Source organism: Gossypium raimondii, chromosome 12, assembly GCF_025698545.1.
Source record: "Gossypium raimondii isolate GPD5lz chromosome 12, ASM2569854v1, whole genome shotgun sequence".
Classification (NCBI taxonomy): domain Eukaryota; kingdom Viridiplantae; phylum Streptophyta; class Magnoliopsida; order Malvales; family Malvaceae; genus Gossypium; species Gossypium raimondii.
The window spans coordinates 15,346,211-15,409,057 of NC_068576.1; the positions used below are offsets into that span (position 1 = coordinate 15,346,211).

A 62,847-nucleotide genomic window follows, 5' to 3' on the forward strand; every position below is an offset into this window, starting at 1 on the left:
GATGAAAGTTTGGGATGATGTTCGAGGACTTTTTTGGATGTTGGGGGATGGTTGTCTAACGAGGTTTTGCTCAAATGTATGGGTGGTAGAGTTGGGTCCTTTGCGCAACTATTGTCTTGCATTGGATCGCATTGATGAGAATGCGTAAATGATATGGTGAACATAGAAGGTCTTTGGGATTGGCCTAAGTTTGTGTAACACCTCGGAAATTCTAATATGACACGTGGCATAATTGAGTTCAAATATTGAGAAATTAAGAGGAATCTTATGGATTGACCCAAATAAAGAATTTCGGGATAGAAATTTAATATTAGAGATGAAAATGTGTGAAAGGAGTTGCGAAGGTGGAAATATACAAAAAGGATCAAATCGTAAAATTTGAAGAGTATAATGACTAATGTGTAAAATTTAACAAAATATAAAACATGAATTATGATAGATTAATTGACACAGGATGAGTTGGAAAGTGATGTGGTGAGATAGAAATTACTTTTGGGACTAAATTGAAAAAATTGAATAGTATAAAGACTAAATTGTAATTTTCCCATTTTATTGGGAAAAGAGTCAAATTGAGATTTTTATTACTCATAAAGTTATAATAAAGATATATGATAATTTATGAGCTGGATTTTGTGTAAGTATCAAAATTTGAGAAGAAATATTAAAAAGGGCAAAATGAAAATTTTGTCGTAAAATGGTAATTTGGTCAATTCCCAAGACTTTTATGATGAAAATAATATTTATAGGTGATATTTGAAATTTGGAATTATTTTGGATCATTGGAACCTTGTATTAAGGAAATGGGCTTCAAATTGACATGAAATAGCTTGGGTCATGGGCCCATATGTTGATATTTTTAAAGGAGTATGAGAACCCCATCGACTCATTTTTCTTCTTCTCCAGCCAGGCATCACCCATTGTTGCTGTAATTTTTCTTCTCTTCTTCTCTTTATTAATCTCTCCATTTTTTTTTCAAAATTTCCACTACCTACCTTGAAATTTTAATTTTATGTAAGCCACCTCCTAAACACATTTCTACCATCAATTTCATCATTCTCAACCTAGGGTTTATGGGGATCTAATGAAAGATGTTGATGCTAGAGTGAGAAAGCTTCAAGTAAGATAATATATGGATTCCTACATTTTTATTAGCTTGATATTTGTTAAGAAATGTATGGAAAAGCTTGGTGGAATTTATATTAATTTTTTAATATATTTTTGTTGTATGGAAATGGGGAGATGTTGATTCATGGGGTTCAAAGATTGTTTTAGGATGGATTGGAGTTTGAAAAAGCATGTAAGTATCATGAATAACCATACTTACCCTAAGTTTGTAAGCTTAGGAATCATGAAATTAATGTTATAATTAGGTGTTTAATTGTGTTACTATGAGTGTGAAATTCAATGGAAAATTTTGATAAGATAAATTACTAAAATGTGGTAAAAATTTATGTGACCAAGTCGATTTGTGGTCAATTATGAGAAAATGTTATTAAACTTACCATGGAAGAAAATATGAACTTAATAGGATTTGTGTGCTGTGAAGGAATCATGTTAACACTATAGAAAAGATTAGTTATGTCCACTATGGCTAAAAATAAGTTAGAATGTAAATTCTTGATTTATGTCGAAACAAAAGTTTATATAAGTTTAAAACATTGAAATGACCATAATATGAAAAGAAATATTGAATGCTGAAAATTTTATAAGGCGTAATTTTAAAAGGTGAATTGAAATTATATTGTCATGATAAATGAAGTGAGATTTTTGTTTTGTTATGATTGGCATAAATCATGAAGTCGTTATGGGTTCTGTTATAGTGACTTAAATATTGAAATCATCACTAAACTTGATAATTACTGCAAATGAGAACTTCTGACTAACTAAATTAAACTTAGTTAAATAGTTAGGATATGATTTTCATGCCGATAGGGGACTCATATTTTGTACTTTGGTACTTTTGATACTAGCACTTCAGTGCTCCTGTTGCTAGAACTTTGGTTCAATCTTGATCCGGTCTTCGGGCACCTGCGCTTCAGCGCTCTTGTTATTATAATTTTGGATAACTCGTCTCTAGTATCCCTTCTTTATTTTTCTAGGCTTACTAAGGGCTGAACTTAAAGCCAATTTTGTCATTGTATGAATTAATTCTTGAATTGTCAGATGCTATTACTTAGTTATGATCTTTATGGAACTAAACTGCTTTTTGTTTTTTTGAATCGTTGAATAGATTTTATTAACACTACTTTTAAATGTTTTGCAAACCATTGTACAAAGTCTGAATTACTGTTTAAAAATGAATTAACTATAAAGAACATAACGGAAAAGTAAGTCTCCAAAAAAGTGGTGTCATAAAACAACTAAAAAAAATTATGGTATAATTGAAACCCTTAATCCATTATTAAAGTGAGTTCATAGTTGTGTAAGTCCTTAGGGATGAAAATTGAAATTGAAAGGTAAGATTCATAAATGAATCAAATGTCAAAAGTGGGAACACATGCATAATGAGATTTGTTAATAAATCATCAAATTATAAGTTAAGGCTTAATTTGCAAACTCACATGAAATGGTTAAAATAGTACAAATGTAGCTTTAATAAACTTAAAATGATAAATCATCTAAACATCTTAAGTTTAATAAAGACTTAGGAGAAAGTATGGCTATCTTTGTTACTTACTGAGCTTTATAGCTCACACTTCAGTTGTTTAAAACTCATAGATACAGACTTGTAACACCCCACGCCCGAGCAGTTCGATGGTTCCAGGTATGAAGCATCACAAATGGACCTAAACTTAACTTGGTTAACTTAGATGCTATAAAACAGTCTAAATATGAAAATATCAATTAATAAGATTTAAAATAATAATTCTTCAAATCATAATAATTTCTAATCAGACTACTTATTTACAGAGAATTTCTTAAAATTTTTGCTAAAGATTATTTGTCCTAAAGTCCAGATTCTAGGTATACTATCCGGTTTTGTTGTTATTGATCTAGTGGCAAAGCCTCCAATGGTACCCCCTTTCTATGTGCATGACTTTAAAATTCCTTCAATCCTCGATCTCTTCTCATCTGGCTTGGTCCCTCCTTCGGGTCCTCGATCAACCTAGTAAATCCTGTGAACATCTGCCAACTCCATAAGTTCGAATGAACTTAGTAAGTTCCCCTATTGCATCATAAATAAATAAACCCTAACGTACGAGGGTAACCAATGTAAAATAAATTGAATTTAAATTTACTCCTTGTTCACCCATGACAAGTTTGCCTTGTCATGGTGGTGGACCCCACTCGAGCCTTCGAGCTACTCGACTTGCCATGAGACCTTCACCTGGTCGGACTCTCCTCTGGTCCATGATTCAGACATCTTGCCACATCCGTGAGTCTTACCCTAACTTCTTGTATTTCTTTTATTACACTTTCCCCCTTATGCGGGGTGTCTAGTGGTTCATTGTCTTCCTATCATAAACCCTTGTGGTAGCTTTTAACTATCCGCCATGGATTATTAAAAGATGCCTTCCTTGGCGGACTCGATCATACTAGTCTTTGGTGGACTCTTTCTATTTATACCTTAGTCTCGGAGAACTCCTTGTCATTTCCATGTTATGCTGACATTCAGCGTGTCTCGCCATTCTGGCAAACCCATTCTCATTTCATCCCTCATTTGGAAGCTCACCTGTCTTGTACATGAAGATTGATACATCTTGCTGGGCTAACATGTTATCGCCCATACAACTATGTGAGTTTGTCATCTCACTCACTCGTTTCCTCTCTTCGGAGCTATCCTTTCTGCGGTGTACCCATACTAGACTTTCCTCAAAGAGGAATAATAGTCTTGAAAGACATATTGTCCCCTAGACAGAACTCTTATCCTGGGGAAGCACTTCTTCATCCTCTCACGACATTTTCTTCTCACATACATCTTTATTGAGCTTTACCGGGCGACTCTTCTGTTCAAATCCTTGCTCATGATTCTTGGATAATTTCTCTTCTTACATTTCCATAACTAGGACAACTTCTACACTACCTATCTTTCTTTAATTCTCATTGGGTCTTCACCTATGCTTTATTAGCTTCCATCACTTTTGGCAGATTCTTAAAATTCTGCTTGCCATACTTATGCTTTTCTTAAACTTTTCCTCACTTATGTGGTTTTCCCATACTTGGCACACAGATCTTATACTCCTTACTTGAGGTCTTGGCGGACTCTATGGGATGTCATAGCCGAGATATGGTCTTATACCCTCTTTCGTTTCTCCACTTTTCTCTTGTCCTAGTAGACTTACTCGTGTTTACTGTCCTGACGGACTTACCTTGTGTTTACTGTCCCAGTGAACTTACCTTGCGTTTATTGTCCCAACGGACTTACTCTGTTTTATGTTTACTATCCCGACAGACTTAGTCTCTATGGACACCATGGAGTCTATCATCTATGGTCTTACACCTACCCATCATCCTAACGTACTATCTTATGATACCATAGAGTATTTCATTCATGGTCTTACTCATCATACTTAGCGTTTTTCATCTATGATCTTACAGCACATACCTTGCTATCATGGTGTCTTTCATCCATGGTCTTACGCCATTATCATTATCGTGTACCATGCTACCATGACATCTTTCATCCATGGTCTTACACTATGTACTTGATATTAGATTGCCATGAATCTTTCATTTATAGTCTTACGCCATATACTGTTGTCACAGTGTCACCTTGAAGGACCAACCGATATCGTCGTCGCGATAAATACCATTCCATTATCTCATTTCCTGAATCCTCCTTCCATTACTTCTTTTACACCACCTATCATTATTGCTCGAACATAATAGTGTTCCCTCCGTAAGGTCTGGAGCTTCGTCCAAGGCGGTAACTAATGGTTCTTTCCCCATTTCCCTTCCTAAATTTGTCTAACCGTTGATGTTTATCCACAATCATGCTATGCATGCTCATATTATCCTGTTTTATGCTTATGCAACCATGGCATGTTTAAACGACAATAAACCTTACAGTAGGTTTGGAGTCTGAAACTCACCTGAAACTTCATCGTTTACATATCCTATTCCTTCTCTTGCACCCCAAAGCTTTCCTTCTCTTGGCAGCAACTTACAACCAAAAATCTACTAGTTAAACTTATGCTACATCTTAAAACTTAAGCTTTCATAACATGCAGAACCCTTAAACCAATTCTTGAAGCTCCATAGCTTCATTTCTTAACTTTTACGCACATAGAAAGGTTAATAACCTTATTTGCTTGCTGGTTTCCCTAATTTTTCATCTTAATCCTTATGAAGTCCAATCTATATAGAACCTTCCATAACATTTTTTTCTCTAAAGCAACCAAAGATGATGAAGAAAAAGAGAGAATGAGACCAAGCGGGGAAGAAAATCAACCTTGAAAGCCATCTTCAAGCTATTTATAAGCATTCCCTCACTATTACCAACCTTAAGGGAATCGCCCATAGCTAATTATCATGTCTCCCACTAAGAAACAGGTTGGTTCCATCCGAACCAAACCAGAATTGGATCTAACCATGTCCAATTCGGTTTCTAGCTTTCTTTTTTTTCCAATATAGGTCGGCAGCTTGTGATTTCTTTCAATTTAGTCCCTTATTCATTCTTAATTTTTGGTTATTAGAAATCCAGGTGTTACAACTCCACTTCCTTTAAAAATAAATTTCGTCACTGAAATTTCACATCATACCACCTTCGGAGGTAGACTTTGGGTATCCTTCTTAATTCTTACTCTAATATGGTTCGCGTAATCACTCATTCGTTATCCTTGTCAATTCTCTTAACTTGGTTCCCCTTTTGTACATTCTTATTTCATTTCAGCTCCGCTCGATTGGCAGATTACTCGTATACTTAATGAAGTAGAGGTTCCCACTCCTTGTTGGGTACCTGGTTACTCCAGTACGAGTACCTTCTGTCCTTTAGCATCTCCTCCCTATCTTAATTTGGTGGGCATTCCATGGAAAACACTACCTATTTAGCAACTCTTCAACCTTATCTTTAGCGAATGCTTCTGCAAATCCTAAAGTGCTCATGCTCCAAATCCTAAAGTGCTCATGCTCTAACTCTACCGATCATGCAGATCCTACTGGTGAATGTTAATCTCCAATTCATTGGTGACTTTTCTTCTGTCTTTTAATTTTGGCGGATGCTCAAAAACGAGTACCGCTTAACTTAACGCTCATCCCTTCTTGGTAGAATATTTTGAAATCTCTAGGCTTACTCGTACTCTAGCATTACCATCTGATAGGGCAATTCTTTCTTATCATAGGGTATAGCTAAGCTCACCCATGGCTTATCCTTTATTATTATATTAGTGGAGTGTTAGAGCAACTACTCTGACTCCGAAATCCTACTCCAACGGTATTAAAGGCCTTCTGCCTTACTCCAAGAAGGTTGTTACTGAACAGTCCTATGACTAGTTCTTCTTTCTGAAGGTTGCATCATAATGGATAGTAGTTGGAAGATATTCCCATCTGGGGAATCTAGAATATTTTTTCCCCTTCCAATGCCAATAGGTGGCCTTCCTACATTAATGGGTTTGAACGATTCCTTTGCCCTCCATTACTTTTCCAAAACCTCTGCACCTTTCATTGGCTATAAATAAACTAACTTGTTAAAAGAATTTTCACACCTCCTCACCTATCACTAAATCACCTTGCTTGGTATCTCTAACCTTTCCTTCCTCTTTTACCTATTTACCTTTTTGGAGTACAGTTCTGTTGTGACTCATGTCTTATGATTTTGGAAAATAAATTTTCTACTCTTTGCCTTCCTTGTCTGTTTACAAATTTAGTTTCTTCATTAAAGTCATAAGCAAAGCGATAGTTCCTGATTTCAAGGGATACATCCATTGGGTACACAATGGTGGGTTAGTCGGTATCTTGGAAGATCTGTTCTTCCTTCCTTGCCTCTGTCCTAAGGGAAATTCAAAAAAAGGGTTGTTTGGATGATGCTATCAATTACCTCATTCCCCTTCGAAGGAATTGTCTACTTATAGAAGATTACACATCCCTGTCTTCAATTAACCTGGAGTGTGTCAAGTATCGAATTTTAAGTTCGAGGAAGCTCTGTTCCTCAGCTTCCCCAATCCCATTTATGGACTCAACTCATTAGTACTCCTTTTGCAACATCGGGGAAATATTATATCAGCATCGCTTATCTCCCCACTCCGAGGGTCCAAGTTCAAGCCTTTGAAGGCTTGTGAATAAAATATGGGTGGATTTTCATTCTGATAAAAACATGCTATTGCAAAATAAGGAGCCACCCAATCCTTTTCCAAATATCCAACCAGACATCCAGGCTGGACTCTTTTTCTACCTTCCCTATCTAACCCCGATTCAAACTAAAGCAAGCGTCCTCTTTACCAATTGTGAAGCTTGCAACTAAGTTTTCCTGTTGTCTCACTCTCTGCATCTCCACTTAGCCAACCCCATCCTCGAATTCCACACCCTTAACGTCCAAGTGGGGTGGTTTCCACCTCTTTTGTACTTTCCATCTAATAAAACTTTCTTCTTTTACATTTGCACCTTTAATCTATGTACTTCCTTATTTATCGTTTTCCTTGTAACCTTTCAATATTCATCACTTGAATCTCTACTATCACATTTTCTCAATTATAAATTTTGTGTATATTTTCTAGATTCAGTTATCAGTACTTCCATTTCAATTTGCCAATCTAGGCGCATGCATCCACGTACTGCATATACTTTCTTAACAATATTGATAACTCGAGGGACTTAGCAAATTCTATCATTATGCACATAGGGGTACTTCCCTCCAATCTTCTAGGTCAGAGGACCAACTAAACCTATACTTTAATACCAATATATTTAGAACATCCCACGCCTGACTCGTCCGTCAGATTTGGGTATAGAGTATCACAAATGGTCCTAAACTTAGCTAGCTTAGTTGCTATAAAACGGTCTAAATATGAAAATATCAATTAATACGATTTAAAATAATAATTCTTCATATTATAATAATTTATAATAAAACTACTCATTTACAAAGAATTTCTTAAAAATTTTACTAAAGACTATTTGTTCTAAAGTCTAGATTCTAGGTATACTATCTGGTTTCATTTTTATTGATCCAGTGGCAAAGCCTCCAATGGTACCCTATTTTTATGTGCATGACTCTAAACTTCCTTTGATCCTCGATCTTTTATCATCTGGCTTGGTCCCTCTTTCGAGTCCTCGACCAACCTCGTAAATCATGTGAACATCTGTCACCTCTGTAAGTTCGAATGAACTTAGTGAGTTCCCTTACTACATCATAAATAAAAAACCTTTTTGTACGAGGGTAGCCAATGTAAAATAAATTGAATTTAAATTTACTCCTGTTTGCCCAATACAAGTTTGCCTTGTCATGTTGGCAGACCCCACCCGAGCCTTCGAGCTACTCGGGTCGCCATGAGACTTTCACCTAGTCGGACTCTCCTCTAGTCCATGATTCAGACACCTCGCCTCATCCGCCAGTCTTACCCTAACTTCTTGTATTTCCTTTATTCTTCTCTACCTGAAGCTAAAAGGGAAAAATAAGGTTTCATGCGTATCAACTTTTTTTCATTCAAATTTGTATGTATTCAAGTCTATTTTTTGTAAATCTTATGTGTTCGAGATCGTGGTAGCTCGATTTAACTAACCCATGTGTTAATTTTCAAAATTGTTAAAATTTTCAAAAGTTGCCATTGTTGAATCTTGAATTAACATAGGGACTAAAGTAAAAATATTTCAAAATTGACATGAAATTTCTATAATTATTGATAATAGAGGACTGCTAAAGGATGAAATTGAAATTGAATTTTAAATCAAATCTCAAATTTGAAAGTTATAGCAATTTTGATTTTAGGGACTAAATTGAATAAAATGTAAAATTTTAGGAAACTTTTGGAAAATGAACTGTCATATGTATCTAATAGGTTGTTTAAAAGTTGTTTATAATTGATAAATTACAATGAATTAATATAGATCGGGATTTAAATCAATTGGAAGATAATCGAGGAAAATGGAAAATTACAGATTAATCCTCGACATCATGTTTGTTGCTCGTTTACCGATAAGTTGATATAAGACTTTATTAATTGATGATATGTTGTGTTTTATTGTTATATATATAAATAATTCTTTTTGGCATCAATAGGACTAAATTAAAAGATATGAAATTTGAATAGATACATAATATTAAATGTATGTGAAATTGTTATATGAATGAATGATATGTACATGATGTTATATTGTTTAAAAGGTATAAGGATTGCTATTGAAGTATGAAAAATGTATTCAGTTACAGAGATTTAAATGGTATGAATACAAAATAAGTCTAGTAAGAATGTAGTAGACGATTAAAATATGAAATGGCAAGCCAACATTATTTGAAAAGAAATTGGTTGTTTGAATACGAATTATTCTTTATTGATAGCTGAGATCCAACATATATTGTTTTCGATAGCTTGAGTGAGCATCATGGAATTATTCCTTATCGATTACAGAGATCCAACATATGTTGCGAATTCTCGACAGCTTGAGTGAGCAGCATCGAATAAAGCTTGTACAAGTAAACTAGACGTACAACTTGTGAGAGTAGAACCAAATGATATAGACCAGGTATTGGTCAGGGATTTAGTTATTGATGGTTGAGATCCAACATATGTTACGAATACTTTACAGCTTGAGTGAGTAGCAGCGAATAACACTTATACGACTTGTGAGAAAATTAGTCCTATATATTTGAGTATTATATACTTTAGTTCTCTGAGAAAAAATAGAAAGTGAAATGGGAAATGAAATGGATGAAATGGTGGTACATGAATGAAAATAAATATACATGCATGTGTTTGAAAATGAGTTATGAAATGGCTTTTACATATTATGAAATGAATTGTTAAACAGGTATTTGATTATGTTATAAATGCATGTCATGTAAATGAACTAACCTTTGAATGCACTTGTTGACATGCATTTGAAAGTAAGAAGATCCCAAAGGATTTCCATGTTAGTCTCAGCATGTCTTAATTGTTTAAATTGTTGATTGATCAAGGTAAGTTAGGTAAACTTTATATGGACTCACTAAGCATTCAAAACTCTTACCGACATTTTCCTTCTCTTATAGATAGTTGACTTACAAAGTGTGTCAATTGGATGGCCTCAAAGATCACATTATCCCTCTATCAACTCGTTAGACTTAGCTCGATTAAGCTTAGTATTGTGGCATATACATAGGTGGTTATATATGTGACATTTTGTGAATGGATGGTTTTGGTTTAAACTTCTATTAAAGTTGATTTGGGATGTTAATGTATACTTTGCATAAATTTATGTTTTTGCTATATGATAAGCCCTATGTGCAAGTTATTATAAATGACCATTTTGAATATAGAAATTATTGTAGTGTATAAGTACGTATATGTTTTGGTAAGGCAAGAAACTAGATATATGACCATTATATTACTAAGATGAATGTGAAATGGCATGGTTAAGTGTTGGTCGGGATGGTTGAAAAGCATGTGAAGTAAGTTGAATAGAATTAAGTTGTTTTGGTTTGATTTGCTGACAACTCGTGGCATATTGGTTTGAATGATGTGAGAATGGTTAGTTGCATTGTTTTGGGATGAATTTTGGTCAGTTTTGTGTAGGTACGGATGTGCAATTATGCACCAAATGAGTTAATAGTATAATTGGCTTAAAATAGCTACCAAATGGCTTGATTTTAACCAAAAACAAAGCCCTCGTCCCGACGACCACATTTCCTCATCGCAATGTCAGATAGACAGTATGTGACATCGGCCCAGGATTTTCAAATTTTACAATTTTGTCCTATTTCACGCTTAGGTCAATAAAAGGGCTTTTGTAAACTCGATTAAAAATATAATTGAATTGTATATCATAATATTTGAGTGTTTATGAAATGATTGATTATTTGAAAGATTTATTTATGATATAATTGATTTGAAATTTTAAAATTGTTGTAAATTAGTCCTTATTCAATTTCGGGTTGATTCTAGAGCATAAAGCTAGTATAAGACCTAAGAAAGGTTTTACTTGGTGATTATTAATTGAATTGACTATGATTGTACAATTTATGTTTAATTTGAATGTTAAATGTTCGTATTTTTTCCGATAGCGACTATAGCATCCCATAACTCAAACCTGACGATAGGGTCGGGTGAGGGGTGTTACAAATGGTCTATTCTTTCAAAACCAAAAGAGATTGTAACACCTCTGATCTGAATCCATCGCCAGATTAGGGTTACGAAGCATTACCGATCAAAACATAGTTCAGAATAGTTATTCAATACAATTCAAGCACAAAGTAATATAATCTCCTTTACAATTTTTTTTACAAGTCAAATTCGTATATTTGAACCACATAGTCAACCAAAATCAATCATACTTTTCTAGTCATTTCACATATACGAATCATGCTTCAATATTCAACTATATCAATATCATTTATCTAATCATATTACTAACCAACCAACAATCATCAAAATCATAGTGCACGTGCTTCATAAATACAAAGTTCGAACCATGTGACCATCAATTACATGGCATTCAAATACCTAAATCATAATCAAACACAATTCATCTCATAAACCGAGCATACATTAAGACCTCCTTTAGTGCAATTTCATGCCTTTAACTAAATACTAAACATACCAATTCCACCATTCAATATTAAGCAAAACATACTATTTCATAACCTAATACAAACATCAACATGTCACTTATAACTATATATATAACCAACGAAACATACCTAAAACATAGTCATTAGTCACCATTTAGAATCGTACCTAAATCACCAATACACAATCAATATATATATTCATCATATAACCTATAGGAACATACACCATAAGTCAAAAAAAATACATCCGTCATTTACCTCATTACTCAAACCAAATTATATGACCATCAACCACACAAAATATACCATATAACATACTTCTAAAATGAGCTAATTACATGGCCCAATATACACGAACATTAGCATCATTATCAAGCCAATTTCGTATGGCTATATATATACAGATCAAAATGAACCATATCGAAATTAGCCTATACATGCCATACGTCAAAGGTACAAACTCTTAAAGTACCGAAATAGCGATTGATAGTGTGACGATGTTCTTTGACGATCCCCGAACTCGAGCTAGCTTTATCTATCTATAAATCAGAAAAAAATGCACAAAGGAAGCTTCGAAAGCTTAGTAAGTCATAAGCAAATAATTCATTACAAGAACATATATAATTCAATTCGGAATAGGCCAAATTTAACTAATCTCATACACATATACAATCATTTTTCTCATATAATCCAAATTACCACATTAAGTAACTTCACTTACCTTATTTTTTTTCAATGAACATATAAACCTCATACGTACCAGAATCATTTAGCTCAATTTCACATTTGAACTCATTTTAACATTTCCCATTAAACCATTCGAAATCATTAAGGATACTTGGAAACACATATATCACATACAATGCCATATCCCATATATGATCTTACATGTTATCACATATCGATGCCTCTATCCCAGACAGGGTCTTACATGAATCATATACGGTGCCAATATCCCAGACATGGTCTTACACGAAATCACACCTTGAAAGTCCTAACATCATGGCATACGTATCCTATACAATTCCTATGGCTCATACGGGGCTTTTGGACGTCGTAATTCAATCAATTCAAGCTCGAAATAGGTCATCCCATGCTCAGCTCAATTCGAAAACATATATATTTGTATATACAATTGAATTTAAGAACATTTATTTACTTATGAACTTACCTCGTTCAGAAACGAACGAATCGAAACGACTATTCGACATCTTTCGACTTTAACTTATTTCTTGATCTAAATCAATTCAAATTTAATTTATTTAATCACATATCCATTTAATTTCATCCAGAGACACATAAATGGGATTTTTCACTTTAGCCCTTAAAATTTCACATTTTTTCAATTTAGTCCCTATTTCAAAACAACACAAAATACACATAATTTCATTAAACCCTTGCTTGCCCGAATCTTCCCTAGGTCCCTAGAAGCCCATTAATTCCATTTATTTCACATTTCAACCCCTCAATTTGAAAATCTAACATCAAATATTCATATTTCATCATTAAACATAAAAGACCACATAAATTCCTCAATGACAACTATCAAAATCTTTAACAGTTTTGAAATCAAAGACACGGGCTAACTAGTTTTTGCTACAACGATCACAAAACGTAAAAATCATTAAAAACAGAGTTAAAATCGTACCTATTTGAGCAAAAACACCATAGCCGAATGTCAAGCTCTTCAATGGCTGTTTTAAACCCTATTTTCAGTTGTAAATGGATAGAAGGTGATGATATTTGGCTTTGTTTTATTCATTATTAACTTAATTACCTAATTACCATTTTACCCTTTAAAAACATTAATAAAAACACCAATTGCCAGTCCACTGTCATCTACTATCTCTTAAATGGGATATTTACTACATAAGGACCTTCACTTTTAAGTTCTATAGCTATTTGATACCTTTAGCTTATAGAACACAACTTCTACGCTTTATGCGATTTAGTCCTTTTTACTAAATTAAACATTTAAACGATAAAATTTCTTTACGAAAATTTCACACAACTCCAAAACCACTGTTCTGATTTAGCTAAAACCAGGAATTACAATTCTCCCCCTTATGGATTTTCATCCACAAAAATCTTACCTATGAATAGGTTTGAATTTTGCTCTCTCATAGCATCCTCAGGCTCTCATGTAGCTTCTTCAACCCCGTGTCGATGCCATAAGACTTTCACTAATGAAATTTTCATATTTCTCATTTCTTTAACCTCGCGATCTAAAACTCGGATTGATTCTTCTTCGTATGTCATATCAGACTGAATCTCAATCTCAAACGGGGAAATCACATGTGAGGGATTGGATCGATATCGTTAAAGCATAGATATATGAAATACATTATGAATCTTTTCTAATTCAGGTGGCAACAACAATCTATAAGCAACCGGCCTGATACGCTCAATAATTTCATACGGCCTAATAAATCTTGGACTTAACTTGCCTTTTCTGCCAAATCTAAGTATTTTCTTCCACAGAGATAATTTTAAAAACACTCGATCTCCAATCTGAAATTCAATATCTTTTCGTTTCAAGTCTGCGTACAATTTCTGATGATCTGACGCTGCTTTCAGACTATCACGAATCACTTTCACTTTCTGTTCTGTCTCTTTAACCAAATTGACCTCGTGAATCTTATTCTCACTAAGTTCAGTCCAGTAAAAAGGTATTCGGCATTTGCAGCCGTATAAAACTTAGTAAGGTGCTATTTTAATACTCGATTAAAAATTGTTATTATACGCAAATTCAATCAACGGAAAATATTTTTCCCACGTACCTTCAAACTCAAGAACGCAACATCATAACATATCCTCAAGCATCTGAATAACTCACTCGGATTGTCCATCCATCTGTGGGTGAAAAGCAGTACTGAAATGTAGCTTTGTACCTAGTGCATCTTGCAGTTTCTTCCAAAACCGGGACATGAACCTCGGATCTCTATCCAAAACAATAGAAATAGATACTCTGTGCAATCTCACAACCTCGAAAATATACAACTTAGCTAACTTATCAAGCGAATAGTTCATTCGTACTGGAATGAAATGAGCTGATTTCGTCAATTTCTCAACTATAACCCAGATCGCATCTTTCTTTCTAGGAGATAAGGGCAATCCCGATACAAAATCCATAGTCACTCTATCCCATTTCCACTCAGGAATCATAATCGGCTGCAATAAACCAGATGATACCTGATGCACAACTTTAACTTGCTGAAAAATCAAACATTTAGAAACGAACTATGATTTGTCACATTTCATACCAGACCACCAATAAAGTTGTTTCAGATCGTTATACATTTTCGTGCTTCCCGGATGAATAGACAAACGACTACTATAAGCTTCATTTAAAATCATTTGAATCAACTCTAAATTTCTCGATACACATATTCAACCTCTGAATCTTAAACAATCATTAGCATCAACTCGAAACTCTGAATCAGAATAAATCACATTGAGCCGGTTTTGCTAACAAGTCATTTTCAACTTTTTGAGCTTCGTAAATCTGCTACATAAATAATAGTCTTGCTTTCAACTCAACTATAATTGAGCCATCATTAGATAGAGCCAAATGAGTATTCATTGCACGTAGAGCAAACAAATATTTCCGACATAAAGCATCAGCAACAACATTGGCCTTTCCCGGATAGTAGTCAATCACTAGCTCATAATCTTTTAACAATTCCAACCATCTTCGCTATCGTAGATTTATATCTTTCTGGGTTATCAAATATTTTAAGCTCTTGTGATCAGAATAAACATGACATTTCTCACCTAACAGATAGTGACGCCAAATCTTTAACGTGAACACGATAACTGCTAATTCTAAATCGTGCGTTGGGTAATTCTTTTCATGTGACTTTAATTGTCTCGAGGCATAAGTTATGACTTTGCCTTCCTGCATCAGAACACAGCAAAACCATTCAACGATGCATCACTATAGATTACGAATTCTTTACCCGATTATGGTTGTAGTAACACTGAAACTTCAATCAAAAGAGCTTTCAGCTGATCAAAACTTTTCTGGCACTTGTCTGACCACTCGAACTTAACATCTTTCTAAAGTAGTCTCGTCAACGGAGTTGCAATCATTGAGAAACCTTTTACGAATCGTCTGTAATAACCGGTGAGTCCCAGAAAGCTTCAGACTTCAGATACATTTTTCAAAGGCTTCTAATCCAATATTGCCAAAATCTTACTCGGATCAACTCGAATACCCGATGCTGACACAATATGCCCTAGAAAACCAACTTCTCGTAACCAAAACTCATATTTATTAAACTTTTCAAATAGTTTTTTATCTCACAAAGTCTATAGCACTATTCTCAGATGTTCAACATGCTCAGATTCATCACGGGAATAGATCAAGATGTGATCTATAAACACAACAACAAATCCATCCAAATACGGTCTGAAGATCTGATTCATTAGGTCCATAAAATAACAGGTGCATTCGTTAGTCCGAAAGGCATAACTAGAAACTCATAATGCCTGTACCTCGTTCAGAAAGTAGTTTTCGACACATCTGAGTCTTTAACTCGCAGCTGATAATAACCCAATCTCAAATCTATTTTAGAAAACACTGTAGCCCCTCTCAGTTGATCAAACAAATCGTCTATTCGTGGAAGAGGATATTTATTCTTGATTGTCACTTTATTGAGCTGTCTATAATCAATACACATTCCCATAGTTCCGTCTTTTTTTCACAAATAATACCGGAGCACCCTAGGGAGAGAAACTCGGTCATGCAAATCTTCTATCAGTCAACTCTTGCAACTGAGATTTCAATTCTTTTAACTCGATTGAAGCCATTCTATATGAAGCTATTGATATCAGAGTAGTTCCCGGCACTAATTCAATACCAAATTCAACTTCTCGAATCAGTGGTAATCCCGGTAACTATTCAGGAAATACATCTGGATACTCACACACAACTGGCACAGATTCAATCTTCTTTTCAGTTACTTTCATATTAAGAACATAAGCAAAGTAAGTTTCATAGCCTTTCTCACATAAATCTGAGCTTTCATTGACAAAATCACAGCCGGCAACCCATTCAGATCATCTGACTCAATTCGAATAATCTCATTATTCTGACATTTCAAATCGATCGTCTTTCGTTTGCAATTCACAATCGCATCATGCAACGTTAGCCAATCCATACCCAGAATTATATCAAATTCATTAAATGGTAACAACATCAGATCAGCCGGAAAGCAAAAATCTCGAATCACCAACGGACAGTTCTTGCACACTTTATCTACTAAAACACACTTGCCTAAGGGGTTTGATACTCTAATCACAAATTCAGTAGACTCTATAGTCAAAGTCTTACTGGATTCTAAATTTATGCATATATAAGAATGAGTTGATGCTGGATCTATCAACGCAATCACAGTAGTATCATAGAGAGTGAAAGTACCGGTAATAACATATGGAGACGAGGCTTCTTTGCAAGCGCGAATAGTATAAGCTCTGGCAGGTGCACGGGCTTTAAATCTAACAACAGTGTCTTTAGTTCCCCTTTGACTACCACTCACATTACTCGTGTTTCTGGGTGGCCTACTTCTAGCTGCAGTGTTACTCGGCCTCATATTCTGCACTGTATCTTACTTGGCCAACTCAGGACATTCACGAATGAAATGATCTAATGATCCACGTTTGAAACAAGCCCAATCATGCAATCTACAGTTGCCGGGATGTCATTTACTACAATGTTTGCACTCAGGTTGATTTGGTCTGACATTTCAAACACTAGCTATTGAAGTAACTTCCGAACCCACAGGTGGTCTATTTCGATCTAATCTAGAATAACCGATAATAGCCTTTGAACGGCTAAAATAATCTCAGAACTTCTTTAATGCTAACTAAAATGACTTACTCGATGATCTTTTTCGCGAATCTCTAGCTTCAAATTCAGCTTTTCTTTTCTCTTTCCCAAGTTCCTCAACTTTGTATGCTCACTCAACGAGTACCACAAACTATTTTATTTCCAAAATCCCGACTAACAACTTAATGTCTTCATTCAAACTGTCTTCAAATCTTTTACACATTATAGCTTCAGTTGAAATACATTCCGGGGCATATCAGCTGAGTCTCACAAATTCCCGTTCATATTCTGTCACTGTCATGTGACCTTGTTTTAACTTGAGGAATTCTTTGCGCTTTTGATCTATGAATCTCTGACTGATATATTTATTTTGGAATTTAGTTTGAAAGAACTCCCAAGTAACCCGTTCTTTTGGAACCACTGATACTAGTGTATTCCACCAGTGATATGCAGTATCTTTTAACAAAGATACACCACATTTGATACATTCATTAGGAGTACAAGATAATTCATCGAACACCGGAATCGTATCATCAAGCTAGAATTCAGCTCACTCGGAATCATCATCAACAGTAGCTCTGAACTTTTCGGCACCATATATTCTAATTTTATCAATCGGAGACTTATTTAATCACATCGGATCAGTAACTTGAGGTATCAAAGGTATTTGGGGAGGATTAGGCGGGGGTGGAGGTTGTTGAGCAGCCAGATTTGTCTGGATATACTGTGTGAACCATTTGTTCATCATCTGGAAGAAAGCTTGTTTAGCCTCTCCTTGTTCAATTTTGGGTTGATTCTAGAGCATAAAGCTAGTATAAGACCTAAGAAAGGTTTTACTTGGTGATTATTAATTGAATTGACTATGATTGTACAATTTAAAGGTTTTACTTGGTGATTATTAATTGAATTGACTATGATTGTACAATTTATGTTTAATTTGAATGTTAAATCAATCATACTTTTCTAGACATTTCACATATCTGAATCATGCTTCAATATTCAACTATATCAATATCATTTATCTAATCATATTACTAACCAACCAATAATTATCAATATCATAGTGCACGTGCTTCATAAATACTAAGTTCGAACCATGTAACCATCAATTATATGGCATTCGAATACCTAAATCATAATCAAACATAATTCATCTCATAAACCGAGCATACATTAAGACCTCCTTTAGTATAATTTCATGCCTTTAACTAAATACTAAACATACCAATTCCACCATTCAATATTAAGCTAAACATACTATTTCATAACCTAATACAAACATCAACATGTCACTTATAACTATATATATATAACCAACGAAACATACCTAAAACATAGTGATTAGTCACCATTTAGAATCGTACCTAAATAACCAATACACAATCAATATATATATTCATCATATAACCTATAGGAACATACACCATAAGTCAAAAAAAAATACATCCATCATTTACTTCATTACTCAAACCAAATTATATGACCATCCACCACACAAGATATACCATATAACATACTTCCAAAATGAGCTAATTACATGGCCTAATATACACGAACATTAGCATCATTATCAAGCCATTTTCGCATGGCTATATATATACATATCAAAATGAACCATATCGAAATTAGCCTATACATGCCATATGTCAAAGGTACAAACTCTTAAAGTACCAAAATAGCGATTGATAGTGTGACGATGTTCCTTGACGATCCCCGAACTTGAGCTAGCTTTATCAATTTATTAAACAAAAAAAAACACAAAGTAAGCTTTGAAAGCCTAGTAAGTCATAAGCAAATAATTCATCACAAGAACATGTATAATTCAATTTGAAATAGGCCAAATTTAACTAATCTCATACACATATACAATCATTTTTCTCATATAATCCATATTGCCACATTAAGTAACTTCACTTACATTATTTTTTTTCAATGAACATATAAACCTCATACGTACCTGAATCATTTAGCTCAATTTCACATTCAGACTCGTTTTAACATTGCCCGTTGAACCATTCAAAATCGTTAAGGATACTCAGAAACACATATATCACATACAATGCCATATCCCAGATATGGTCTTACACGTAATCTCATATCGATGCCAATGTCCCAGACATGGTCTTACATGAAATCAGACCTCGAAAGTCCTAACATCATGACATACGTATCCTATACTATTACTATGGTTTATACGGAGCTTTTGAACGTAATAACTCAACCAATTCAAGCTCGAAACAGGTCATCCCATGCTCAGCTCAATTCGTCAACATATATATTTGTATATACAATTGAATTTAAGAACATTTATTTATTTATGAACTTACCTCGTTCAGAAACGAACAGATCGAAATGACTATTTGACAACTTTCGACTTTCCCTAATCTAACTCCGAATTCATTCTTTCTTGATCTAAATCAATTAAAATTTAATTTATTTAATCATATATCCATTTAATTTCATCCAAAAACAAATAAATGGGCATTTTGCATTTTAGCCCCTAAAATTTCACATTTTCTCAATTTAGTCCCTATTTCAAAACAACAAAAAATACACATAATTTCATTAAACTCGTGCTTGACCAAATCTTCCCTAGGTCCCTAGCAGCCCATTAATTCCATTTATTTCACATTTCAACCCTTCAATTTGCAAATTTCACAAATAAATCCCTAATTTGGATTTTCATCAAAAATCACTTTATAAAATATGAAAATATAACATCAAATATTCATATTTCATCATTAAAAATAAAAGACCACATAAACTCCTAAATGAAAACTATCAAAATCTTTAACAGTTTTGAAATTGAAGACACGGGCTAACTAGTTTTAGCTGCAACGATCACAAAAGCGTAGAAATCATTAAAAACGGAGTTAAAATCGTACGTATTTGAGCAAAAACACCATGGCCGAATGTCAAGCTCTTCAATGGCTATTTTAAACCCTATTTTTGTTGTAAATGGATGGAAGGTGATGATATTTGGCTTTGTTTTATTTATTATTAACTTAATTACCTATTTACCCTTTTACCCTTTAAAAACATTAATAATAACACCAATTGCCACTCCACTATCATCCATTATCTCATAAATGGGATATTTACTACATAAGGACCTTCACCCTTAATTTCTATAGCTATTTGATACCTTTAACTTATAGAACAAAACTTTTACGCTTTACGCGATTTAGTCATTTTTACCGAATTAAACACTTAAACAATAAAATTTCTTTACGAAAATTTCACACAACTCTATTATCATGCTGTAAATATTAAAATAATAATAAAATAAATTTTACGACTTCAGATTTAAACCACTATTCTGATTTAGCTAAAACTAGGCTACTGTAGAGATTATCACCAAATTTTTGGTACCATCGACGAAAAGCTTGATTTAAACCATAAATGGGCTTTTTAAGTTTACACATAAGGTTATTTAAATCTTTGGGCTCCTTAATGTCTCCATTAAGAAATGGTGTCTTTCCACTCATTTGATGCAGCTCTAAATTATAATGAGTTAAAAGTGCCATGATATTCTTAAATTAGTGTATTTTTTAAATGGCGAGAAATTATCTTTGAAATCTATGGCTTCCTTTTGAGTGAAAACTTTGGCAACTATAAGAATTTTGTATCTTTTGATGTTAGTATATGAATCAAATTTGGTTTTGAAAATACATTTACAACCAATAGGGTTTGATTCATTTCGCAACTTGAAAATATCCCAAATGTCATTTTCCTCCAAAAAGTTCAACTCATCTTTCATAACTTCAATCCATTTGTTAGAATTTTTACATGATTTAGCTCGTTAAAAGTGATATGATAATCTTTTAGTACCATATGAAATTCATGCTCATGGAGATACATAACATAGTCATTAAAAATTTCCTTTCTCCTTTTTTTGACAAATCGCTTTATAAACACTTCAACTTAAGGTTTTTTAGATGCATCTTCTTGAATTATTGATTGAACTATTGATTATTCTTAAACTAAAATGGAATTAATTACATGTATCACTATGTTTTCTATAGTTTCCTAATTTATAGGTTGAAAAGTGTTAGGTAAAGCTACTTAATTAGTTTCAATTGTAACCATAAAAATAAAATTAACATATTAATCTTCAAAAATTACCTATTTTGATCACTCCATCGTAATCAACATCCTCAATAAACTTTGCATTCCTTGTTTTAAAAAATGATCTATTTGCGAGATCATAAAACTTGAAACCTTTTAAACATTTGAGTAGCCTACAAAGTAACAACTAAATTGAATCAAGTTTCTTTCCATTAGGCTTATAAGGCTTAGCCTCAACTGGACATTCCTAAACATGTAAGTACCTAATACTAGGCTTCTTACCAATCCACAACTTGTATGGGGTTTTGGCTACTACTTTGCTTGGAATTCAACTTAATATGTAAATTTTAATATTTAATGTCTTTCTGTAAAGTGATTCAAGCAAATAATAATGTTTAACCATACTTCTTACCATGTCCTTAAAATTTCAACTTCGTCTCTCAACTACACCATTTTGACTTAAAATCATTAGCATAGTGTGTAATGAGCCAAAATTTCCTAGTTCTCCATATGAGACTTTTTTGGGAATCCTACTTGTGAATCCTATAAGAAAATTAAATTTTGGTGGATTTAATGACTTAGGCTATTTGTAAACCCTTAGAAAACATATTATGTTATTTTTAAGGTTTCGAGCTTAATGGTTAAAAATATGAATTGAGGGGTAAAATAGTAATTTTTCCTTCAAGGAATTTTTATCATTTCAGACCTAAATATGATTAAATATTAGTATTTATGAGAGTTTATGATGATGAGAAAAATTTCTAGATAATTATGAGCCTTTTTTACATTAAAAAGTTTATTATAACCACATTTTCTCTTCCTTCGATTTCTTGACTAAAATTTTTGTATTTTAATTATCATAAAAACAAATAAAATTGGAAAAGAACCCCCTTACTAGCATTTTGGCTTCCGGCCATACAAGAAAAAAAGAAGAAGCTTCCGTTCATTTTTTCTCTTCTCTTCATCTCTACTCTTTTGCTCTTTAAATTCCCACCATTTTTCTTCCTTTTATTGTAAAAAAAAAAATCATAAAAACTACATTTGAGCTCAATCTCATCATCATTTCCATCACTCTTTCACTTAGATTTTATGGCTTAAAGTGAGAAAGTTAGGGTTTTGGTAAGAACTCTTCTCATTTTAGTATTTTAGCATCTCATTTCATGTTTACATGCTTTGAATGAGTTATTGAGTCATTTAATGACATTAGTAATATAAGTAATTTTAATTGGTATTGAAGTAGAGAAGGTAAAAAGGGAAGCTACAAGCAAAGGCAAGAGAAAGCTCATAGATTGAAGGAGGAAGAAGAAATTCACCTCTTTTTTGCTTATTTTAATTTGGTAAAAAATTTTATGAATAAAGTATATGATTTAATTTTTTTATGATATTTTAACTATGTGTATAATAATAGTAATAATAGTAGTAGTAAACATGAGAAATAGATGAATTTCACCCTTATGAATAGGGTGGTATGTGTATATGTAATCAAAATGAAGTGTGATTTCAAATATTCTCCAAGGGAGTGGATTATTGATGTGAGTTTTCATGAATAATACAATAAGTTATGAGTGTTAACGTGACACCCTATACTTGATCTAATTTGCCAGCCCTAAATATAGGATACCACAATAATTAAAAAAAATTACAACTGGAGAAATCCATACTAAACATATTTCTTATTTATTTATTTATTTTCTTATCTAAGTCAAAAGATTTTGAAGGAAACATTATTAAATACAACAGGTTCTCAAAAGTAGTATAAGACATTACAACTTAATTTTTTTTTGTAAAATAGACTTAATCATGGCAAAGAGTACTATTCGCCATATTTCCAAGAGTGCCCTTCTGTATGCATAAATCGCTCTTTGAACTACCACCTTGGTGCATTCCTAGCTTGGTCCCTCTTGGCACACCAGTTCAATTCCAAGAACCTACATTATAGATAAATTTCTGTAAGTTTAATGGAACTTAGTGAGTCTCAACCAATATTACCTTTAACGTTGTTATTGGATTCCTCTACTTGAAGATTCTATACTTCCTTTCAGACTTGACTAATACCTTTCTTATTCCTAGTGAATAATTATATGTCAATCTCTAAACTTAACCACCTTATAAACATTCCACCCGATGAGCGGATTACAAACTTCACACCATATTGCGGATCCTATTTCACCATCCCTTTTAAAGATAAAAGTTGGATATACTTTCTCAGAATGATATACATGTGGATACTACTCTTGGAGGATTCTTATACTAGTTCTGGCAGCTAACAGAATTCCAGTTACACTGTATCTTTAAGTCCATCCAGACCCCGACCCTCCTCCAATGAATGCAATATTTTAGATCATCCAACAGAATCCCAAATGACTTCAACATGTAACGTGAAAAATCCCAAGTTTGGCGAACACTTGCACTACCCATAATTACAAATATGCCAAGCTCTTTATCTTGGCAGGTTCCTATGGTGGCATTAGTCAGGTAAACTACTGAGAACTCTTTCAGAAAATGCCTCAAAGGAATAACCAGATTTCACCACAAGGGTGGACTAACAACTTACCAGTTAGGCATTACATAGTTCACCATATAGGCTTTCCAGATAACTTTGCCACTAAGGCTTCCCAAATAATATGCCACATAGTCTTTTCAGATAATTACCCACAAAGGCTTCCTAGATAATATGTCACATAGGATTTTTGGATAACTAACCACAAAGGCTTGTTTGGTTTCCCACCAAGGCATTACATAAACGGTCGTGCTTGGCGATATGGATTTGCCTAAACTCAGCATCATCTGAGGTTTTCCTATCATCACCCTGGGTCACGTAGAAACCCTATTAGACAAATGTAGCTCATCTACCATTTTTCAGAATACGCTATGGCCATAGACATTCCATTTATCTTGCCACACTAACCCTTCATCGTCTTTACAATATCGACAGACGTCATCAAAGTACCACTGCGGGGTCCATTGTTATATCACATATTTTCTAGACACTCCATCCGAACCCCATTCTCTCCAAAAATACTTTTTCATGCATCATTCATTTAACATCATGGACATATTTATATAGATTTCACTCATACCTATAACAAAATCATACTTCCCAACACGTAATTTCCCATACATGCTTACCACACATCATCATTTTCATGTAACATATTGTAACCTTCATTTACTTATATGCAGATGCTTCAACAAAAACACATACACACACATATATACAACAACTCCTCAAGAAAACATGCACAACTATAGGAACATCAACCATACAAAGAATCATCATAAAATAACATGCAGAAGTCAGGTCTAGAGACTCACTAGAGACCTACCTATAACTCAGCTTGAAGCTTCTATTTCAATTATCTTTCCCAAACCAATAGCAACAACTGCTTACAAGAATAAGGAATTTCCATTAAAATCCCCATTGCAAATAGTCTACTAATGTTTCAACTATATACGAACCCCATACAAGACCTTCCTCTCGCACCCTACTATTTTTACATCTTATAACATCTTTACTCTTCAACAATTGTAACATACAGAGCTATAAGACTTACCAAAAGGTTGAATCATCCACTGATTAAATGAAAACTTAGCTCTAGCTTAACAAAGAAGAAGAGAACATTTAGGTTAGAAAGAAGAACTAAAACATCGAGCTGAAAGAAAAAACCATCTCCAAAGTTCCCCTTCACTTTCACCTTATATATACTTCCATTCCCCTTGATTTCCCTACCAAATTTGAGGGTAGGTAAAAGAAAACCTAGTGAATATCTACTTTACTATTTGACTAGTCATGAGGAGGGTCAAATCAATCTAATTGACTTACAACTAATCCTATTACAAGAACCAACTTGAATAGTTCTAATGTAAACTGAGCGTACTATACCTTGGTGGTGACTTATGTATGGCATGGTCTTAAAGATAATTAATTCTCCTACAACTTTCTTATACACTTGGTAAGCTCTTCATACTCTGCCAAAAATATGGGGCGTACTCTTCCTTAGACGTACTCTTTTTTCACTTAAAGACGTCCTGTAATTAAATCCTTAGATATCTCCATCGGGCAGATACTCTAATGCTAGTATACGCCAACATTCTAACTCGTCAGCAAGTTAGTAGGGTTGCAGATTATACTACCATAGTGCGCTAAAACAATTTGCATACATACCTTACTCACCTTTTTGAATCCGTTATTTTTGAGGTGTAAAATTTAACTTATGTGTGATATTATCAATACCACCTAAGAGAGAAGTGTAATATATATAATCTAAAGTAAATAAGATATTACCCTTATAAGCTAAGTGAAAAAGTTAGTATACATTTGGCATGTCAATAGGGTGAATGAGAGCCTTAGTGATGAAGGCAACATTTAGTTAGAAGATGAAAAAACTTGCCTTTTGGCATTACACTTATATGCATAGTGAGGGCCCTAAGTGATATGGTGTTAGGTTAGGTGCACCTTAGTACAACTCAGTGTATTGGTATTGGGTTGGAACCTGAGTGTTTGAAATGTATTCCATTAAGATTACCAAGGGCAAACTACATATAATTTGATAATGAAAATGATGAGATGTTAAGAAACATGTATATTATATTGTAAATGTTCTTTACATATGATAATGATGTTTTTTTATAGTGAGTAAATCAAGTGATTTGTGTTTCGGTTGATAGATACCTGTAACTTCATTTTATTTCTTTATGGCTATTCTTTAATTTGAACAAGGTAAGTTCATGTTTTAATTCCATTAGTTCTTACTAAGCCTTGTGCTTACTGTGTCGTTACTTTTTGCGTGTAGCTCAACTTAAAGTCTAAGGGCTTAGCTCATTCCATAGTTCACATCTTCACACCATTTCTATTTTTTCAAGAGTATGGAATTTTTGTATTTGTGTAATTGGCTCCTAGTGGCATGTACTTAAGAGCCAGCTAAGGTATGCATATATATTAGTTTCATACTACTTCAAACTTGTATTGGATGTGATGACTAATTCTGCTTTAGACATGGTTGGGCTAGTCTTGAGCCAAGGGTGTTATGGTTTTACATGATTTGCATGCTTGCATATAGTTCTCTTTTGCTATAAGCTTTAAATAGTTGAAGATTTACTTATTTTGAATGACATTATAAAGTGTTAATATGCTTTCCATGATTATAAATGTTTTGGTTGAATGATGATTTAGTTTGAGTATGTTTTATAAAGGAATTTCACATTAACATGTTCTTTTTCCTATGCATGTTTTGCAATTCTATTGTTTGAAGGTGTATTGGTGGATGATTTAGGTGTCTCAAACTCTAATTTTTGGTCGTCTGAACCTAGGGTGTATTTATCAATTCACAGCCTTTAAAGGGCCAAAATTTCATCCCAGGTGCCTAGGGTTCGATATCCTGCCAAGGGTACCAGTAACCAACATGGCAGAATGCAAAATCCAATAGTACAAGGACCAAGTTCTGATACCTTAGGCCTTAGGTCCTTGGGCAGTGCCACTGCACTGTTTTGGTGTTTTTAAGCTCTTCGAGCCTCATATTTGGTCTCAGAAACCTCCAAACACTTAGAAATCGATTATAAATGGTTTCAACATGATTTTAAATTTCTAAAATTGAATTTATCTATTTTCTATGATTTTATAAAAAAATTTAATGTTTAATTTCAATCGAAGATGCTTGTTATGAAAATGCTCTAGTAGCATCTCCTATCCGTATTGTTCATTAAGACGAGTGGAGTGTTACATAGTGTATTGAGGTGCAATATCACACTCTTCTAAATATTTGGAAAAATTCCTTGGACGTTTGTCTCCTGATCCATCATATCTATCATAATATTCCCTTATACGATTAGATTTGATAGCTTGAATTTTCTTACCTAGTATATTTACAACTACAACTTTGAAAATTTTGAAAATGTATAAAGGTTTTGTCTTTTTATGAATTAAATATAGATAACTATATAGAGAGTAATCATCTATAAAGTTGATAAAATATTGTTTCCCATTCCATGAATCCTGTAATGACTCGACTTTTTTCAGTGTAAAAAATATGGTTTTAGAACCTCATTTTGTAAGTCGAGTCCATAATGATGAAATATAAAGATTAATGAAGTTAATAAGAAAATATATTAAATATTGGTTAAGTAATTTAATTGAGAAATTTATTAATTAAAGCTTAGGACTAAATTGTAAAAGTTCAATCATTATTGAGTTTAAATTGAAAAAAGCTTGGGAACCTAAATAGCAATTATCCAAAAGACCAAAATGGTTATTTACCCAGTTTTAAATATAAGTTAATGGATAATGATGTTGATTCCCGATTAGCCTTGGTTTATAATTAAAATGTATATAAAATCCTTAATTAAACTAACTAAACATGATTAATCTATTTAATTAAGTCATTAACCTTAATATAAATAGAAAATTAGTGGATGAAAGATGGAATCATCATCTTCTTCCACCACCCACCTTAAGAAGAAAAGAAAAAAACTCCAAGCTTTTAAACTTACATTAGGTCATTGGATTATTCAAGGTAATCAGACTAATTCTTTGAAATTTTTATAGATTCTTGATCATGGGAGCTTGATTTAGCTAGCCCATGCATCAATTTCTCCAATTTTTTAGTTTTTAGCAAGTTTCCATTAGAGAAAAATTGATGAATTAGGCTTGAAATTGAAGAGATTGTTAGATAGTGAACTTAGATTATGTTAAGGACTAAATTAGAAACCAATTTAACCTTGTTAGATAACTTTGTAACAATAGGGAATATATTGAATAAATTGAAAACTGTCATAAAATTATGTTATATAGGAAGTTTACAGACCCTAATGAAAGAATGTAAGATCAGATTTTGATTCAATGTTAGATACTGAAAAATATGAGTATCCATGATTTAAGGACTATAATGAATAAAATGAAAAATATGTTGGCTATATATTTGAATGTGAATTAATTATAAACTGATATTGTTTTTATAATTGAATTGTCGAATGTAGCTAAAGACAATGGTGGGTTGTCATGAAAGAAGGGAAAGACGATAGTCGTAGATGAGTGAAAAAAATTGTGGTTTGTAACTTTATGATACGAGTTCAATACATGAATACATATGCATATATACATATATGATTGTTGCAAACTATCTATCAAGGTAAGCATATTACTGTCTCATGACTCAGTTCAAATGTGATGATATATTGTGTTGAAAATTAAATTGAGATGAACATGTTTATGATGTGTAATTGGAATATTAGTTACCCTATTAATTGTCTCAGGCAGAGTTTGATATTGTTGACATCCCATAGGATTAGATTCTGTACGGGTTATACTTCGGTTATATACCGATGAGCGTTGGGTGCATACTACTTTAGACATTTCGATGATTGTTGGGCACACATTTTACTTCGGATATACCAATGAGAGAATTATACTTCGAACATTCCAATGAGGCATTGGGTGCCAGATTGGTGTGATTGTCGGATGATCTGTGTATCCATTTTGAGATCTTGTTCATTTAATAAGGGTTTTAAAACATTAACTTCATTAACGATGGTTGATATGAAATGTTATTTGAAAATGAAATATGTTGTATGCACATGTAACCGCCCAATTTTGACCCCAATCGGACATAGTGGTTTTGGGACCACGAATCCGATTCAGGAAAATATTTTAATATATTTTTAGTGTCTATTTCATGTTAAGTTATATGTAAGAAAATTTCGTGTGAAAATTTGATCGTTTGAAGGTTCAATTTGATAAAAATGGCTTAATCGCGTAAAATAAAATTTAAAGGTTAAAATTTAAAAGCATCTATTTGTTGTTGTCTTTTTAGTTGGGAGGTCTAAAGATGCAATTAAACCAGGATATAGTTAGTGGGTGGCATATGACAACATTGTCCTTAATATATATGTTATATATTTATTATAATAAGGTTAATTTAGTAATTTAGTAATTCTAATGTATATATGTTAAAATAAGTTAAGAAAAGATGATTTTTATCATCTTTGAAAGCCGAATGTGGAAGAGAACTCATCCATGGTTTCTTTTTGAATGTTCGGCACTTCTAAAGCTAAATTAAGGTATGTTTTGGTTTCGGTTTTTGATAATTTTTACGTTTTTGAGACCGTTGCTTTGTGTACTACAAGACCCAAGCTTGAATTTTTGAAATTTTTGATTATTTTGTGTTTTTCCATTGATGATAGCTTGTGATTTTTGATGTTTGATGATGAATAATGAAATATAGGTGAAAGATTAACATGTTTTATCTTGGGATTTTTGGTGAAATTGAGTAATTAGGACTAAATTATGAAAATTAAATTCTTAAGGGACTAAAATGTGAAATAAATGAAATATATGGACTTGTATGAGCACTAGGGATATTCGACCCTTGTATAATGTGAACAAATTTTGTGTATTTTGTGTTTTATGCAATAGGGACTAAATTGTAAAAAGTGTAAATGTCAGGGGTAAAATGGTAATTTGACCATTTACGTGTTTTTGGATTAAATTGAATGTGGTAATATTTAAATTAGTTTATTTTGGATATATTTAGATCAAGAACCAAAGAAATCGGAGTTAGATCGGGGGAAAGCTAAAATCGTCGAATAATCGTCCAATTTGGTTTTTCACCGTCTGAGGTTAGTCTACTAGCAATTTAATGTTATTAAATTTATATATATATATATATACATGTATATCTATTGTATTTTGATAAGCTGAAATTGAAAGTATTTAGGTTGAATTTAGTCAAAGTATAAATGATATGTATATATATAAATTAATATATGTTTAATGTTCTATGTATACACATATATGTAAGCTCTTGAATTTAGTTGAAGTATGAATGTTGCTTATATATAAATTCTCGGTTATAAATCAAAAGGTATGTATAGTATATGTATATATATATATATACATAAGGTTCAAGGTATATATATGTAAGTACATATATGTACAAATTATTGGATTGATTAAAATATATATGTTATATTTGCATAAGTAGTTTTGAAATGGTATGTACATGTGAGTTGAAATTTATATGTATATGATAGATTGAATGAGCATATAAATATGTATTTACATGTATATGTTCTTGTATTGAGTTTGGGTATGATTTTTATGTAAGTTTATATGAAATTTGGAAATGCAAATATAATTGTATATGTTATTGTTTTGAGTTTAGGTATGACTTTTATATAAGGTTATATGAGGTTTAGAAATATAAATATATTTGAATATGTTCTTGCGTTAAATTTAGGTATGACTTTTATATAAGTGTGTATGAGACTCGAATATATACAAACTTATATATGTACATGTTTATGTATTGAATTTAGCTATGATAATTATATAAGTTTAAGTGAGATTCAATTATGTAAGTACATTCATGTAGAAGCTTTTGAATGGAATTAAAGGTACAAAATTATTAGCTTGGATTACTTTAAGATGTTCGAATGTATGATATTAATAGTAGGCCTTAATGTATTAAGTTATACATATATATATGATCATATGTATAATTTAAGTTATTGAGCTGGATTCAATATTTGAACTTTATATACCTATGTGGTTTAAAGGTATAGTTTATATATATTGAGTTAAATCTTTATACATGGAATCTTTTATACATATACATTTCAAAAGTGACTTGTATTTATGTGAATTGAGTGTTCGGGCTCAGTGCCTAGCAGGTTTGATAGTGATATGTTTCAGACTTTATGTCTAGCAGGCTTGATGCCGGTGAAAGATCTCGGACTATACGTCTAGCAGGCTAATTGCCGGTGTACTGAATCAGGTTTTAAACCTACCAGGCTAAGTGCCGGTGAATTTGTTTAGACTATACGAATGTTCAGATTTATGTGTTTGAAGAAGTAATGTATATAATCAACATATCCGGTTAGTAATTATATATATATTTATAAACGGATATGAAATGTGGTTGATATATTTGTACATGATCGAATATATGTACAAAATAAGTACATATATGCATTCGGCTATTATGTTTAATGTGTATGTACATTCGGTGCAGATGGATTTTAAGTGTTAATAATTATGTATGCATTTGAATATAAGTAATTATTAACATATATGGTATTTTCAATTTCATTAAGGATACCAGGAAATTTATAATCATTTTTATATTTTTGTTATATTATAGACTTACTAAGCTATTAAGCTTACTTTGTTTGTTTATGTCATTCTGTTTTATAGACTTAAAGATCAAGCTTCAAGATCGGGGATCATCAGCTAGTTCATCACCCTATCAACTGTCTTGGTATTTAAAATGTTTAAATTTTAACTATGGCATGTACAGACTAGATAAATATTTTGGAAAGTAGTACTTGATATATATTATATATATACATATTAATAGCCATACGTAAATGGCTTATATTTTTTTTTATGTTTTAGCTGGGATGTGATATTTTCGTTTTATTATAAATGGTTAAATGTGTAGTTTAAAAAAAATTTTGCATGGTTAATTTTAGATCTAGCTAATTATTTGTTATGGTTAAAATTTTTTAGTTATACTGAATGTCTGTTCTAAGTTGTGTTTTATTTAGTAATGCCTTGTAACCTTAATTAGGCGACGGATTCAGGTTAAGGGTGTTACAGCACATGAAATGTAATAATTGATAGCATGTGATTAATCATGCATATCGGTTAAAAACAAGCCCTGAAGGTCGAATTGAATATGAATGAATCAATAGAATCAAGAGAGAATAAGACAATAAAATGAATACTCAAATTTGAAATTACATGAAAGTGAATTAGAATTACTAATTCAAAGCATGATGTTATATGTTGACATGGAATACCAAATAAGATTGAGCATTAAATTGGTATACATATATTTATACATGGATGGTGAAATGAATAGGAAATTGAATGTGATATGTGGATATAAAGCATGGCATGATATGTTGATATGAATTTGGTCAAATAGATTAATGCATATACTTGATGTATGAGACATGAGTGGTTGAAATTAGGTTATGCAATGTTAGGTTCTTTATACATGTTAATGTTAATGTTTTATTGTCTTAAATCATGAAAGTATCACTGAGCTTTATCACTCAGCGTACGATTTGTTTATTTTGTGCGTATTTATTAGTAGATCTCAAAGACTCAAGGAGTAATCCAACATCCGATCTGCAACTCTCAACTCAACAATGTCTATATAGTTCCTTTATGTTTTGATAAATGGCATGTACCTAAGGATTGAGTCGGTTTTATATCGTAATGGTCATTTTAAAATCCCTAGTCGGTAATGCTAGTTAGAGTCTAATGTACATAAATTGTTAAATGCATACGTGGGATTGGTAGAAGTAGTTGAAATGGCTAAAATATGCAAATGACAACCTATGTTGAATTGGATTTTAAGTTTGAATTGTCAAGTAGGTAATTTTGGATAGCAGTGTTGTTTTAATGGTAGTATATGAAGTGTTCAAAGTATGTATTGTGCTTAAATCATTTAAATATGCAATTGGTTATTCTGATAGGCTAATATGAAATTGTACCATATGGATACTTTGGAAACAGTAGGTGATCTCGCGACCTTAGGCCCTTGACATCGCGACGACACTCACTGTTTGTTCGAGGTTGCAACGTGATGCCCTCGACGTCACAAAACCAACTTAATAATTTTAAAAATGTTGCATTTTATTTCTTAACTAATCCCAGATTATCGAAAGATCTTTTGTAAGCTCGTTTATATCCGATATGATTATATAACCTATTCTAATTGTGCATTGAACTTAATAGCATGTATAAACTGTTGAATTAAATTTAAATTGAGGTTGTAGTTTCTCCGAAAATGAACGTGGCATCCGTAGTTCAAGCCTAGAAATCGAGTCGAGTATAGAGTGTTATAAATCAATAGGGAATAGACAACAAATATCCATATATGTCAACTCCAAAGGTTCTTCACTCCTATTGGTACATGTTTTCCTTATATTTGTTTGTTTTCCCTTCACAAATCCTATATAGATTTGAAATTCTAATATATAAAAGGAGTCCAGAGTTCCTTCTGTCATAAGATTTTGTATTCTTTACTTAGAAATATGATCCACAAGCATTTTTTCGATAACAGTGGTGAATTCTCATTAGTTGTCTCAATAATTGCCTTGTTATCATTACCTTATTATTATCCAAAAAAAAAAAACCAGTATCTAACTAAATTCTAAAGACACCAAGCGCCTCAATAGTTTCCTTATTATCATTTCCTTAATATATGTATCTTTCAACATTAATTTACACTAGTCTCTTTAGGCAATCCTATATACAAACACTTATGTGAGTAGTTACCCCCGTATCTAACCATCAAGCGTTGATAGGTACAAAGGTAATTTGGACTAGCTTTTTTAAAAAATAAACAAGTGACTATCTAATCTTATTCCATTTGTATCTTGTTTTGTGATGTTCTTTGAACTACATTTTTTATCATTATTCCTCGTTTGCTTATTTGAAGCAGTTTTAGTCCTACAAGAAGATGTCAAATGAGCACTTTTAGTCTTTTCTTGTCTCAGTCTTTCCTATTCTTACACATATTGAGCTATAAGCTCATTCAGAGTCCATTTTTATTTTTTTGAGTATTATATGAAATCTTAAATGGGTTAAATTGTGCAGGAGGAGAGATCAAAACTAGTTGCACAAGTATGTCAGCGGACAATTCAAGCTTAAAGGCCCTCAGTTTTGTCACAATATTAGACATTTCCATAATGTACTTCCTTATGTTTTGTTTACCCTTATATTGCATTGAAACGATCTTAGATATAATAGTACTTGTTTCAAACTTTTTTTTATAGCAAATCGATCAACGATTTATTTTAGAAACCTTTGGCATTCTTTATTTCAAATTATATAGCTCTTATGAATTCTAGAATTGAGTGTTGTATGATCATTAAACTCATGTGATTTATCACTTTCATTTCTTATATGCATCTCTTTGTTCAAAAGTGCTACTATTGAATAGGTCCATAAGATAATGGAACCGTAACGCATAATCTAGATCCATGAAACCAAACACAATCATAACATGCTCTTTTTCATTTATCGAAGTTTGTACCATTAAGCACAAGAGTTCATATAGGCAAATATAGAAGATATCATAACATGAAAAAAAAAAAGACATGTATAAATAAAGATAAATAAACAACTATATATATAAACACATATTCATACAAGTAACCCATCTCAAGATATTTAGCATAACATATTTAGTCTTTGGACAAAAAATAATTTGTTAAAGATATTCTTATACATAGTTGAAGAATATAGATAACTAAACTGGATTAACAATGTCTTTCTTTGGTCCAAAAATTATTAGCATGATATTATAAAAGGTATCACATATTCATGACTACCTTTAATCTGCACAAAAATAATCTTCCATTGGGACAATTAGTCTACATAGATAAATCATGTTTACTTGTGTTAAAAAAAAAGTAATTTCAATCCATTTAAATTAAAAAAAGAAACACATGAAACATTAACGTCCCAAAATCCCAAAATCCATTCGATTATGGAGGCTTTTTAGGAGCTTGCTCGGGTAAGAAAACAGCAAAAAGAAATGAGAAATTTCAAGGTAAGCAAGTCCATGCACGCCAACCTAGGGTAATAAGAATTGAAACGAAGAAAAAATTTTGACAACAATTTGGCTTCTCTGGCGTGCTAGGTACTAGAAGAAGATTCTTCCATGGCCAAAACAATCTACTTTGGTGTGCTAATATTAGAATCTATAACCAAAAGAACTATAGATCTAATGCGAATGAAACAAGATCTTAGATGCATTTCACTCTATCATAAAAGAAACAATATAAACCATATATATCAATCCAAAATCTCGTCTAAAAAACCTAACAAATCCTTCGCTTATGGTACCACTTGATGTAGTAACAAGAAAAATTAGATAATAATATGAATTAGACAAACTATTAACCCAAAATCTCCAGTAATTTAATAGAGACTTACTTTAATTCATTGGAGAAGCTCTTGAAGCTATTAGGATTTTCTAAGTTTAGATATATTGTTTTACTCAAATGTTTACGTAAACAAGTAAAATTTCATGTTAGGTTAATACTTAATTATAACTAAAATATCATTCGATTTGTCTATATCAATGAATAATATTTCTATAAACTTATTTAATATAATAACTTATGGAAACTTATAATAATAGCTACCTAGGTACAAATATATTAATAAATCAATTCCCAAGTTTTAGGATTTAAGTTAATTAGCCGGTTGAGTTTTAGTTTAATTGGCACCGACATTGTTGCCAGTGTAGGAGAACGTGAGTTCGAGTGTGTTGAGTCATATTATCCTCCTATTTAATAGTTAAGGAAGGGCTATGCCTAGTTCTAGGCATTATATAAAAAACACAAATATTAAGAATCATGGTCCTACACTCTTATGAAAGGAAGTAAATAAAAAGAAAAAGTTGATCAATTATTTATGTTTGCATATTGTATTTTATTTTTTGCATTAATTATATATGTCTAATATAAATCAATAAATATGTAAAAAAATTTAAAAAGAAAATGAGTTGTGTTTTATACATATATATTATTTTTATATTTTTTGCACCGTCTATTATTTATATATATTAAATATATATTATATTTGTATTTTGATTTTGATTTTTATCTACCATGTGGACAATCAGTATATTTCATGAGATTTTAATTCTTCATAAATTCCTCAAAGATTGGTCTAAGGTCAAGCTGAAGTGTATACCTACCAATTGGAATTTGGGGAATTGATTGCAACGTTGTAAATTAGTGGTATAATTATTTGATAGGACCAAACTAAAATGGAATACTCGTGTTGTCCCTCTATTTCCATTTTGATCAATTTGATCCTCTACTTTCAATTTTTGTTTTACGATAAACAAAGTATAATATGTAAGAAAAGAAAACAAAAACCGTTATGTGACAAGTTTTAACCATTTGCTCCTTAAATTGTTAGCAATTACCGGTTCATTCTAGGTGAGTGAAATTGATATTGAAGTGTAGAACTAATAAAAAGGACTAAAATAAACAATTTAGTTTAGTATAGGGACTTATCAAGGACTATTACCACTTATGAGCCAACACCAATGAAAAGTTTATACTCTTTCTCACTTTATGGTCAAAGATTTCCTTTGTCTTTGCCTATCAGTCACCATCTCCAAAAACGACCGTTTAAAAGAATTTGGTTAAAATTTTTGTTTTTCATTATAATTTTTCTTTTAATTCCACGTTTTATTTAAATTCTTTAATCACAAATTTAGTTGACATTTTTCCTGTTTAGAGTGGGTTGAAAAGAGACTGTTTTTTTTCAAAAAAGACGTTAAAATATTATCAATTGAGAGTCGATCGGTCTTACAACAACGAATTCAATAAAAAGAATAATATTTTATTAGATAAAATCTACATAATGTAAGATTATGTATTAGTGATAGGGCTTCAATCCATGCACTCATACCACATTATACAATCAAATTTGCAATTGAGAAATTGAAAGGTAGAGAGATTAGGGCAAAAAATATAGGACAATAACAACCATACAAGAATGTTTTGAAATGGATTCTGGGAGAAACAGAGAAAATAACAGATGAAACAGCCCCCGACCCTCCAATCCTGGAGGAAGAATTAATTTTAAGTTTTCTTTTCTTTCCTTTAGATTCCCCACTTTGAGCGGCTCTTTCTTTATACCTACTTACATTTTTATTTAATTTAATTTGACAACTTTTTGTTCATGTCTTGGTCATTTTGGTCGGCACCGTTGCTTAATAGCTACTGCCTCTATACATCGCAAAAAGTCGTCAAAAGACAAAATTTTTTAGAACATTACCAATAGTGTCACAACATCAAAGATCAAGATTTAAATTTGTAGTGATGAAAATATATATATTAAATAAGAGACTGGAGTTTACACGTGCACATCTCTCCGAGTTTGGAGCATAAAAACCCTTGCAAAACCTTCCAAATATGAAAAGGAAAAATGGTTCTCTTTTTTTGGGTTATGGTTTCACTTTGTTTCCTTCACCAATAAAAAGGCATCAAGAATAACAAATGATGTCTACTTTTGTTTCCACCTCTCATTTTCTATCTCCTATCCCCCCCCCCCCCCAATATTCCTTTCCAAATTGTATTTTTGATCTTTGAACATTACACCCATTTAACCCCACCCCGCGCCCCCCAAAAAAAAAAAATAAAGGGATCAAATTCCATACTTAAAACCCAAACTATGATTTCAAGACTACTAAAATTTAAGACCATCAGATCAATTCATTATTAGCTATTGATGAAGAACAAGAACAATTTTACCCTTAATAGGTTCACTTTGGTTTCCAGAACTAGGGACAAGCTGTAAAGTATAAAGTGCATAAGTTCTGAAAAAGACAACAAATGTGAATGTAAAACTAGTTAGCTTTCAAATTTAGCGTCTCTTCACAATCGCAAAAAAAAAAAGAAAAAAAAAAGGGAGGTTGAAATAATTCAGTCAAATTCTACTTCCATTGATGGAACACCTTCAAAAAGCTTTAAACCGTCCTTTACTATCCCACCCAAGACAAACCCTTTGCTATAAAAAGGTGACGGTACCTCATTCAATGGAGATGCTTAGCTTAACCATTCTTTTTGGCTCCATGCTTTATTGACAGAATATTTTGAAAGTGCTTACACAAACTTATATTATTATACAAAGGGAGGTTTCGACTTTCGACCTAAAGGCCATAGCTCCAACAACATCTGCATTAACAATGAGACACTCTTGTCTCGTTCTTGTAGTATTGGCCATGCTTGTTCTTTCGGAATCAACTTCTGTTGATTGTTCTAGGCCTCTTCGATCAGCGAAATCGACCGGTGATGCAACCAGAGAAGCTGTTCGTGGTGTTAAAGATGTTCAGGTTGGTTCGAATTCGGTTGAAGATAGGAGCGGTCAGGGTTTAGCAGAGAAGCAAGTGACAACTATGGCTGCTGGACCTAGTAAAAAAGGTCCTGGTCATTAGTAAACTATCCTTCAGATTCATGTTGTTCAATTCTTTTTAGTCCTTCTGGTTCGTAATTGGTGAAGAGTGTGGTAAATGTAACTTTTGTATCTATGTGTACAGTTTAAGAGGATTTATTGATTCTGTCTCGTATACGGCATTGCAAATGTCTCATAGGATTTCTTAGGGCTTTTCTAGGGATGTATTTTTCATTGTTTAAAGAGAAATAATTTTTTTCCCAAATTATAGAGTAATCTATGAGGTCGCAAACACCATTTTTCATGTGTTTTTGGCTTGTTCTTGGCAACTTCAAAGTAGCCTATGTTTCTTATCTTTACGGTAAATTACAAACAAATATCAGAGCTTCATGATAGCATTTGTTCATTGCAAAATGAAGTAAAGCATAATGAATCAGATTAAATCTTCAATGGAGTGATCAAGTATAAACATAAGCCCTGCAATAACACTCTTGTTTTGACTAAATACTGATTTTCTGTTTTTCGGGTTTCGAGATTCTTTTTTTCTGAAGAAGGCTGATAAGAGTCTCTAGGGATGTTTATCCTGGATGCAGTCCATCGCTTTCCCGGCTATCTGCAACCTGAAAGAAATGGCCGAAGTTCTCCCTAAAGCCCGAAAAATTGTCTTGCGATGCAAGTTAACTCTTTCGTCCGAAAGACTTATCTTATTTCTCTTTGGTAAGGTAAGATCAATGTGTAAATTAGGCATTCTAAGGCATATGACCATCATAAGATTATAAACAATGTCTAGAAGTTCAATAGAAATCTCTAGGATAAGAAAACAGTGCCAATTTCAGCCTCCCCTAAAAGGGCCATTTCATCACTATAGAATTCAGCAGTAATTGACGGCAAACGCCGGATAATGGACGACCGTAACAAGCTCGAAGCCCCAGTGTTGCTGTCGTATGGCTCTCGAACAACTGCAGTTTGCTGAAGCTGTAAAGCATACTCCAAGTCCCATGCCACATCACTCAAGCTAGGCCTATCAGCACCATATTCTTGCAGACATTTCTCAGCTATCTCTACAAATTTTCTTAATGAGTTGGGGTTGATCTGAGCTTTTACTGATGGATCAACAATCTGGTCAAGCAGTCCTTTCTTCTTGCAAAACATTCCCCATTCGGCTAGGTTCACTTGCTCTCTTGGAAGTGTAGGATTGATAGCTGGCCTTGCACATAGCACCTCGAGAAGAACCACACCGAATGAAAAAACATCGGATTTTTGTGTCAGCTGCTGTGTCATGAAGTACTCTGGATCAAGATAACCAAAAGTTCCTTTAACAAACGTGCTAACATGGGTATGACCAGGAGGACCTGATTTTGAAAGGCCAAAGTCAGCTACTTTGGCTACAAGGTTCTCATCAAGCAAGATGTTTGTTGACTTGACATCTCGATGAATGATACCCCCAGCTGCACCTTTGTGAAGGTAAAGTCCTCTTGCTGCACCGAGGCATATTTCAAGCCTTTGCGTCCAAGACAAGGAAGGCAGTTTTGAGTTATATAGGTGTTCCCTTAGAGTTCCTTTCTCCATGAACTCGTACACCAGTATCATCTCCAACCCTTCGTCACAATATCCGATCAAGGAAACAAGATGGCGATGGCGAATTTTGAATAAAACCATGATCTCTGTCTGAAATTCCGGGATGCCTTGACTTGACCCTGGCTCACTTCGTTTGACAGCCACTTTCACACCAGTTCTAAGAGTTCCTCGATAAACATTACCAAATCCACCCTTACTGATAAGCAACTTCTTGTCGAAGTTGCTTGTAGCTAATTGAATCTCCAAAAATGGTATCTTCAAACCCAGATACAAATCAGGGACAGGTGAGGCATTGGTGGTGCCTTCTCTGCTCGGTGATGACTGTTGAGACATCTTATTACTGGGCGCACTTCCTTTATATGCAGTGAATGATGGTCATTTCGAAGTTCCAATGGACTCAGACTTCCTGCAGCGCAATCTGATAAATAACAGACCTCCGAAGATGCAGACAAGAACTAGACCTCCAAGGAACGGACCGACAATAACAAAGACAGACTTCTGCTTGGGCTTAACAAACTCGGATTCTCTCATCATTTCCATTATCTCAACCCCATTCAGAAAGGCATTTTTCACCGAAGAACTACTATCAGGCCCTATGGAGATGTTCATGAGTCCTGAATCATCAGAATCAACCACAAAGTCGACAAAGAACGGAGTTGCCAATCGCCCCATTCTTTTATAAGGATCAATTTCCTGGCTCAAGTAGCTACCTATATAGAGAAGAAACCGTATCTTACTCGGTGAAGAGCTAACAATGTCACAGAAATGAACCCGAACCAAGTGCTGGGCATTTGGAGTTACATTTTAGGACCATGTTATGTTGATGTTTTCTGACACCATACTGGTGGTACTTATATTCATCTCTCTGGCAGTCATATATACAAGATCTGGTGCAATAAATTGGTTAAAAGGGGCCAAATAAGTAGGTTTAACTGGTAGGACTCGGCTCCCCTTTGCAGCGTCTGCATGATACAGATAACTGTCATCGGGAAGCCATTTTCTCAATAAAGTGTCATTTTTTGGTGTAAGGGTATGGCCACCAACATTAATCCTATGAATTGTTTGTAAAGGTTGAGAGAGTATCCCTTTGTAACCATTTTTATCATCATCATTAATGAAGCCCGGAGGAGCTGAAAAGACCTCGATCGCATTTACAAATGCGAAAGAAGGTCCTTGAGGTACAAAGTCGATTGAAAAGTTACTTACAGGAATGCTTAAAATAAATTCCTTTATGACAGCAGTGTTGCTACTGTTTTGGAGTTTGAAATTATGCAAGAGCAGGAAACCAGGAACTAAAACATCGAAAACAGCAGCCGAGAGTTTTTTCGAACCGAAGAAATGAAGGCGTACCAGGTAAGGACCGTTTCTGTCGATTTTGAACACGTACGAAGATTTCTGCCTGAAAATTCTTGCTGTTCGATATAGAGCTGGGGATGTTTTGGATGCCTGCTTGTTGTTAGTGAAATAACTGTTCTGTTTGGTAAAGGAGACAAGACCAGGATTCATGTCACCAACATAAGTCCGAGAAGTGATACTTAAGTTGATGTTGGATCCACAGTTGATGAAATACTTGTCTGGAAGAGTGTACGCTGAAGAGGGTAGTTGATAAGATGAGAAAAGGACCAGAAAAAGGAGAAGAATTAAAGGTTCATGGAGTTTATCCTCCGTTGATTTGCTGTATCTTGCTTGAATTTTCATTTTGTTTCTTTCACTCAGACCAATGTGCAATTATGTGAATCAAAATGACTATTCCAAGGGTTGAAGACAAGTCAACATGGGGAATCTATAGACTTATGAACCAAAACAGGCTCTGAGAAAATTCTAAGCAATTTTGATTTGGGAATTATTTAAAATTCCCCTTGAAGTATATAGATTTTGTTGATGCAGTAGAGGACAGTATGGGCTATACGGGCAAATGGATGTCAATTTAAGCTTAGAATTTCATGGCAAACTTATAAAAATATCTATGAAAGCGTCCAAATTGATTGAATGAGTTGTTGCAATTTTTTTGTGGAAGTATGACAATAATTGTGGAAGGTCGTATGGGAGACGTCCATTGAGCACCACAAGCTGTAATTGTGAAGTAAAACAAGGACTGGGATAGGTTTCGAATTGTTATGTAATGCAGTTTAAACGAAGCCTGACCGGCCTAAGTCGATTGGGTTTTTATTAATTGATCGGGTGGTTCAGACCAAACTTTTCAAAATGGTCGTATAAAGGACTAACATTTATAAAAATGTTCAAATGAATATCAAACATTTCAAAATAGTTAAATAAAAGCTAAACATTTTCAAAAGTGACTTTTCAAATATTGTATATTAAGCTTCAAATTATGTTTATATTATTTTCTTTTTAAGGATATCTTATATATTTTATTCTAAACATGTTAATATTCACCTCATTTTTACTAAACAATGGGCTGAAGTGCATGAAAAGCTATGATTTAAATATTTTTGTAAATATTAGATTATTATATAACTATTTTAAAAACTTTAAACCTCAACCTCTAAAAATTATACCATAATTTAAATATTTAACCTAATTCATTAATTAAATTAATTGAACTGAAATTATAAAATTATTATAATGGGTTAGTTTGTTTTTATGCAATTTTTAAATTATTTTATAAATTATTCAAATTCTTAAATTAAAAAGTAAATTGAGAGATATTATGTCACTACATCTAACTTAAAAACAAGATGACAACTAAATAATAATAGGTTTTCTAAGCTTTATTTAAAATTATATTTTAATTATTCAATTTTTAAAAGTTACCTATACATTATTAATTTAAAGAGTTAATAATAAATTTAACTGTTCAATAATAGTTAAAATATAAAAATTAATTAAAAATTATAAATACATTATAAAATTTATATACAATTTCCAAAAATAAAAAAATTCCTCAACTTTTTCCTTTTCCTTTTTTTGGCCTTGCATCACTCACTCAATTGCATAAAATTAAATGCAAGTCTAATGCCGAAAGATCCCCGGTAACAGCGCTAACAACTTGACCGCCGCCAGACGTGCGAACGTTTGGATTGGAAATACTGCAGCAAAATAGATAATTAATTAAACAGCAGTGTCCACAAGTATACGGATCAAATTGTAATATAGAAGAATGTTACAATGAAACACTTCAAAAAGTATTTTGAGGATCGTTCCCAAGGGAGGTTGAATTAAACCGAAAATAATTCTCTACACTAATAAATCAAAATAGTATCGATTTAAAATTATATTACAAAAAATCAAATAAACATCAATTAATCTAATTAACCAAAAATTTAATTAAACTAAAAATTAACCAATTTAACAATCGAAAATAATCCAATAAAACAAGCAAGAGCTTAACTCACTTCTGTGATCCACTTTTTTATCGAGATAAATAATGAGGTACTTGGTAAACTTATCTCTCTATCTCGTTTATCCTAAATTACTTCTTGGGGCGTCACTCCTTAGGGTTTAATCGCACATAATTTAAACCAACTAACTCAGATTTCAGCCCTCGTTCATTCGTTAATTATTCACACATTCGTTCGTTAAACTTCATAAGGAAATTATCTACTCATGGATTGAAATAAAATAATTCTTAAACTCATATTTAACACGCAAAACAACAAATTAAATAAAAGTAAGGAGTAGAGAAAGAAATTTGTTTTCGATATCAATTGAAGCTCGGACGCGAAATCTCCTTTAACAGTCGCGAAGATCACCTCGATTGCAATTGGAATCAACAACAAAATAATGAAAAACTAATATATTAAAGCCTTGGATTGAAATCGAATTCAAGTTAAAACAATAACAAAAGAATAAAAAGGACTAAACTAAAAAGAAAATAAAACTAAACTAAAAACCTAAAAAAATACTAAAATGGTTCACCTGGCCAAGCCTCCTCAAATGAGACTTAACATGCCTATTTATAGAGTTTATGCACAGACCTAATTAGGGTTACTAAACAACCCAAAATTTTGATTAAGGTACATTGTGAAGACTAAAATACCCTTAATTAATTTTTTTTGTTCGTCACTCGGTGTCGCGACACCATAGGATCGGTGTCGTGACACTATAGTCGTCCCTCACCTTCTAAGCCTGAAAATAGTGTCTTACACACTAGATAGAGCTGTTAGATCATCCCTAGGCCCAGAGTGGCCCATTAGGTCATAATATAACTCAAAATTGGATAAAAGCTCTTATTTTGCATTAATTAAACACAAAGCAATAAAAACTAAAAATGAAATAAAAACACATAAAAACGCTATAAAACAAGCTCATTAAGTGTTGAAATGACCTTAATTTGCCTCAATGAATTGTGACAGATTTGTCATTGAGTCTAAAGATACAAAAAATATGTCTCAAGATCGCTGGAACAAATTTTATTTAAATTTTGCATTCAAGTGCCTGAGGTCTCGAGACATATTTGTATAGTCTCGAGACAATTGATCCCAGGTCTTGAGACAAGTGGTTTTTGTCTTGAGACAAAAGAACATTGAAGTTAAAGAGAATTTGCCTTATTCCAAGTATCAAGACAGGAACCCCTTGTCTCGAGACATTTAAACATCGAAGCAAAAATGAGAAAACAGGAGAGGTTGATCTCGAGACAAGTCGAGACCTAGTCTCGAGACATAAAGGACCTTTCTTCGAGACACAACATGTAGTGTCTCGATAAATGTTAACTTTGAAGCTAAAAATATCAAAATTATTTATAACCTATCTCGAGACATGGATATCCCTATCTCGAGACATAAATTTGAAATTTCAACATTTGAGTTTAGTTTGAGTCCTAACTTCGAAATTAACCTGTATAACCCCATAAGTTGATGAAATGAAATTAATAGGTGTATAAATGCATGCATATGAATGAATGGAATGTATTTATGTTATAGTAGTTTGAGTTGTTTCAGCAACATAATGTAACATCACACATTTGGATCTGGCAATCGGGTCGGGTGTGAGGTGTTACAATATGTAAATGACCTGCTGGTTATAAGAAACAATGATGAACTTGTTAAGAAGTTTAAAGAACATGTGCAACATATTTTCTTGATGAAACGATTTATATTCTGGGAATGAAAATCAAGTAAAAGCAAAATGAAGTGTTCATCTAGCAAGAGAGATTTTCAAAAAGTTCATAATTGAAATTGCAAAGAAACAACTATTCCAATATGTTAGAAGAAGTTAAAGCAAGAATGATAAAGTTGAAAAAGTAGGTGAGACTCCTTACAAAAGTATGGTTGGTTGTCTCATGTATCCTACAACTACTAGACCTGACATTTTACATGTTGTAAGTTTTCTATCTAGATTAATTAATTGTGCAATTAACACTCATTTTAGAGCAATTAAAAGGGTGATGAGATATGTTAAAAGAACACTGAATTTCAAAATCAAAAGTACGTGTTGCAAGTATATTCTAAAGTGACTGAGGAGGTTCTTTTTATGATATGAAGAGCACCTTTGGTATGGTTTAAATCTTGGTTCAATGGTATTTTCTTGGTGTTCTAAAAAGTAAGAAATTGTTGCACAATCTACAATTAAAGAGAAATTCATTGCAACAACAAACCACTACAAATCAAGTCTAATGGCTTAGAAAAGTGATGCTTGATTTGAACTTAAAACAAGAAAATCGCAAAAAGGTGTTTGTGGATAATCAAACAGCTATTGATGTCTAAAAAAAATCTTATTTTTCATGGAAAAATCAAGAATTAATATTGAATTAATCTTTCTTAGAGATGAGCAAAAGGTAGAATCTGTTTGGATTAAAGTATTGCAAGATTAATCTTCAACTAGTAGCTATTTTTACTAGAGTTTTGTCGAGGAAAAAATTTGAATTTATTAAAGGAAGGTTTGGGATTTGCAGGAACTAAATTAAGAATGAGTGTTGAAAAACTACCTCAGCTGTTGCATGAATAAGTCAAAACAGCTTTGGTCTTTTTTAGCATTTTAATATTTTTGATTTTTTAAGAGTTTGTTGATCATGGAATCACATAGTTGTTTATTTTTAGGTTCTAGTTCTTGAATTTTTCAGTATTTAAATATCACTTCAATTCATTAAAACTTAGATTTCTCTCAAAAAATGTTTCTATTGTTAATATACACTACTTGGCAACTTATTCCTACTTGGTACCTAAACTTGGAAATTAGAAGCCAACTTGACACTTTTTTTAGATACCTGACTAATACTGTTAAAATACATTGATGTGGCGCTGACATGGCACTAGTGACTAATAATGGTAACACATGGTAGCCTCACATTTTGACATATGACAATATTTTTTAAAATTTTCAAATATTCTTATTTTTTCACGTGTCGAATTGTGAGATTGCCACGCATCATCATGCTATTAGTAATCAGTGTCATGTCAGTGTATTCTAACGGTATTAGTCAAGTACCTAAAAAAGTAACAAGTTGGCTTACAACTTTCAAGTTTAGATATTAGTTAGGTCCCCAAAAAAGTTTAGGTACCAAGTAGATACAAATTGCTAAGTTCAGGTACCTCCATATGTATTAACCCTTTCAGTTTCTTAAAATTAAAGTTTGACGGTGAATTTTTATTCCAATCAAACTGATCTTCGACGCCCTTTCACTTTTTTTTTTCTACTTTTGCATACTATTACAACCCATCCACACTCCAACCTAGTTCACTAAAAATGACATCAACAAGATCGAAAACTCAATGCTTTTATTATCTCTTCTAGGTCTAATTGAAACTATTTGAATTATGAGTCTACAATAGACCTGTTCATGGGTCAAGCTATCTACTCAAGCCTAAAGTCTTGTTCGAAATTTGGGAGGGTTTGGGTAAAAATATTAGACATGAAAAATGAGCTTGGGCAAAAAACAAAGCTCGTTTAAAAAATGAGTCGGGCTTGGACTTGAACATTCAAAGCCCAATCCCAACTTGTTTTCTAAGGTTGTAATGTTTTATATTATGTACTTTATAACACAAATTAAATCTATAGTACTAATATATAATTGTAGTATAATGTAAACGTTAAAAAAAATCTTAAGATCACTATATATAAAATTTTAATAAATAAAAAATTATTAAATATTAAATATTAAATTAAGAATAATATTAATATAATTTTTTACAATTTTAAAAAATAATATGATGGGTCTCAAATAGGCTTAATTTAGCCATTTACAAATATGAGCAAATTTAGCCAAAATTTTAAACTCATTTTGGGTCGGGCCAAACTTGAGCAAGTATAAAATGTATTAATACTATGCTTAGATCCGACCCGAACCTAAACCGGCTCATGAACAACTCTAGTCTACGAGGGCTTTTTAAGTAACTTTATAGGGTAATATCTTCATAAATTAAGGGCACTCGTTAGCAGCACCCGAATATAGGATTTTAGACAATACAAGATACGTTCAATTAAACATCAATACAGTGAAAAAGTAGTAGTAACTAGTATCTAAGGAGACAAATAAGCAGCCCAAAAGACATGATACTATCTCCCACCATCAATCCTCAGCTGGGAGAACACACCACTTTCTGTTGTATCTGAACCATCGTCGTTTTCCATAGGCACATCAACTTTCTCAATCGGGCAATTGTTTGAAGGCAACCGTTGGAAAGGTCTCGACGACATGTTGAAAGAAGCATCTATGGCACTGTCCTCGTGCGGCTCTCGGCGCACCGCTGTCTGCTGTAGCTGCAATGTGTATTCCAAGTCCCAGCATATGTCGAGCATTGTTGGTCTGCTGGCTCCAGTTGGCTTCAGGCATTTCTCAACTATTTCACTGAACTTTCTCAGTGAATTTGGATTAATCTGGGAAGCCATTGAAGGATCAATGATCTTTTCGAGTTCCCCTTTGTTTAACCAAATCAGTCCCCACTCTGCTAAGTTTATCTCCTCCTTCCTATGTGAGTTAATGATAGCTGGTCTAGCGCAAAGCACTTCAAGGAGTACAACACCGAAAGAATAAACATCAGATTTTTCGGTGAACTGAAGGCATCTAAAATACTCAGGATCCAGATACCCGAAGCTGCCTTTGATGCCGGTACTGAACTCATCTGGATTCAGAAGGCCGGACTTTGAAAGGCCGAAATCTGCAACTTTTGCTACATATTGCTCATCAAGCAGGATGTTTGTGGACTTAACATCGCGGTGAATGATTCCTCCATCCGAACCAGTATGGAGATAATGAAGACCCTTGGCTGCACCGATACAAATTTCGAGTCTTTGCCTCCATGTCAATAAAGACAGTGAAGACGATCTCTCCGGATTCCTTCCCAACTTGTAAAGATGATCCCTAAGAGTCCCTCTCTCCATGAACTCATAAACCAGTATCATCTCAGACCCTTCATCGCAATATCCAATCAGTGAAACAAGATGGCGGTGTCGAATCTTGGATAGAATCATTACCTCAGTTTGGAATTCGGGAAGCCCCTGGCCATGTTTGGACTCACTTCTTTTGACTGCAACTTTGAGACCATTTCTTAGAATCCCTTTGTAGACTTTACCAAAGCCTCCTTCCCCAATCAACAACTTAGCCTCGAAGTTATTGGTTGCCTCTAATATTTCAGCAAAAGGCATCTTTAACTTAAGGTTTAAGTTGGGAACAGGAGGGGGGTTGACTGATTTCGAGCTTATTCCGATATAAGGACTCGCTCCTCCAAAAGGAAGGGTACCATATGAAGGCATTGGCTCAAAAGATCTAGCTTTTCTTCGTTTCTTAAACAAGTATGCCACTACCAAACTACAAAGAACAACAAACCCAATGACTGAACCGATTATGATAAACACTGAATTCTTCCCTTTTGGCTCACTAATGTGAGGTTCCAAACCTGGTTGAGTGATGAACTCCATGATCTCGAGTCCATTCAGGTAAGCAAATCTCTCTATAGAGTCCTCCCAAGGAACAATACTAACACTAATGAAATCACACTCACCTGAGTCAACCACAAACTCATTGTAGAATGGAGCAGCCGTGTTGACAGAATACTGGTAAGGATCGATTTGTTGGCTGAAGTTATTGTATATAAAGAGGCTGAAATTGACAGTGTTGGCTGACTTACTAAGAATGTCACAGAAATGGAATCGGACAAGATGCTGGGCGTTCCTACTGACATTGAAATGCCAAGTAATGTTAGTAGACTTTGATGACTGCCCATCATTTAGGTTTACAGTTTTGCAACCCATATAGACACGATCGGGGATAAAGTTTTTAGAGGCTGCAGTATAGGTATCAGTTTCCATATATTCATCATCGTAGTGTAGCTTAATAGTTGATTGATAATTATAATTTTTGGCCCAATTTCGAACAACTATGTAGTCATCATCAGCTACCCATTCTGATGCAACGACTGTTAAGTCATTAGTGGATGGGGATGGGCTCCCAAAAGCAACTCTATGAAGTGTTCTAAGCAACTGAGAGGGCAAACCCTGGTAAAGACCCTTTCTTCCTGCAGAACTCAGATGAGTTCGGTTATCCCTTAGACTCGGAACAAGAAAAACTTCTATGGCGTTCACAAATGCAAAAGATGATTGATGTGCGGGGATGAAGAAGATTCTAAACTTGGATGAACTAATAGGCACTAAGAAATCCTTAATCACAGGGACAGAAGTAGTGTTTCTTACACTGAAATTGGATAGCAGAGACTTACTTGAAGCTGAAACATTGAATAAAGCATCAGCTAGATTAGGAAAAGGAAAGAAATGAAGGCGTACCACATACAGGCCTTTGTCAGTGATATCGAGATCATAGGAAAAAGGGTGTCCTGAAAACCTTGCTGTTTGATACAGACCCAAGTCTGACGATGACTGCTGGCTGCTGTCTTTCACAGGTTTGCCATTTGCGACAGAGAAGGAGTTTGGGTTCATGTCACCAACAAATTTCCTACTGCCCAGTGGGAGGGAAGAATGAGACCCACAGTTGATGAAGTATTTTTCAGGAAAAACATAGGGTTCTGAGACAACCAAAATAGGAAACAGCTGAAGAAGAAACAAAGGCAAGAGTAGGTTGAGGAACCATAGATTTCCCATTGAAACTGGTTGATGGCCAAGAAGGTGGTTTGGTTTAGTGAAGGACAATAATGGCTAAAACGAAAGACCTTGGGCTTGGTTGACGACTTGACTAAGACTCATGTTGTATGGATACAGTTAACTTCAAAACAAGGTAGATTAAGGGCCTCTAATATTAATTGGCAAGCGAAATATCCATTTTCCTTGATACGTCTATTCTGATCACGGCGTTTACTGTTCTAAAGAACCCAACGTTTTTTACTTTTCCTTAGTTCAACAACACCAGTTAGTTGGTTTATAATGAATATATTTATTAATCACGCCGGTTGATGGTTTCTTGTCGTTTTAAATCAGTGACTTTTTTTAGCTGTCTTAATCCATTGCATTCAAGTCTGTTTAATAATTTCACTCATACTGCATCAAATTCTGCATTTGAAGATTTTAAGTTTGTAAAGTGTGAATAAATATCAGATTGAGTACAACATTAGCCCCAAACTTTGTATCCTTTCTGAAGGTAGAAAGTTAGAAATGGCAAATCCTCAGACCCACCACAAAGAAGACCAAGTGTAGTTTATGCGGTTCAAATGGCTCCACTCAAGTTTCCTATATCCCCCACTATATTTGCAACCCAAATGCAATGTTTTCACTTTACTGTTATTGTTGTTGCAGTAATCTCGAAAAGTGCAATGCTTTTCATTCTGGATATAAGTCTTAAAAAATTGGATTGTACTCGTATTTAAATCCCGATATATATTGAAGTGGTCTTTCCTTGAATTAAATAGCAGTGGTTGCTGTGGGTCTTTCATGAAATTATACAGGTTTCTTCTTTCGAAGTAAATGGAATTATATAGTGTAGTGGTGGGGACGGTGAGATGATAAAATAATGATGACTTTCTGCATTTCCTTTTCTCTATTAAGTCGTTGTAATGATGGACGAAACTCAAAGCTGGAAAAGATTAAATCATTTAATAAACAAAAATATTCATCGCGCCAAATTTATGCAACTTCTTTCTTTTCCCAAAACTTGTACAACTTTTACAAGGAAAAAATATTTTAGTTTAAATCTAGGAATTAGGCTTGATGGTACTTTTACCCCATCAACTTTTTCTTCTTTTCCCTAAAACTTGTACAACTTTTACAAGGAAAAAATATTTCAAAGTTTAAATCTAGGAAATACGCTTGATGGTACTTTTAGCTAGACCTGTTCATGGGTCGGGCTGGGCCGGGCCTACAAAAAATTTCAGTCCGTTTATTAGGCCCGGGCCCGGCTCGACCCAAAATATGAGCTTGAGATTTACCCAGGCCCGGCCCGGAGAAAAAATATGGGGTCCGAGCCCGGCCCGTTTTTAATTAAAATTAAAATTATTTTTTAATAAAATTAAAACTAATTGTTAATAAAATTAATTGTTAGTAAAATTATCAAATTATTAATTGTTAATTGTATTAATTGTTGTAATAAAATCTAACATTTGATTAGTAAATTTATCAAATTATTAATTGTATTAATTGTATTAATTATTGTAATAAAATCTAACATTTGATTAGTAAATTTATCAAATTATTAATTGTATTAATTGTATTAATTGTTGTAACAAAATCTAACATTTGATTAGTAAAACAAACTTGATGTTTTATTATTATTATTTTGTAACACTAGTCAAGAAAATGAAAGTAAATAAACTTAAAATAAAAAAACTATTATATTTTAAAAATAAAAAATATATATTTAATATTTTTCGGGCCGGGCCCGGGCCAAAAAATCTTGCCCGAGGCTTGGCCCATTTTTTAAACGGGCCTAAATTTTTGCCTAGGCCCATATTTCGAGCCTATATTTTTACCTAAACCCTCCCATATTTCTGGCGGGCCGTCGGGCCGGACCGAGCCGCCCGGCCCATGGAGAGGTCTACTTTTAGCCCATCAACTTTTTCTAAAAAATCAATTAAGATATTTCTCTCTCTTTTTTTCACCTAATTAAGTCTTGAATTAATAAAATTGGGTAAATAGGTCATTTGACTAATATTGATCATTATAGCGCTAACGTGGTCATTAACGGTATTGACATGAAACACGACAGTTATACTACTAAATCAGCAAAAATAAAATTCATTTATAAAAATAAAAAATTAAATGGAATGTTTTTATTTTTTTTGCTGGAATAAACTAGGTTTATTCATTCCAAAGTTTAATTTTTAAAAAAATTATATATATACATATATATATTTTATAAATTTTATCAGGTTTGGAATTTGATAACCGTAATTTGAAATTTGCAATAAAAATTTTAAAACTTAAATTTTGAAAACTTAAAAATTTGGAGAAACTTTAAAACTTTTTGGAGAAACGAGTTTTGATTTCTGAAATGGGTATTTCGAGTCCCCTTTTTCATTCTGAATCTGATAGCCTTTTATAGAGGGCTATCATCTCTTTACATCATTTGAACCGGGAAATTTTCCCTTTCATTATTACACATTTGAGACTTTGATTAAAACTTTTCAGAGAATATATTCTCTGATTACAAAAATACAAATTACAGAGAATATTTACTATTCATGCATCTTTTCTTGCAAGGAATATTTACTGTTTTCGTCAGGGAATATTTCCTATTCACTTGTCTTTTCTTGAATCATTTTTTTCTTGGTCCTGGTGATGGTCAATGAAGTGGTATCATCTGTAAGATCCACCGTCTTGATTGAGGATGCTGAAGACTTCTCATCTTCAGATTCAGAATCCAATGAGCTGAGCATTTCAGCCATGAGTTTTTTGTATTCCTTTTTGGTCTTGGCTTGAGCTAACATCGCACTAGCTGTCGACTTTGCTTGAAGGAATTTTGTTGTGGTTAGATCCGGGGTTGCGGACTTACATAATCTTGGATTCTTGTTGAAAAAATTATCCAAATATTTTGAATCATATTTTTCATCATTAAATTTATCCCACCATTTAGTCATGTAGTTCCGAACTAGTAATGAAATTCCAGTATATTGATCTTGCTCATGAGAATAATTCCATGAAACAATCCAAAAAATGCACAGTTTTGAGAAAAGATCGATTGTCTTGTAAATGTGTTTTTGGTCTGGTTCACGCTGAAATTTGTCAAAGAATTTGGGCCATAAGTTTTGAATTTTTTCTGGTAGTATCTCAAAAGATGATGGTCCATACCAATTCCACCATTCTTGGAACCAGTTTGAGAATTTGAATTGGGTGTCGTATTTGAAATATATGAGCCAAGAATGTCTCATGTGTTGGTTGTTCATTAAGAAGGCATTGTACCATGCCATTTGGTAATCCCAATATATAAAATATGGGTAATGGTCTATTTTGGTGGTAAATTTGGTTAGAAATTTCTTTAGAGAATTTGGGTTTTCACTCAAATCTCTTGGTCGAAGAATTTTTAGTATTTGGGCTATTGAATGGGTAATAAAATTTGGATCTTTTGGGTCTATGTAATGTTTGAACAATACTGATCCAATTTGAACCAGTATGTTTTCATAATACTGTTGGGGTTTTTGAGAATCCAATGGTTTGAAATGTCATCCATTGAAAAGTTCTTTTGCAAGTATATGTGGAGGTTTTTTTGAAAATTCTTCTTCCATAATAAGAATTTTTTCAAAATATTTGTTTGGAAAATATTGTGAAGATTTTTGTAGAGCAGTTTGTGAAGACACTGCTATCTCTTTTGGAAAAACATCTTGGAGAGAAGCCTCTTTTAAAACATTTTTGAGATATTTTGGTTTGTGTAAAACAATCTCTTTATTTTTTGAAATCTTTGCTGCTTCAGCAGCAATTTGTTTGAGAGGAGTTTCTTTTTTCATTTGTGAAAAGGCCAATGCTACTTCTAGGGATTGAGAAAAGAACTCAATCTATTTTTTTGATTTGAAAACCAATTTCATTTGGATCTTGTGTATCTTGAATTATTGTATTTTTAGAGGATTTTGATGATGATGATGATTTCTCATTTTCTTCTTCATGGCAAATTTCATACCATGACTTAATTGGTTTTAAGGAAATTTAGGTTTTGGATGACTCTCCTATTTTCCCTTTTCCTTTGTCTCGGAGTTTGGGTGGCATTTTTGAAGAAACTCTCTGGTGAGAAAATCAGGCAAAGAATTAGTTTCTCCTTTGATGTATTCAATATCAAAATCAAATATGCTTAAAATTGCCTGCCATCTTGCAAAAATCTGTTTTGAGGCAATATTTTGAACATCTTTTTGTAAAACTTCTTTTGCTTATTTGCAATCGATTCGTAAAAGAAATTTTTGATTTAATAAATCACTTTGGAATTTTGTAATGCACAAAACAATTGATAAATTTTCTTTTTTAATAGTACTATAATTTTGCTGAGTAGGATTCCAGTGTCTGGAAGTAAACTTGACTATTTGCTCTTTTCCTCCTTTAACTTGTTTTAGGATCCCACCGTATCCTATTTCAGAAGCATCTGTTTCTACAATCTTAGGGTCATTTGGATCGGCTAAATATAAACAAGGAAGCTTAGTGATTTGTTTTTTGATTTGAGTGATAATATTGGTATGGTTTTTTGTCCAAGGTTGTGGATCCTTTTTGAGCCTATCATATAACGGTTTACATAATTTGCTAAGACCTGGATAAAAGTCTATGACATAATTGAGGCTTCCTAAGAATCTTTGTAATTGGACTTTATCAATGATTTGGTCTAGAAATTTGCTAGCAAACTCTATAGATCGTTCTATTGGGGTAATGGTTCCTTGGGTAATGTAATGACCTAAAAACCTTACTTTGGTTTGGAATAAACTTATATTGGATTCAGAAACTACTAAACCATTATTTTTTATGACTTTTATAAAGATCGATAAATGTTTGAAGTGTTTTTCTAATTTTTTTGAAAACACTAATACATCATCGATGTATACTATTGTGAATTGAGAATATTGGTAAAAAATATCATTCATTATTCTTTGAAACTCAGATGGAGCATTTTTTAACCCAAAAGGCGTTACATTCCATTCATATTGTCCAAATGTACAGTAAATGCCATTTTATATATTTCTTCTTCTTTTATTTGGATTTGTCAAAATCCATATTCCATGTCAAATTTTGAGAAAATATTTACATTACAAAGTTTCTGTTACAAATCTTTCTTATTTGGTATTGGGTATCTAATCCATTTTAAGGCTTAATTGAGAGGTTTGTAATTAATTACTAATTTTGGCGTTCCTCTTTCGAGTTCTGCATTTTTATTACATAGAATGCTGAACAACTCCAAGGAGAATTGCTTTTCCTAATTAAATTTTTATTAAGAAGGTCTTGTATTTCTTTCTTACAAAATTCTTCCATTTCTTTGTTCATTTGTATGAGTCTTGCTTTTGTGGGTATTTGTCTTTCATTAAAATTGTTTTCATATGGTAACGCTACTTCGTGTTTTTTCCTATTCCAAAAGGCATTAGGAATGTCAGAACAAATTGTTGGTTTGATTTGATTTATCCTTTTTTTACTTATCTTTTTCCTAGTTGTTCAGTCAATTTTTGAAAACATACTTCTTCTTTTAGAAAAGAAATGCGCTTCTGTTTATGATTAATTAAATTATTAATTTGCCCATTATGGATGGATAAAAATTTTAATAAGTTGAGTTTTGGTTTTTCTACAAAAGGAAATTCTACTTTAGTGTTTAAAACTTTGGTGGAGATAGAATTATTTGTTACTTTATAAGGTTTGAGTAAGGATATGAATGGGGTTCTTAATATGACATCTTGGGTAATATTTTTACCATTAAAAATATGTTTGATATTTTATACCTTTGTTAGATATTTCGCATTGGAATTTTGTAAGTAATTTTAGTTTTTACCATTTGCGACTTTAAGAGATTTTGATGTTTTGTTACAATATTTTGTTGGAATTATCCATTCTCTAATGCAGTTTTGGTCCGCTCCTGTATCAAAAAGGGCTATTGTTTCTAATTGAAATTCATTGTTTATGACAATATTTATTTTTACTAAATATCTTTGAATAGAAACTTCAGTTAGAACCATCATATATTCCTGTGTATTTTCTTCAGGTTCAGGTTCAGTTTCTGACATACTTTTTTCTAAGGTTTCGTGTTTTAAGGCCTGCATTTGTTCTTTCATTTCTTGTTGTTCCATTTTAAGCTTATTTTGGTTTGGAATAAACTTATATTGGATTTAGAAACTACTAAACCATTATTTTTTACGACTTTTATAAAGATCGATAAATGTTTGAAGTGTTTTTCTAAATTTTTTGAAAACACTAATATATCATCGATGTATACTATTGTGAATTGAGAATGTTGGTAAAAAATATCATTCATTATTCTTTGAAACTCAGATGGAGCATTTTTTAACCCAAAAGGCATTACATTCCATTCATATTGTCCAAATGGTAAAGTAAATGCCATTTTATATATTTCTTCTTCTTTTATTTGGATTTGTCAAAATCCAGATTCCATGTCAAATTTTGAGAAAATATTTGCATTACAAAGTTTCTGTAGCAAATCTTTCTTATTTGGTATTAGGTATCTAATCCATTTTAAGGCTTAATTGAGAGGTCTGTAATTAATTACTAATCTTGGCGTTCCTCTTTCAAGTTCTGCATTTTTATTACATAAAATGCTGAACAACTCTAAGGAGAACTGCTTTTCCTAATTAAATTTTTATTAAGAAGGTCTTTTATTTCTTTCTTACAAAATTCTTCCATTTCTTTGTTCATTTGTATGGGTCTTGCTTTTGTGGGTATTTGTCTTTCATTAAAATTGTTTTAATATGGTAATGTTACTTCGTGATTTTTCCTATTCCAAAAGGCATTAGGAATGTCAGAACAAATTGTTGGTTTGATTTGATTTATCCTTTTTTTTGCTTATCTTTTTCCTAATTGTTCAGTCAATTTTTGAAAACATACTTCTTCTTTTAGAAAAGAGATGTGCTTCTGTTTATGATTAATTAAATTATTAATTTGCCCATTATGGATGGATAAAATTTTAATAAGTTGAGTTTTGGTTTTTCTACAAAAGGAAATTCTACTTTAGTGTTTAAAACTTTGGTGGAGATAGAATTATTTGTTACTTTATAAGGTTTGAGTAAGGATATGAATGGAGTTCTTAATATGACATCTTGGGTAATATTTTTACCATTAAAAATATGTTTGATATTTTATACCTTTGTTAGATGTTTCGCATTGGAATTTTGTAAGTAATTTTAGTTTTTTACCATTTGCAGCTTTAAGAGATTTTGATGTTTTGTTATAATATTTAGTTGGAATTATCCCTTCTCTAATGCAGTTTTGGTCCGCTCCTGTATCAAAAAGGACTATTGTTTCTAATTGAAATTCATTGTTTATGACAATATTTATTTTTACTAAATATCTTTGAATAGATACTTCAGTTAGAACCATCATATATTCCTGTGTATTTTCTTCAGGTTCAGTTTCTGACATACTTTTTTCTAAGTTTTCGTGTTTTATGGCCTGCATTTGTTCTTTCATTTCTTGTTGTTCCATTTTAAGCTTACTTTGGTTTGGAATAAACTTATATTGGATTTAGAAACTATTAAACCATTATTTTTTATGACTTTTATAAAGATCGATAAATGTTTGAAGTGTTTTTCTAAATGTTTTGGAAACACTAATACATCATCGATGTATACTATTGTGAATTGAGAATATTGGTAAAAAATATCATTCATTATTCTTTGAAACTCAGATGGAGCATTTTTTAACCCAAAAGGCATTACATTCCATTCATATTGTCCAAATGGTACAGTAAATGTCATTTTATATATTTCTTCTTCTTTTATTTGGATTTGTCAAAATCCAGATTTCATGTCAAATTTTGAGAAAATATTTGCATTACAAAGTTTCTGTAGCAAATTTTTTTTATTTGGTATCGGGTATCTAATCCATTTTAAGGCTTAATTGAGAGGTTTGTAATTAGTTACTAATCTTGGCGTTCCTCTTTCGAGTTCTACATTTTTATTACATAGAATGCTGAACAACTCCAAGGAGAATTGCTTTTCCTAATTAAATTTTTATTAAGAAGGTCTTGTATTTCTTTCTTAAAAAATTCTTCCATTTCTTTGTTCATTTGTATGGGTCTTGCTTTTGTGGGTATTTGTCTTTCATTAAAATTGTTTTCATATGGTAATGTTACTTCGTGTTTTTTCCTATTCCAAAAGGCATTAGGAATGTCAGAACAAATTGTTGGTTTGATTTGATTTATCCTTTTTTTACTTTTCTTTTTCCTAGTTGTTCAGTCAATTTTTTAAAACATACTTCTTCTTTTAGAAAAGAGATGTGCTTCTGTTTATGATTAATTAAATTATTAATTTGCCCATTATGGATGGATAAAATTTTAATAAGTTGAGTTTTGGTTTTTCTACAAAAGGAAATTCTACTTTAGTGTTTAAAACTTTGGTGGAGATAGAATTATTTGTTACTTTATAAGGTTTGAGTAAGGATATGAATGGGGTTCTTAATATGATATCTTGGGTAATATTTTTTACTATTAAAAAATATGTTTGATATTTTATACCTTTGTTAGATATTTCTGCATTGGAATTTTGTAAGTAATTTTTAGTTTTTTTACCATTTGCAGCTTTAAGAGATTTTGATGTTTTGTTATAATATTTTGTTGGAATTATCCCTTCTCTAATGCAGTTTTGGTCCGCTCCTGTATCAAAAAGGGCTATTGCTTCTAATTGAAATTCATTTTTTATGACAATATTTATTTTTACTAAATATCTTTGAATAGATACTTCAGTTAGAACCATCATATATTCCTGTGTATTTTCTTCAGGTTCAGGTTCAGTTTCTGGCATACTTTTTTCTAAGGTTTCGTGTTTTAAGGCCTGCATTTGTTCTTTCATTTCTTGTTGTTCCATTTTAAGCTGAGAAAGTTCTAATTTAATTTGTTTTATTTCCAACTGTAATTCAGAATTTGTAATTTGTCTTGGTTTTATTTTTTCATATTTATTAAATATAATATCTTGTATATTATACATTTGTGATTGACTAGAAATAATTTCTTTTTCTTTTTCGGTTTATCTTTTAATGATGATTTTAATTTCAAAAGGTATTCTCTTTTAAGTTCGGGTCTTGAATTTTATCAATAACTTCAATCATAAATTATTGATCTTTGGTTAACATATTAATTGAGGTTCATTTTCATTACGGAGGATTGGATGTTGTATGTAATTCGTCTATTTGTAATTCATCATTTGGTAGATGTATCATTTTCGAAGAAGTTGTTTCTAATAGAATCTCATTTAATTTTTGTTCTATTTCTTCATCTAGATTTAAATTATTGATTTTTCTTTTAATTTTACAATATTTTGAGATATGTTCGGTTTTCCACATCTATAACATTTTATTGTTTTATCAATTTTGTTTTTGTTTTTGTTGTTTCTTTTCTTTTCGTATTTTCTATATTTGGATTTTTATAATATTCTGAAATATTCTTTTTCCTATTTTTTAGTTTTTGAGGCAACATATTTTTGAAGAAGAAGGTTCATTCCTAATGTCAAATTTGTGGCGTAATGATCCTAATTCCTTTCTACATTGATATCTTTCTTTTTAAGTTGTTTTTGTAATTTTAAATCTTGACAAATTTTTAATCATTCTTTTAGGTGAAACTAATTAGTTCACCATATGTAAGCTTTTCATATGGAATAATACATACGTAATTTTCTCTTATTTGATTTCTAACTTTTCTCCTAATAAAGTGAGAAGTCCTGTTAAAAACTTTTTTTTTCCAAAATGGTTGTTGGTTATCAGATCTTTACATAACTCTAGTCATAAAGACATCTTTATACCATTTAAAATCGGTTAATTTTTTGCATTTTAAATTTGATAATAGTTCTGAAATTCTATCTTTAAGATGAGAAGGATCTCCTATAAAGTGTTTAGAGTTTGAGAAAATTAAAGTTGCTACTGCATCTTGGATTTCTCTTCCCTGTTCATCTAAAATAATTCTTCCTTGTTCATCTAAAATAATTCTTCCTTGGTCATCCTTTTCTATTGCTTTTAAAATTTCTTCCTGTTGGGTTTTAGTGAGTGCATGATCCCACCATCCTTTTAATTAACCAGTAAATCCAGCAACTAAAAGATTAGCTATAACATGATCGCTGATTAATCCATTTTGATTTTGGGTTTTATAAACATTTGAAACCATTGTCATTTGTAGTAATAAACTAAGAATATTGTATTCAGACATTCCATCTATATTCCATTCATAAATTGTATTAGCATTGTATTTATTCTGGAAAACATGTTTTTCTTCTATGTTAAGATCAAGTGCAGTGGTTTTTGGATAATATAATCTTTTTGGTTCTTTCCAAGCCCTCTTGTTAATTTTTTGTTCATCTGACTGGTCAAAGTCAGATTAGGAGGATTGGTGTAATGTATTTACTAAATGTTGGGCTTGTATTGGGGTATCAGGAGCAATTAATTAAAACTTGTAACTTTCCAAAGCATCAAGTCTATTTTGGATTTCTGTTAAGAAATCATTTTGAGATTTTTGGAAAGGTTTTGGAATCTCATAAGGTGTGAATATTGGTTCTTTAGAACTTTTTTCGGTTATCTCTTTTACTGGTTCTTTCCTGATCGGTTGACTTTCCACCAAATTCTCAATATAATCTAATTGTTTTCCTATTGTATGAAGATTGATATTTGTATAATTGTTTTATTCTACTATCATTTTAATATCTTTTGATGTGATTTGTTCTCCTGCATCAGAAGCTCTCATTCTTAAAGGATTTGCTTTTATTCCAGTATTTTTGTGAAGATATTAAACCTCCATTAAAGGGGGATGTCGAGATTCAACTTCTTCTTTATTAGTCTGCCATCTAGTATTATGTTATATTGTATTAACAGATTCTGAATAATATTCTTCAAACCATTCAAAGAATTTTATATAGATTTTATGGGTGTTCATAAATTCATAATATTCTTAAAGAATGCTTTCTTTTTTATCATTATAATTTTTAAAGTAATCTTCTCTTTTTTTCTTGTTTTTGTTGGAATAGAAGTGCTTTCTACACCATTCTTTGTTTATCTCAAAAGTTTTTTCTAAAACAAATATTTCTGAATTTTCTCCTTGTCTTGCATTATTAAACATTGATGAATATGTTGGTGACATATTAGGTGAATTTTGGGGACTCTCTTCCTGTCTGGCATAGATAGGTTGAGCTATATTTGAGGAATTATCTATTCCTTGTAAATTGGTTCTAAATGTTGTTGGGATAGAAGAGACAGAGGCTCTGGCTGTCTTAAAATCTACTGTTTGTGTTTCTGGATTTGACCCTTCTTCTAAATTTAACATCCTAAAAGTTGTACTGGTACTTCCTATTTCGAAGGAATATCTTGGAGGCATTCTTTGTGGCCTGTTGAATTTTAATTCAACTGTGCCATCTTGGTGCTGAGAGATTTCACTTAATGAAGTGTTTCTTATGGGAGTTGGTTCAAGTTTCCACTTATCAGGAAGGTTTATCTCATGCCATTGTATTGTTCTTAGGATTGTGGTATGAGATCTTGTGGTATCTGTCTCTATTAAGAAGGTTTCTCCTTTTAGGCTTTGGAGTAAAGCCTTGGTCTTAACAACAGAATACATAGCTTTGAAATGGAGTCTATAGACTAATGTTAATACTCAGTTAAATAAATTCAAAAAGTCTTGAATTTTATAATTTTTTTAAAATATTTTTTTAACATTGAATTCTTATTCTTATTATTTTGTATTCGTAAACCTTATCGAACAATGAAACTGGATAATTGGAATCCCTAAATTTGTCATTATCACTTTTATTATTTGATCAACTCTATTAGTTGAATTATTTTAACAAAAATTAATTAATATTTAATAATTAAAATAAATATTATAGTATAAATTTATTTTATAATGTGACATTGTTGGGGATAAATCTGGTTGAGCAACGAACAAGTAAAATAACAAAGAAATTGAAAAGATCGAACACTAATATTTTACGTGGAAAAACTCTTTTGAAGAGGATAAAAAATCACGGGCAAAGATAATTTCACTAAAATGACAAAAACAAAAAGTATAAAAGATGGAGATAAAACTAAACCCCGAAACCCAAAATAACAATCTCTCAAAACGTAAACACAAAATTCTTTGAAAGCTTGTAAAAGTTAATACCTAAATGTGTAATGGGTTCAATTTTTTTAGAGTAAAAAATGGTCTATTTATAGGTTAAATTCGTAGGTCAAATAATATTAAAATAATTTACACTGATCATAGTTCAAGTGGGAAACTAAAAATAGAGTTTAACTGGGAGAAGAAAAGCCGAAAAATATGAGGCATAACTCCATAAATCTCTACCTTAACTCGTATTTCCATAATGCCTTCTTTGCCAAAGTCTGCCACGGGCTTATCTCGAACTATGTAGGATATTAACTAAGTCGAAGTTGTGCTTAGAAGTTGAAAGTCTTCTAGTCTTCGACTTGTGCATTACCAAATCAAAACTGACTCGGGTCTAATTTCTAGAAACATAGTGCCCTATCTTTTCAAAACCTGTACCCAAAAGATAACCTCTCTTATATGAAATGGTTATACATTTTTCTCTCTTATGACCAAGTTGTCTTCGCTTCAAAGGAGTCGACTTCGACTCTTTAACAGATGAGGGACGCCCTATTTCACCGATCACCGTTGATACTTCTAGAATATAAAGACTGTCAATCTTTTTACCTTCCATCAAAATGAGAGCCCCACTGGATACCTTAATTTCATTTGACTCGATGTTAATTATACAACCCTTCGAGTCCAAATTTCTCAAGGAGATGAGATTTTTCTTTAAGTCAAGCACATGTTTGACATATGATAGTGTCTTAATTATCCCATCG

The 62,847-nt window shown here is 32.4% G+C and overlaps 1 protein-coding gene and 1 pseudogene across 1 annotated transcript; both read right to left on the minus strand.

The window, feature by feature from the left end:
• Window positions 1–38,864: 38,864 nt before the first annotated feature.
• On the minus strand, window positions 38,865–41,936 carry LOC105763389 (probable receptor-like protein kinase At2g23200; annotated as a pseudogene).
• A 5,390-nt stretch (window positions 41,937–47,326) lies between these two features.
• LOC105763390 (probable receptor-like protein kinase At2g23200) lies at window positions 47,327–50,166 on the minus strand. Its single transcript, XM_012581623.2, has one exon. The coding sequence runs from the start codon at window positions 50,035–50,037 to the stop codon at window positions 47,500–47,502; it is 2,538 nt and encodes an 845-aa protein (XP_012437077.1). The 5' UTR covers window positions 50,038–50,166; the 3' UTR covers window positions 47,327–47,499.
• Between the last annotated feature and the right edge of the window lie 12,681 nt (window positions 50,167–62,847).

Excerpts from the sequence above, each read along its gene's own strand:
- LOC105763390 (XM_012581623.2), bottom strand. The coding sequence starts at position 50,037 with ATGGGAAATCTATGGTTCCTCAACCTACTCTTGCCTTTGTTTCTTCTT.